The 72,089-nt window shown below is 35.4% G+C and overlaps 2 protein-coding genes across 3 annotated transcripts; one reads left to right on the forward strand and one right to left on the reverse strand.

Annotated features, from left to right (window-relative positions):
* Positions 1-9,862: 9,862 nt before the first annotated feature.
* Positions 9,863-10,483, reverse strand: LOC125855933 (uncharacterized). Its single transcript, XM_049535578.1, has one exon. It carries the CDS (start codon positions 10,481-10,483, stop codon positions 9,863-9,865), a length of 621 nt encoding a protein of 206 aa, XP_049391535.1.
* Positions 10,484-22,065: 11,582 nt separating this feature from the next.
* On the forward strand, positions 22,066-44,025 carry LOC125854909 (actin-related protein 3-like). Of its 2 annotated transcripts, none has more exons than XR_007445429.1 (9): positions 22,066-22,450; positions 22,538-23,000; positions 35,755-35,901; positions 41,383-41,475; positions 41,780-41,899; positions 42,665-42,775; positions 42,924-43,054; positions 43,154-43,252; positions 43,405-44,025. XR_007445429.1 is itself a non-coding variant. In XM_049534509.1 (9 exons), the coding sequence occupies exons 1-9, from the start codon at positions 22,401-22,403 to the stop codon at positions 43,483-43,485; spliced, it is 1,290 nt and encodes a 429-aa protein (XP_049390466.1). In that variant the 5' UTR covers positions 22,070-22,400; the 3' UTR covers positions 43,486-44,025. The 2 variants fall into 2 exon arrangements, 1 of the variants encoding a protein (XP_049390466.1); XM_049534509.1 differs by having other exon boundaries at positions 22,070-22,450; positions 42,929-43,054.
* The last annotated feature ends 28,064 nt before the right edge of the window (positions 44,026-72,089 follow it).

A 72,089-nucleotide genomic window follows, 5' to 3' on the forward strand; every position in this document is an offset into this window, starting at 1 on the left:
TTAATAACATATCAAAGACAGTTCATCCAATTCTAAGCGTCAATGATCGTTAATCAGTATATAACCCTAATAAGTGAGTTGGGATCGAATCCTATAGGGAGTGGTACATGTTTAAGATTCAATACGAAAGTGTGAACATGATCAAATCGGTCATAGGAATAGAAATTATCGAGTAAAGACATTATTTGATCACCTGGCACTCTTGTTGGGACCTTGTCCTTCTTGTGGCTGTGACTTTGTCACTATTTGCATGCCTCTTGATTCAAACCATTTTCCATCTTGACTCTGGATTTTTAGTTCGTCTTAAGTATGGAAGTTGTCCATTATGAGTACGAACTAGAAAGCCATTTTTAATATGGTCCTTGGTTCTCTTGATTATTGGGCTTTGACCCTTCTTAATACAAGGCGTCAGCCCTTTTGTATATCTTCTTATGTTTAGTGTGACGACATGATGTATATATTGGGCGAGCCTTGTTATTGAATCTCTTGGGAAATGGTGCTACGAGCGTTCTTGACATTTGTATCTTTAAATATCAAACTTGATACTCTTTATATATTGTTTACTTGATTTATTTATTATGTTTCGATTGTGTTTCTCATGACTTCAGAAAGATAGCTTTGTGAATCTGAGGGCTTCGAACCTATAGTTTTACCTATAGTTTTTATACCACTAAGCTATATGCTTAGTGATAGTTGTTTCTATCATAGGGAATGTTCGAGAGGATTCATGAAGCTGGTCTTTGGAGATGGAGATTTTGAGAGCCTTGAGGAAGATCACATTTGCATATAGGCATCTATATTTTGTATAAACCTTAGGACTTGTACATGATCTATGTGTTGTACATTTACATGAAATTTTGAGGGCTAATTTGATCATGTCACCATGGGTTGTAATATCAGTATGACTATATGTTTTGTTCTTTTTGGGGTGTATAAACCCAAGTCTTGTAATATACTAAATTTACTATTTGTTTTGAATGTCTGTGTGAAGCATGAACTGGCTAATTTTGGTACTCGAAAGTTGGTAATATTTTTTTTATATCATTTTTAAGTGTGAGGATAATATATGCATGAAAATCTCGTAAGTTATTTACTTAGATTATTTTGGAAGGGCTTTTTCGCCATAAGTTAAAATTCTACGTTGTTTCAATTTGACGTCAAATAAATGTTTAAATGGGAAGGAAGCACATCCTTAACTATTTTTTTGTTTTATGAACCTAATCCCCCTACTAGATTTTAATCAATACTCCCTACATTAATCTTTTTTAAATGTCGCACGTATTAAATTAGATTCCTTGTTAAGTGGTAGTGTCCTTCTGAATGGATCACTACAAGTTTTGGTATCAGAGCCTAGGTTTGTGGTTCTATGACTTTTGCTGTAAATTACTTGTATACTTGTTCACTTTCGAAAAAGTTCTATTTAGATTATTTGTTCGCTTACATGGTTTATAATATTTTCATCGCATGTACAGTGCATATGCATCAAGTACATGTCCCTAATGCAATGTGATCTTCCTATTTGATGGAATTAGTTATGGCCTCTTCTTCTGAAAGACCTATGGAAGCTGCTCATGAAGGTTCGGGTACCTCTGTTTCCCAACCTCATGCATTGGAAGGAGTTGGAGATTTTTTCTCGAATCAATATGTTCCTCGCACAAGTGGGTCTGAAGTGGGAAACCATATTGTTGTTGTATGTGCCTGTGTTAATTTGAAAACCTTTCTCGTAATGTTTATAATGTTGAAATTCTCATAATTTTATGCCTTAAAATTGGTTAGAATTTGTGGGGTTGTGCTTGCATGTTATTGGGTCTAGTCGGGTGAAGTCTAAGTAACCTGTATTTGTGTCAAATGACAGAATTTGCCCAATGATAGAGCGGGTGATGTCATTTTTAAGGGAAAAAGTCGTCAAATTTGGCAAAATCTAGAGAAGTCTGAGTATCCCGGGGTAATGGGTATATTGGGTCTTACTTTAATTTGATGAGTATATGCTTTGATTTTTTTCGGGGGTTGCGGGGTTGAATTTGAGAAGTTGGGTTGAAAGTAGGAACGTTGGGTCGTTTGGTGAGCTTAACCAAGCTCGCCGAACCACTCGGCGGTTCACCGAAGTTCCCCATCTCGCCTTTAATTTCATATTAAATGAGTAGTTGGGTTTTGTAACTTTTGGTGAGAAGCCTGAGGTCACCGAAAGCACTCGGCTACTCGCCAAAAGTCCTTCTTGATCGCCCTTTGTCTGCACCCTTACACCTTATTTGCACTGTAACTTTCAGCAAGTTAATCCTTGATCGCTGAATGCTGTCAGCGATTCGCCGTAAGGCCTTCCCATTGCCAACACGCCAAATTTTTCTGAGAATTTTGAGCCAATCCTTTCGGCGAGCCCGATCTAGCTTGCCAAAGTGATTCGGCGAGTCTGTCTGCAAATGTTCGTCTTTGATTTTTCTTTAAGTGTTTCTCACTTTTTCTGATGTTTTTACAGACATGGCTAGACCGAAAGTTGCTGGGAAGAACATGCCACCCAGAAAAAAGGTTAAGGGGATTACAACGAATGATGATGCAGCTGCATCTAGGGGCAAGGCACCTGCGTCACCGGAGGCCATCTCCGACAGTGACGGGATCTACGCCACCCATCTCACCACTTCTGAGAGTGAGGGTGAGCATCAAGAGCCTCAGACTGCAGCTTTCGATGATAATGAGTTAGTAGAAGCACAGAGAGTAGAGCTGCGGTCCAAAAGGATGAACGATTAGTCTAGGGTCAGGACTCCTCAGGCCACCACCACTCCTCCTCTAGTTCCAGCACAGGAAGACCTTAAGTAACTACAATTAGGAGGATCCATCCAATAGCTTAATGACTTGCTTGGGTCATCTAAGAGGTAAGGCCTCCTCCGATCGACCCTAACTTTCATTATTGAGCAAAAGGAGTTCCCTAGCCCTTCAAGTTTACATGCTGATCCATCTATGATGGCATTCTTCTTCCTCTCCGACTTTACGATATTATCCTTGCTAGTTTGATCTCTTGAATTAAGGTTTCCGATTAGATTGGTTATAAGTCTACCATACTCTACCATACTGTAGAGAAAAGAATGCATATTCATCCGGACATTGAAAAGGAAGGTCAAACCAAATCCGGTGTCAACACTTAACTGCTAGCACCACCAGTACAGGGTCTTCCCCCCAAGTCTATGAACAAATTAAAGACTGAGGGGCTGAGGAAAATCATTGAGGAGAAACGTATGTCCACGGATGGGGTGATTGATAGGTACCCCCGATATTATGATCTGTCTCAAGTGTCATAAGTTCCAGATCTTCACAAAGCCTCATGGCCCATATATTCCAAGCTGGGTTAGGGAGTTCTACAGCGCGTACAGTGCCTTGATACCACAAAGGAAGAAGCAGGCATCAACATTTCAACCGATTGACTATGTAGTTGTCAGGGGGAAGAGGGTGCAATGTGATTTTTCTGCCATTAATGTTGTCCTAGAGTGCACTACGAGACTTGAAGATGACTGTCTACATATGATCAGGACAAAGACGTTGGACAACATAAAGAAGTGGTTAGCTCTGGTGATATCTGATGGCACTCTGAAGTGGTTGGAGGCAGGGGCTCCAATAGAAAAGAAAGACCTGAATGTAGCTGTGAGGTTCTGGTTTGGCTTCATTAGTAGTACTATCATGATACCACAAAGGAAGAAGCAGGCAGCAACATTTCAACTGATTGACTATGTAGTTGTCAGGGGGAAGAAGGTGCAATGTGATTTTTCTGCCATTAATGTTGTCCTAGAGTGCACTACAAGACTTGAAGATGACTGTCTGCGTATGATCAGGACAAAGAAGCTGGACAACATGAAGAAGTGGTTAGCTCCAGTGATATCTGATGGCACTCTGAAGTGGTTGGAGGCAGGGGCTCCAATAGAAAAAAAAGACATGAATGTAGCTGTGAGGTTCTGGTTTGGCTTCATCAGCAGTACTATCATGCCATCCCAGAACGAGTCAATTCTCTGCCTTGCCAAGGCAGCATGTCTAGGATGCATCATTGATGGAACGAGGATCAATTTGGGGATGATTATGGCATAAGAAATGGTCATGAGGGCAAAGCAGTGTCAAACCTCACTCCCCTTCCCGATGTTGATCACCGAGCTATGCAAACAAGCTCAGGTTCCTATAGATGCAAAGAAGGATGTGGAAGTGATTCCCACATCCTCTACTGATATTTGAAGGATTGAGGCAGAATATTTAAAGGATCAAGCGGAGAAGAAGAAGGTAGCCCCGGTGGACCCTTCCTCGATTGTGAACACAAACTCACTACCTGCAGAGGCATCTTTGCCTACTCCGACCCCTGGGCCTTCAGGTACTTCTAGTGCTATACCTTCTGACATTCCTAGTTCCTCTGTTGCTGCGTTGCGTCCTAGAGTTATTGCTGTTGTTGTCTCTTGAACCCCGCTCACTCAGGCTACATTACTCCGGATGGGGTAGCTTGCCCATTCTACCGATCATCGTGCTGCAAGACTCGAAGACTCCATTTCGAGCATGATTCAGACTACCCTGGCTGATGTTGTGACACCATTGAGCGCTACAATTGATGCCATTGCGGCTAGGATAGCGATGTGTGAGCGTGGCCAAGGGGCCACCAAGAAGATGACGGCTTTAAAGGTCGTTATTGTTGTGTTGAGGAGTAATGTGGATCAGCTAAAATTTACCGATATGTACATGATTTTTGAGACAGTGGATATCCCAGATGTACCAGATATGCCTCTGGATACCACCAGAGATGAGGTTAGAATTAAGGAGCCAGCTGATCCCGAGTCTGAGGTGGAGACGGATGAGGAGATGCTTGAGGTTGCTGAGGAAGCTTCGTATAAGGGCCTCAATGAGACTGAGGAGGCCATGGTAGATGCAGTTGTGCAGGCTTCTTTGGCGGATACACCCTTGGTTGATCCTAGTGCAGCTACTGTTCCTTCTTAGGTGACTCCGAGCACTGATATGCCCAAGTCTCGAGCACTACATCGGGCACTAATGCCTAGACAGATGGAGCGACTGTTTAGACAGGATCCTTGTTTAACTCCTTTTCTGTCTTACTTTATTTTGACTTTTGGATATTATTTTGATTGCATTTAAGGATAAATGATGTTTATTTGTGGTGGGGTGAGGCCCACCTTTTGTGACCTTTTGTGACCTTTTCTGATTATGTTTTGTGTATATATTTGGGTTTTGAGATATAATTATGTGTTACACTACTTTTGTGGATGATTGAGCTTGTGGCTCCGTGTTCTTAATGGTAAATGATTTTTGGACCCTTTCGAAAATATTGTGCCACCTCTTGTTTGTGTTGACTGTGGTTGTTCTCTTGCAAATTTGAGTATCAATTTTGATCAATACCGATGACTTGAATAGTGCTCATAATCGAACAAAAATGAATGTGCGGCTACGATGAGGCCAAGTGAAGTTGCATAGACAATACGTGAACTTTTTGCATCTTGTTGTAACAAGCCAAGTATCAAATTGTGTCTCTTGTGATGAACATTGCACACTAGTGAAAGTGTGGAGTCTTGTTTGACATTGGTGCCAATGCCTTGTGTGATGAGCTTACCGTGAACCATGTGTGATGACACCTAGAATTTGCCATGTTGGTCCAGTTGACTAAGTGATGCAATCTCTTGATATGATATTAGGCAACTTTGAAGAGTATGAAACAATTTGACATTATACCACTTTTTATAGCCTACCTTGTGAGTGTGTGACCTCCGCTTGAACACCTTTTAAACCTGAACCTCTTCTTGGAAGAAACTTGATGAAATTGAGACCTTTCTTGATCCATTACCCATAATCCTCATGATTCGTGGTTTGTGTGAATAGTCAACTTAGGTCAAAAGCCTAAGTTGGGGGTGTGGTGAAAAGAGAAGGTAAATCAACAAGTATAAGAAAGTGCCCTTTGACCCATGGTTTGAGAAAAATGGAACCCCTCCATATATATAAGAAAAAAAAAAGAAGAGAATGAAAAAGTTGTGGAATAAAATTGTGAAAGTGCGAAGAAAATGGGGTATCCAACAGTCCATGGAAGATGAATAATGGGGTGACTTGTGAGCACGAATGAAAATGATGAAGAAAAGGAAATTGAGCCTAAATGACCATACCCTTGCACTCAGCCCGTTACAAGCCTTTAAAAGACCTTTTTGATCTTGAGTGAGCTGAAACAATTGTTGATTGGAAAATAAGGGCAAAACCTATGGGTGAAATCATGCATTGTGTTCATCTTTGTGAGTGTGAACGTTGCATTTGATTCTGGAGCTTTAAATTGTTGAACTATTGTGTGTGAATATGGAATCATTCTTTGTGTGAGGGCATTTGAGTACCATTGTTGTGCTTGAACTTGCATTTGAAGCATGTATTGTGAACTTGAGAATCTTAAATAATGGTGAGTCACAACTTGAATCTTTGAGTGCACAATTGATCCTTGCATGAGTAAGTTGAGTCTTTTTGTGTGCATTCATGATTGAGTCTTGTGTAGCACTGTTTGAGACATCCTTTTTGAACTGCTGAACTTGAGTTTTACTTGAGGACAAGCAAAAGTTTAAGTTAGGGGTGTTGATGAGTCCACGATTTGGACTCATTTAGGGCTTTATTTTAATAAATTTAGTGTCCTCAATTGCATATTTTGTGTCAATAACTAATGTAAATCCTTTATTTTTAGGTATTTGGATTGAGGAACAAAGCATAGACACTAATGAGTAAAAAGGAGCAAGGCAGCTGAAAGAACGAAGAAAAGAAGGCATGAGGATTGTCTAAACCATTGGGCGAGTCACCGAATGGCCATGGTCTTGCCTAATGTTCTACTATGCCAAGCCCTGAAGAAAAAAATCGAGTCGACGATAGAAAGGATCAGTCGGCGAGTTGGCGAGTCACCGAATGGTTCCGCGATGCAGTGCTATATCGCCCAAAGTTACAGAACTTGAAGTTGCTGAAGGCTAAAGCAAAAAGGCGATGGAACTGACCAAAGGACGGATCGCCGAGTGGATCGGCGATCCTGACTTATTGCGCCAAATGGTCCTTCGCAGCACATTTTTGGCGACTATAAATACATGTTTGAATTTTTAGTTTAGTATCAGATTGTATCAGATTTTTATCTAGTTTTTCATTATTGTTCAGTTTTCAAGTTAGAGAGCTTAGAACTAAGTTTTGAGACAATATTCCTTAGCTTTGAAGATTTGAAGATTTCCATTTCTGAGAAATTGGAAGTGGGTGTTGAAGATTCTTCATCTTAGACCTTTGTAAAGACAATATTAATCTTACCCAGATGATGGAAACACAATTTGGTAACGATTTCTATCTTTTTATGATGTCTAGCTAAAACCCCAATTCTTGGGGTGTGATTATGTGATTATGGGTTGATTTAGTTGCTGGGTATTATTAATTGATAGTATAAATGCTATTTAAAAGTGATTTCATTCAGTAATTGTGGCTTAATCTAAAGGGCTGTAGTTGCAAATGCAACTCTACCTTTGTGTTTTTGGCTTGCTCGAGAGAGAGGTTTTAAAACCAAGATTATTGATTTGATGGTCTATGGGTATTGGGTTGTCATAGGTTCAGCTTGAGAGAGTGAATCCTAAACCCTTTTCCACACACTCAGCTCGAGAGAGTGAATGTATTAAAGTGTAGGTTGTTCTTAATTGTTGCTTATTGGTGTTCGAGAGAAACCAATTTGATTCGGGGTAAATTGTTCGAGAGAAAGTTTATCCTGACTAAAGTCTAGCTTATTCACTGATTTATTGCTATTCACTATTAATTGCAATCACCCATTTGTCTACCTTAGCCCGTAATCCAATCACATCCCAAGAACCCGTCTCCATACTTGTTATTTTTGTGTTATTTGTTGTTGTAGCTGATAGTTGAACCCAAATCCCCCTGTTATTTGACACTTCCAAACTTGAACCATGCTTTTATTTGTAAATGTTTTTACCTATGATTGACTTGAGCATATTCATGCTTTTCTATTGATTCTCAAATACGTACCACTCCCTTGGGACTCGACCCCAACTCACTTGGTTGGGTTATATTACTAACTAACGATCGTTAATACTTAGTATTGGATGAAGTGTCTTTGAAATGCTATTAATCATAAACTCACCAGCATTATCAAGATGAATTGTTTTTATTGCATAATCTGGAAATTGTACTTTTAACCTTATTATTTGAGCCAACAACCTCGCAAAAGCTATATTGTGAGTTGATAATAAGCACATATGTGACCATCTTGTAGATGCATCTATCAAGATCATATAATATTTAAATGGTCCACATGCAGGGTGAATAGGTCCACATATATCACCTTGTATTCATTCCAGAAATGCAGGGGATTCCACCCCAACCTTAGTCGCAGATGGTTTGATAACCAACTTTTCTTGAGAACAAGCAGCACAAGAGAATTTCTTTGATTGAAGAACATTTTGGTTCTTCAAAGTATGCCCATGTGAATTCTCAATTATTTGCGCATCATATTATAACCGGAATGGCCCAACCGGATCATGCCAAATAATAAAATCATTATAACCAGTAAACATTTTGTGTACTATGGCATGTGATTCAATCGTACCAATATTTGTATGGTACAATCCAAAAGAAAGTGCTGACAATTTTTCATGCACAATTTTCTTCTCTGCATTTATCGTAGTAATATAAAGGTATTCCACCTTTCCTTCATTTGCAGTCTCAACATGATAGCCATTTTGGCGAATAACCTTGAAACTTAACAAGTTTCTTTGAGACTTACTACAATACAATGCATTATTAATTTCAAATAATGTTCCTCCAGGTAGTAATAAGGCCGCTCTTCCATAGCCCTCAATCAATTTTGTACTATTGGATATTGTATTAACATGTGCCTTTTTCATAATCAAATGAGAGAAATATTTATTTTCTCTTAGTATCGTATGAATTGTGGCATTGTCCAGAAGGCACATATCTCCAACGATACGAAAAACAAGAACATAAGAGATATTCATATGATAGTTAATGACAATCCATAAAAACTCAATAAGTTACAATCATTATGTAGCCACATCCCTATAACTAGGGAAATTAGCTACTCATAATAGTAATTTCGATCAAACAAAGATTAAATATCATAAATAGATCGAAAGAAGAAGAGTTTAGGAAAGAACCCTAAGAACTAATGAAATAGCTCTCCCAATCGTCGTTCTTTAAAACCCAGCAAAAGAATATTTAATAAAATAAAATATTAATCTATTTATAGTTAGTCGAAACTGCCAAAACTGGCACACTGGGCGCGACGCAAAGGTGTTTATTCAACTCCAGTTCGAGGAGTTCTTCTCTTCTCTGCGATGCGGGGCTGTCACAGACCATTATGTCCTATTTTTAATTTGCGATCAAGAATAGAATTCCTCTCCATGACGTGGAGAGGATACAGATCCGACTTGCACTTCATTTCTTCATTCTTTCTTGCTTCTTTTTAACTTGGATCCTTTCGTGATTCCCAATGCCCATTTTAGTGCTTGTTTCTTCCTTCAAGCTCACATACACAACTAATCATGTTGGTTAGTATATATACAATCAAAAGACTCGACACGACTATAAATCAACATAAAATGATTCCAAACTTGGTCTAAATGCGGGTATTATTTGGTTCCAATGCATATAAATACGCCTAAGATCAGTGCCCGACATTCATTTTTCCAGTGACATTTAAGGCCACAACGATGACAGTGATCGCTTTTTCTTTAGAAGGATTATTTTGAGGACCCATATTGTTCTCTCTTTTGTTATGACTACCACCTCGACGATTATTATATCGTCTTTTGCCCTTTCCACGCCCACACACATTATCATGACCCCGATTATTTTATCTTATTTCAGACTAGTCATGTGCTTCTGCCCCGTGTGCTTCCGGTAATGGAGCACTTTCAGTGGGTCGGGCTTCATGATTTCTCATTAAAAGGGCATTGTGTTGCTCAGCCATCAGAAGGCATGAGATCAATTCAGAGTATTTTTGAAAACCTTTTTCACGGTATTGTTGTTGTAGTATCACATTAGAGGCATGGAAAGTAGTTAGTGTATTTTCCAACATGTCCTCGTCATTTATAGTTTCCCCACATAATTTCAATTGGGAAGTGATTCTAAATACAACAGAGTCATACTCAATTACGGTTTTATAATCTTGAAACCGTAAGTGCATCCACTCATAACGAGCCCTTGGAAATACCGTTGCCTTGAGGTGGTCATACCTCCCTTTCAAACATATCCACAATTCAAGTGGATCTTTTACTGTCAAGTATTCAACCTTCAGGCCTTCATCAAGATGATAACGAAGGAAAATCATAGCCTTCTCTTTATCCTGACTTGATGCTTTATTTCCTTTGATTATACTATCACCAAGACCCTTAGCGGTAAGGTGAATTTTAGCATCAAGTACCCATGACAAATAGTTCTTTCCAGAAATGTTAAGTGCCACAAATTCACGCTTTGACAAATTCGACATAATGAAAACTATCATAAAATAGTNTGAATTTTAGCATCAAGTACCCATGACAAATAGTTCTTTCCAGAAATGTTAAGTGCCACAAATTCACGCTTTGACAAATTCGACATAAGGAAAACTATCATAAAATAGTTGAGTTAATAACATGATGTTGATTTCTTTATAATAAAAGATAAATTAATGTTTCAAATGATTAGGAATTAGTATAAAATATATTATATGCATGAACATGGAATGTTACAAAAGCATGTAAACCCATAAAGTATGAAACGGTAAATTTAATATATATTCTAATTATTTTAAAATATCTATTACTAGTTTCAATAGTTATTAATGTCAAAGTTTTGTAAGATTTTCAAGTCATATTTAATATAATACTATTATTCTTTATGACACACAAATACTTATCATAAATGAGAGAATATACTTAGTAATTAATTTACAGTTATAAGTTAGTAGCATATAAATAACATAATAATATAAATCTGAAACGTATTGATTATTATGTCTAGTAAAGTACCATAATAATAGTTTAAGCATGTTATGTATGCAATAATTAAATTGCAAATCAAAGACTTATGTAAGTCCTATTCTAGATGTTATAAACATATAAATGTATACCTGACTCAGAAAGAAAATTGATCAACTTTTAGGAAAAAGAGATAATTCTGAATTAAGTAGGTCTTAATTGGTTAGAGACTTGTGCTGATAACGTGTTGTAAAACAAGAGAAAAATACAAGAATACACAAACAATAAAGGGAGACAAATGGTGATGGAAAGTATAAAGTAGAGAATATTATTTAATCTCTTCAAGTGTTCTCTTTCACAAGGGTGAAACATACCCTTTTATAGGATGTAGAAATCACTCGTTTACAATGTTAAACAAAACACGTTAGAATCTCTTTAAGTGATACATTAAATGAGACATTACGTTAGGTGTAGATTGATAATAAACATCCACACAAGTAAATGGATTTGTAACATTTTATTATTATATTAACATGATAAGAATTGCAATTTATAGTGTTTGTTCAAAAATATAACCTTCTCACTAAGTTGCAATTCAACCAAAAAAAATTATTAGTTGCAATTCTTATCATGTTAATATAATAAAAAAATATTTTATAGCTTGAATTTCGAGAGCAAAAAATAATAAATTAATAGAGAGAGTTAAATGAAAAGAGATCAATTAATTATATTTTGATTTTGTTGATTTACATGTAATTTTAAATAACTATTTATTTTTGTCCTTTAAATAATACAATTGATTTTATATGAGGTTAAGAGCACAAATCTTAATCTAGCTATTTTAAATGCGTAATTATTTGACTTTAAATCTAAATTAATATTAATATATATATTTCTATTTGATTTTTAACAAAAGAATATTATGAATTATCAAAATAATAAAGAAAATAAATTACCAATTTTAGGATTTACTATTGTTTATTGAAGAATTGGAGAAATAATGCGCAAAAGAGATAATGAAATACTAATTTTAGGATATTATTATTTTTATTGTGTAATGAAATATATTAATTTTTTAATAAATTACAAAGTACTCTACATAGAGGCAAAATAAAAGGTTGAGTGGAGGAGTGAGAAAAGAAATGAAAATGTTATAAAGTAATGAGACCTAAAAAAAATTTATCTATTAAAATAATTCCTCACACAACTATGACATGGTGTGCCTCAACCACTATAAAAAAAATTTATGTTTTAGGTAATCCTTGATTTCAAAAGCATGAAATTCCATATGAGCAAGAATGGTACAAGTACTTAGTGGACGAAAAGGCTAAACTTCTCTTTTCACCCAAGTGAGCTAAGACATCCCCGCCAAGTAGGTAATTTTCAACCCAATGCCTATTTTCACAATTTCAATATCAATATCACAACAATATCCATCACTCAATTAGTTTTACAATCTACCCACATGTTTTACGAGTCATGGGTACTCAGACTTTCTCCAGATTTCACAAAGTACCGCCCAAATTGACGATTTGCCTTTAAGAAAGTCGTCACTCTATCAATCATTGGACAAATATAAGTCTTTAGGGCAATACTAGGGTAATAGACTTCACCCATAATCAATTCAAGCAAGACCCGGTACATTCAAAGACTCAATTTCAAATTCTAACCTTCAAAATCAATTTCAACAATTTTAGAAAGACCCAATTAAAACAGCCCAATAGCAATATATTATGATACCAACAACACATGCATCAGGACTAAGCAAAAATATTGATGAAATCTTCAAAAACCAACCTCAGAGAAGACCAAAAAGCACAATATTGAAGGAAAAAGGTCCAGGGTTGAGAAGTAAATATCACAATGCACTCCAAACAACAAAATCTTTGCAAAAGAGATCACATAAGTACCAAATCAAAGGTATGGAAATTTTAGGAAGAAAAGGAGCACAAAAGGATGAAAGGTTTTCTTTTAAAACTTGAAAAGACTCTTGAACCATTTAACTCAAATGCACTCGACGGACTGTGACTAATGTCATCGAATAGATTCTGTTGACACCCAATTTTGACCGACCTTTAACCTTTTGGAATGCTATTCGACTAAATACGTGTGTTTAAAAAATATTTTGAGTTTAAAATCTTAATTGATTTTTGTCTAAAAATTGTACTTTTAGTATGCGTGCTTTATAAAATTATCATAAATATTATTAAGATATTTTAAAAAATTATTAGTAAAACTAAAAATAATTACTTTATTTAAATATTTTAAAATCTTAGATGTGTTTAATTATATAAAAATATTATGATATTTGTAGTATTTTAATTGAATAGCATTTCTTAAATTTCATTTAAATTTTAGCCTATTCTATTCTAATTCATTTCAATTCTAGCCTATTCAATTCCAATTTTATTTCAATTATATCCACTTTTAACTTCAATTCTAGCCAATTTTTTATTTCAAATTTGGCCATTTCAACACAACTCTCAAGACCCTTTCACTTTAATCTTGTCCGTTCATCCTTAAATTAAATTCTAGATTAAATCCTAGCCGCTCATCTAAGATAATCCAATGGTCCATATTCAATCAATATTTTCTTTCCTTTTAAACTATGCCAAAAACTCCAAACCCTAACATTTTTTCAATTCTTCATCTTCCTCTCTTCTCCTCCTAGCGCCGCCTCCCTCTTCCCCTTCCCCTTCGTTCTCTCCATTTTTTCCGGCGAAGTGCATCAAGCGACTCCGGCAAAGGCAGAAGCCAGGCGAGCCAAGAACCGGCAGCCGGCGAAAGCTACCGGAAACGATAGCAGCAGCAGCCGTTGGCGAGAACACCAACAACAGCCGGTGAGGACGGCCAGCCAGACGAATCCAACGGCTCCGGTAGCAGCCAGGCTACCGCCTTCTCTCCCTTCATCTCTCTCCATCGCTGCTCCCTCCCCCTCCCTTCTTCTCCTCTTTTCTTGGCGAGAATGCCGAGAAGCAGCAGCAAGTAGCAGCAGCCGGCAACACCAACAACAACTTCAATCGGCAGCAGCAGTGAAGACCACCAGCAGCTCCGGCGAGAACAGCCAGCAGCTGGCGCTGCTCCATCGCCCTCCCTTTTCTTCTTTTCGCAGCAAGGACAGCAACAATGAACCATACCTGGACCAGGCTTGGGTCGGCAGCAAGTTCAAGGATTTGATTCGCTAAAGACGGATCTTTACAGATCCGTCCGGGTACGTTTTTTCAGAATATTATCATTTTTTTTTAGCAATTTTACTTTTCTCCTTATTTGCAATATGACTTTTATATGAAAATTCTATGCATGTTCAGAAGCCATTTTAGTTGTAAGTTTGAACTATTAGTGGGGATTTCCAGATTTCATGAGCTATGTTATGTTTTGATACTTGGTTGAATATAATCATGTGTTGCTTCTGCTTGTTTGGTTGATTTGTACTACTAGTATTATCGCGACTGCTGAGCCTTCCTTTAGAGTTGACAAGATCGACGTAAAGTTATTGACTTTCCCTAAATCGCTTCTACTATAATTACTCTCTTTAATTACTATCGAAAAGTTTTTCCCAATTTTGTTTTGAATTGCCATTGTGATGACTTGTTCTACTTACACGATAATGGTATAATTAGTGATCTATAATTTTTTATGTTAATTTGAATTGTTTGTTAGTAGATCATTTATTGTCAACGACTCTATACATGTTTATGCATGATAAGTGTGTTTAAATTGATCTATTTGTAGTATGCATATATATATGGCTGATTTGTTTCTCCCCTGTTAAGAAAATGAATTATCTGTGATTGCTTAGTTAATTCTTTCCTTGCGTAGGTTATTCTTATTTAACTCCTCTTTGCTTAATTGGAGCCTTGACAGATTCTTGGCATGTTAAATTTGGCCAAATGTTGCTTATTTGGTAAATTTATCTCTTTCCTCATATATTTATTCCGTCAACTTGTGTGTTTTATTAATATAGTGGCTATCATTGATGCCCTTGGCGTAATTGGAAGTTTAGTTGATTCTTACTTGTTATATTTTAGTAAAAACTATATTTGATTGAGCAAAAAATAACTTAAAACAATATTTACTTATTTGGTGAATAAGGAAAATATTTAATTGATCCTTCTTGCCATATATAATTCCTGATTGTTGATGTCACCCAATTTAGGCTACATTATTTTGTTAAGAATCCTAGTTTCACTCTTTTTTTAAAAAGGATGACAATGCATATATAATTAAAAAATACTTCTTCCTTAACTGGTTGCTTCTTTCCGCTACTTGTGTATATTATAACTTCCTTAATTGATTTTCTTGGTATAATTAGGATCTAACTGTCTCTTACTTGCTTATTTTTGGTAAAATCCTTACTGTCTAATGAATTATATGGCTAGATTTCTTACTTGTTTATATTTGGTAAAAAGAATAAATAAAATTGGGACTAATTTTATACTCCTTGCGTTTAAGGAAAGCTTATAATTGACTCTTTATTTATTTCTTTTCCTTATGGTAGTGCCCTCTCACCTAGTATAAATAGGACTCCTCCCTTCAACATTACTCACATCCTAACTTGCTCACATACTCTAATTCTAAGAAAAAGAAAAGCATATTACTTTCTACTTAAAAGAAGGGTTCTTCCGGTGAACAAAAAGTGTTATCTTTACTCGGTATTGTTGTGTTCGGGTCGAATAGTGGATTAAGCTTATCTTCTCTGCTGATAAATATTTTCTGCTTAATTGGTTAGTTTTCTTCATTAATGTAATTTCGTTTTGCATTATGCATGATTGTATGGTTGAAATAAATAACAGGGAGTATCCAAGTTAGTTTTCCTATCCCTTTCTTTCTCGATGTGTGATGCCATATTCATTGCTACTTGAATTTACGTGGGTATATCCTATCTTGCTTGGGTTCATCAAAATATGTAATATTATATGTTCTTTGCATTATATTCGGGCTGTATTGTTTTCTTTTGCTTAGCAGGGGTTCGAACTTTGAGTTCAAAGTGGTGAAGAATTGCCATGGGACGGGATTCCGGACGGGATGACCTTATGCTTTATTTTTTTGAATTTTGCACTTCGTATTTTATTTTTATTCGGTTTGTAATTTTGTACAAATCTCTAACTCTCTATATATGAAATAACTTGGGGAATCGTCTAAGGGGAGGGGGGATTTTACGTGCTACTTGCTTACTTATTTATCGTAACTTAATTGTGTTGGCAATAGGATTGTGTTTTTGTTTAATAGTTCATTTTAAGAAATTGATTTTAGATCTAATTTAAAAAGGGGTTATCCTTGCTTGATCACTTGTTTAAACTCATCTAATTAATACTAAAAATGATATTTGTTTAAGTGCTAATTAATTGTCATTTGCATGTCACCTTTAGTATACTAATAAATAAAATCAACCTCATATAATTAAATAGTTTTAAGTGTCATTTCTGCAAATTCAAGATTCATGCATATTAAGGCTAATAATCTAGTAGAAATCATGTGTAGCTTGTTTATAGTGATGTTGATATCATGCTCATATAGAATTTAGTCATATTTCAATTAGTCTAATCAATCACTCTCTAATAGCTTTGTATGTTAATTGGTTAAGATAATCTTAGCATGTTAATTAGTTAACTTAGCTAAATACTTTTTGACCACAACATCATAATCGGATCTTATTTGCCTACGTATGTTAAAATTAATCTAGCATGTGCACACTTAGACACCATACTCATAGGAGTGCGCGTCTTTAAATATGTCACTTGGGTGTAGAGATCATGCCTATAGGTTTTTACATATTTTTAACTATATTATTTGGGTGTAGGAATTAAGCATATAGGTTCCAAGTGACTTTATTTTATTTTGTATTTGGAAATCACGCCTTAGGATTAATAATTAATTGTTATATAAATTAATCGAAAAAAAAATAATATAATTTCTCAGCACAATAAATAACTGAAATAATTTGCTGCATATTCCTGCTCCTTGTTTAAATAATTTTCTGCATCGCAAATATATTTCTGCCAGTTAAATAAAATCTACAAACTATTGCATGTATGCTAATTTGTTTTAATATCTGTTGTCCGATTAAATCTTGCCTGAATTAATAAATTTCTGCACTATTTTGCCACCTAAAACCAACTACTAAATCAGCTTTCCGCATTTAACAAACTGATCGGTAATTAAAATAGCGTTTTACATTGATAATAGATTTGCTACTGCGTTAAAATTTTCTTCACCTGTTATCATTTGTTCTACTGTACTTAAAATTAAGTGATAATCACTTTTTTGTACTTGTATCAATTTTCTGCCCCTTCGAAATCCTTAAAGGGTAATTTGTCATAATTATCTTGTCAATGTATGTTCGTACGCACACACACTAAGTCTAAGACCTTTCACTTTATATGTGTTTGCTAGCATGTTTAAATTAAAATCTAGAGGCCAATATGAGACTCTACGTGCTAAATGCTTGTCCAAATTGTTTGACTTGGTGTCTAGGTGGGCCTATTATATTTTACTTTGTCTAAATTCACCTTAGTAGCAGTCCAATGCCTCTTGGACCTTACGTGGGACGCTAGACACCTCTTAGAGACGAAAGCATGCGGTGGTGGGGTAGGGGTAGTTTAGGCCCTATGGATATGATGACATCGACTCAGGCTAAAACGACAAACCTTGGTTTTGTCAGTCTCTACACGGAAGCCTATATTAAAAAAATAATAATAAAGTCGAGTGCTGATCCTATAGTCCTTCAGAGTCTCCATTTCCTTTCCTCCCTTTACTTGTTAATTATTTGGGGTAGTTTAATAAAAATAAAAATGTTTATTCTATCTAATTGTGCAAATTTCTATCCCCTTGCTCATCTCTTTACTTATTGTGTAATTTTTTATTTATTCTATTATCACTTAGTCTCGCTTGTTTAACTAATTAATTAAAATAAATAAAGTGCTCTTAATTGCTTAATATCGTTGTCACCTAGTTTTCGCAGGCTTAATTAAAATGAATAAATAAATTGATTCTAATTGTTTAATATTATTTATCATTTAGTCATGCTAGTTAAATAAATAATAAATGAAGTGACCATAATTGCTACTAGTAACCCCCACATATTGCATTAGATACGGCCGGGACCCACATTTGTGGACCTCGAGGGATGCCTAACACCTTCCCCTCGAGGTAACTTGAACCCTTACCCTGATCTCTGGTTCGTTGACCTTAGCTAGACTTAGTTAGGTTAGATAGGTGCCCTAACGCGCCTTAATTCGTTAGGTGGCGACTCTTCAATCCTCCAAAGCCCAAAAGAGTTGTTAGGTCGTGCACCAGAACCTGTTTTGAGTAAAACGGGGTGCGACAGATTCAACGAATCGTTGAAGGAGCTTAAGCTTGCCGATGAGGCCTGAACGAGTACCAAACTTGAAGATCAATTCATCGGACTCAATGCAGTCCGCTTAGTGCACTTCGGCGAATCACCGACTGGATCTCTGCTCGCAAAAGTTGATAGTACTATTTTTTCATTTTTTCAGCATAGAAGGCGAACATGAAAATGTCTGCACAATGATTTTGGCGAGTTGTCGACATAATTCGTGACATCACCAAATTTACCTTTTTCAACATTTTGACTTCTTTTCAACCTACACTCACAACACACATTATTGAAGGTAATAAAATAAACTTGAATTGCCTCCCAAGAAGCGTCTTATTTAACATCATGGCACGACACAATTCTTACTCATCAACAATCATTTTTGAGATTTATGATGGTGTCACTAGGCAATGTTTCCTTTTGCCTTGGATTTAGGTAGGTGGAGATCTGATATATTTGAGTTTCTAGTTGCTTGATTGATACAGAATGGGAAGTAACCGTTTGAGTCAAGGTGGAGAAGTCATTTTTCAAATCCTTCAATACCTTGTCAGACTCTTCAACCTTGTTGAAGATCCTTGTTAGCATTTCATCAGTTTGGTTTCCCTCCAGTCCAGCTAGTTCTTTTAGTCTTGGGCAATCATGAAACGAGATATTATTCCAACTTTGGTTCCCACCCGATGTTGGTAGTTAGGATGAGAAATCACACCCCCCCAATTGATATCCCATGTATTTTACATGTCTGTTGTATAACACCTCAAATTGGTATCTTGCGGGCACCATCCACTCCTTATTCCAATTGCATTTACCGTTTTCGATCCACATCCCATGATGTGTTTGGGCAGCAAGTCAAGATGGGTCATCATTTTAGTCATGTTTTCATCGCGCTCATGATCCTTCTCTATTTGTTACTTGCTTGTGCCCCATTGTTGAAAAGATACTTGATCATCTCTAGTATGCCATGCTCGGTTAACTTTTGTCATATCATCTAGCAACAATATTGCCACATCAAACGGTTGTCGTATAACCTACCTTGGATAAGTTTATCATCCAAACCCTTGTTGACTGAATTAAGGCTACAATAAAAGTATTTCAATAACAAATTATTTGGAACACCATGTGTTGAATATTGTAGAAGCAATTTTTGGAACCACAATCATATTTCATGAAGAGGTTCACCTCCCACTCTTTTAAAGTTCTGAATGTTGTCCCTAAGTTTGACCATTTTCGAAGGAGGAAATAATATCTCTAAAAATGTACCAGTTAATTCCTCCCAAGAAATAATAGAATCATTTGGCAACTCCGTCGACCATTTTATGACTTCCCCGTTAAAGAGAACATAAATAATCTCAACCTTATGGACTCTTGTGAGATGTTTTTGAAGACGAACGACCCACAAATATCCATAAAAATTTGAATATGTTTATGAGGATCTTCATGAGCCAATCCTTCAAACATTCCTCTCATTTGGAAAGTTGTAACATTGTTCCGATTACATGGAACATCACCCTCCCCGTTGTAGGTGGTAACCAGATAGCTCCATTGGTTGCAATGACATTCATGTGCATGTCATTTGTGTCACCCATTTGGTCGTTCTGCTAGTAGTGACTAGCATCGTCACTACCATTTTCACTCGTATTTAGACATGCAAATCCACGACACAACAATGCCAAGCAATAATCTACTACAATTCAACAAGGCTATAAACTAACTTCACTAATTGAATTCTTAGCCACCATTCCTCGGCAACGACCCCTCGTAAAAAGTAAATTCAAAGAGTAAGCAGACGTTGTCAATAAAAATACCCAACTAAGAGTTTGGGTCTAATCACACAAAGAATGGTATAATGATAAGAATAAAACTACGAAATTAAGAATGTGGACTTGTTCATTGTAGTACATTAAGATAAATGAGTGGATGATTCCATCAAATTTACTAAAAGAGTTCATAGTATCAAATGTCACAATTAAACTAAAATTCAGAAATTCAAGTAATTTAACAAGTAATTTAAGGGTGCGGGGATTTAAATCGATATCACACAGGGGTAATTGTATTTCTTAATAGTGTTAAATAATCATGGATATGATAGGTCATCGAATGACACTAATCTTCTTTCTATCTCATAACATCAGTTCATAGAATCTCCTTTTGGTCTCATCTATGTGAATAACAAAACAACCCATTACCTTAAGATATTTCTCTTTCGAGCAAATTTGGGGTAAATAGATATGGACCATATTCCTCTTTCAAGCAAACTATAGAAATCAAACCTTAATTGCTTGCATCAAACTACTTACCCACCCCAATCAATCTCTTTCAAGCATCAATCAGAGATCAAAAATAGGATTAAGTTTGAAACCTTAACCCATAAGTTAACCTCATGCTATTTAGCCTAAATCCATGAATGAATAATAATAAAATAGATCAAACACAATACCACTACATTAAATTAACACCCAACTCCATAATTGCAACCCTAGACTTGGGATTTTAGCCACTCACCACAAAAAGTAAAGAAATTATACCTGTCATGATAACAATCATGGATGTGATGAAATTTAGCTATTATAATCAACACCCACTTTGATTTCAACTTCCAATTGTCAATTGCAAGAGTAGAATTGAAAATCGCAAACTAAAATGTTTTTCACAAAGTAAAATATCTCATACACAACTCTCTAAGAATTCTTCCAAAAGCTCTGAAAAATACGCAAATCCCACCCTCTATTTTCTATCTCCTTTAGGCTATTTATAGTTTCCGAAAATTTTGCCCAAAATTCACTGCATGACCAACTTAGCGATATTAGCCGGGCTCATCAAACATGATCGAAGGATCGTCGTTTGTTCCTCAACTCCCCTTTCATTTTCTTCAGGCTTCAAATGTTTGAACCTTAGTTGGCGAACTCATTTGAATCTACCTTTCATATTCAGCGGATTGCCGATTACCATATTTGTTTGCCTTTTATACCTTATTCTTCATCGAAGTCCTATCACCTTTGGCAATGATCATCTTGTTCGCCCTTCATTTTTGGCGAGTCGCCGTTTCACTTTTGGTTTACCGACCTGCCTCAATTGTCTTCGATTGTGAGCACTGTCACTTTAGACGAGGTCATGTTATTTGGCCGATCCACCCTTTTGGTTAGGCGACTCCCGGTGTGGAGTTTACACTTCTTTCAATGTTGTTGACCTTTCTTTTATGCATTCATCCTTGCCTTGTCCTTTAGTTTTTATAGTCGCAAATCATCAAACTAACATTAGAATGAGACATAATTAGGCATTGAGGACACTAATTGTTGAACTAAAAAGGCCCTAAATGAGTGTAAATCTACCACTCATCAACTTACCATCTTCTCTTCTCCCTCTCTAGATCTTGCTCGCTTCTTTCCTCCTTTTCTCGATCTCGCTCGCCTCTCTCCTCCCTTTCTCGATCCCGCTTTCCTCTCTCCTCTTAATGTGTATTAATTTTGATACAAATTTGTTTGTACTTATAATTTTTTCTCCAAAATCCATGAAAAATGCCATCTCTCATCTCTCTCCTATATCTCGCTCGCCTCTCTCCTCCCCTAATATTTTGTTGTTATCCGTAATTAAGTAAACTATAACTATAAATTCCTAATTAAAGCCTAATGTTTGCTGATTTTGAAATTTTCTTATCTGATAATAATGATTTGATATTTGAAAAATCCGACCCAAATATTTTTGTTAAAATTTCCTAATTACAATAGCCACCTGCCATGGAAGTTGGAACAAAGTAAAGCCCAATCAACAATCGAGAAATACTAGCAAACATGTTGTCTGATTGCTAAGAAAGGAATCCAAATTCAATTAGAAAAAGTACAAAATTGAAGAAGAGCAGAATCTCACACTAGACGATGAATTTGAAACTGTTTGTTTGCCTAATTCAATGAATTCGAAACTGTTTGTTTGCCTTATTCAATGAAATGGAAATGGATGAATTGAACCCTTCTACCATCGGTACTTCCGGCGTCATCACCTTTTTCCTACCTTATACGTCGTCGTTTTCATCCCCTTTCTTCCTCCTACGACCATGATTATACCCTTTAAACCTCTCTTTGGATCTCAACCGCAGATCCTCTCTTTCTTCTTCAATCCTTATGGACCCTTCTACCTCTCGCCCTGCTGTAGTCATTGACAATGGAACCGGGTATTCATTCTACATCACCCTCAACCTGTTTGATTCAGTTTTTTCAACCCAATTACGTTTTTTATTCCAAATTTCTCTTATTTTCAGGTATACAAAAATTGGTTTTGCTGGAAATGTGGAGCCATGTTTCATACTACCTACGGTTGTTGCAGCTAACGAATCATTTGTTAATCAGCCTCGAGCTTTGACTAAGAACAGCAACTGGTTAGCCCAGCACAGTGCAGGGGTTATGGCGGATCTTGATTTCTTTATTGGGGATGAGGCTTTGACCAGATCTAAATCTAGTAGCAATTACAATCTTACCTATCCTATTGAACATGGACAAGTTGATAACTGGGATTCAATGGAGCGGTTCTGGCAGCAGTGTATATTCAATTACCTGCGTTGTGACCCTGAGGATCACTATTTTCTATTGACTGAAAGCCCTATGACTGCACCAGAGAACCGAGAATATACTGGTGAAATTATGTTTGAGACTTTCAATGTTCCGGGACTTTATATAGCTGTGCAGCCGGTTCTTGCTTTGGCAGCTGGGTACACAGCATCCAAGGTTGGTACTCTATCTTAAACAACTTTGTTTCCTGTTGTTTTCTGGATTGATATATGGGGGTCGGATATTTTCTGGTATTGATATTTTTGTGATCTAATTGGTCTGTAAAATTTTGTTAACCTTGTTCAACAAACCTTTTGCTTAGCAAGTAGCTTTCTTGACTAGAGTATTAAGAGAAAGTTAATTGTGTTATAGGCTTTCATTTCTCGTAATATTAGGACTATCTTTACTCATGTATTCATTCATAAAATGATTAAAAGTGAACAAAATTGATGTGCTTAGTGGAAAGTTTGTTATGTTTCTGAGATTCAGATTGTTGCCCAAGTTATGAGAGTGTAAACTCTGAAAAAGGGTGCCTGTCTCTTGTACAACTGCAAATTTAGGTTGGTGGTATAAAATAAGAACAAACATTGGCAGCATGATGCCATGTCCTTTATTTGGAACAATATCCGAAAAATGATGTATTGATGTTAGTGTCCTAGGGTCAGGTCTCTGAAGTGTGTATGTGACCTACTCATTTATAAAGGTAATTTACCTTGACATATGCTACTAATAGTGTTATTTTTTGGTGGGGGTGGGAGCAGGGTTTTCTCTACCCGTTAAAACTTGCTTTCATGTAATTTAAACTATCCAATTATTAAACAGAAGCACCTTTTTGCCTTTGGTGAGACTAGAAGAAAGGAACTTTGAAAAATGAGTTGATATGCTATTTTAGGGAATAAATGTATACTGGTCAATTTTGGGGAAAGCAAACAACCAGGGTCTGAAGGAGGCAAAAGATAGATTACTGCAAAAGTTGAAGAGGAAGAACATATAATAGAGGGATTGAGCGGAAATAGTTTTTGGTCGAGGGAGGAGAAGAAGGAAAAAAAGGAGCTATGTGAGGATATGTGACTAGTGTGATGATGTTTGGCCGGAGCTTTGAGTTGTCTTTTGGAGTGGAGTTTTGGGAGTGGGGGGTGGGTGGGTCTTGAGATATCATGCCATTTATTTGATGAGTAGCAACCATAAAGGAGTATAAGTAGCACCGAAGGGTGTGGTGTAGTTGCCAATGAAGTGGGTTGACAACAATGACATCTCATGTTCAAATCCCAGCAAAGACAAAGAACACTAGTGATTTCTTCCAATATGCCCTAGTCTTAGTGGATAGACTTACAAGGTATCTAGTGCTGGTAAGAGGTGGTAGATGTCCCCTGGAATTAGTTGAGGTGCACACAAGCTGCCCTGGACACCACATTTATCAAAAAGAAAAAAAAAAGGAAAATAAGTCAAATCATACTTAAGAATATTAGTCAAACAAACCTCCAAAAGGATTATTAGTCAAACAACCCTCCAAAAGGATTATTAGTCAAACAACCCTCCAAAAGGATTATTAGTAGAGTCAAACAAGCAATTATAAGGATAACTACTCAAATTCTAGGCCCAAGACCAAAAATATAAGATTACATCAATTAGATTCTTATTAAATTATCAAGTTGATAGTGAAATAAGTCTTCTTGGAACTGGCTTTTAACCTTTTCTTCCTTGGCCTCATTGGACTTTGTCGGGTCAACTTCTTCCATTTCTTCTATTTGAGCTTGAGATATATTAAAGCTCTTGGACCTGTCTTCTAAGGTTATAAGTCATCTTCCACCATTAGAATTTCATTATTTGAAATGAAGTCCAGGAAGTTTTCTTGAAGTTCCTTAGCTTGTAATCTTGTCAATGGCCTTCTAGAAGATTCCAAAGCTTGATCTTTAACTTCTTGAATTGGTGTCTTCCCTTGGTGGCTATCAATCTCCCGTGAAATTTCCCTCTCAAATTGGGACCCACGTTAAAAAGAGAAAGATCAACTACTTAAAAGTACCGCTAAATTGGTAGTTACTAGGAAGGTTTTTTTTTTTTTTTTGAACTTGGTAACTTTGTATTATATCACAAAACAATACATGGGTCGTACTGTAACCTTATATACAAGTGTACTCCTGATTTCACTTCTCTACGTCTAAATTGAGTCTAACACATCAATAATAGAGACAGTGTCATTAGAGTATAATTGATTACACCAAAAGACTAAAAGTAAAATGCAGTTTAGTTTAACTTTCTGCACATTGTTCTCTATGCTCTCAAAACATCTTGAATTCCTTTCTTTCCAAACAGCCCACCAGATAGCCCCCGAGATAATTCTCCATCTACCTCTGTCCTTAGCATGTACACCTGCTTCCTCCCAGCATAGTAATGCCTCAGCCACCTTCCTGGGCATTGTCCAAGAGATGCCTTTGAGGCTTAGGAATATTCTCCACAGATGATGGGTGTACTTGCAATGTAAAATAAATGGTTAACAGTCTCAGATGTTTCACCACATAGGAAGCACCTGGAACACAAGGTTTAACATTGTCCTGTGTAAGGACTGCTTCTTTAGCCATTGACCAGACAAAAAAGGAAACTTTGTGAGGGATTCTGTTCTTCCATATTTGCTTCCAAGGCCATCTTGAGCACTGTTGATCTGTCTGATCCATCAACTTGTAGGATTTGTTGACTTTGAACACTCCCTTGTCATCTCCTGTCCACCACAATTTATCCTCACCTGGCTGTAGTCCAGTGAAAGTGTTCACAGTGTTTAAAAATTCAGCAACTCTCACTATTTCCCAATCATTAAGGTTTCTTCTGAAAATGAAATTCCATCCTTGTGGTGACCAAAGATCTGCTATAGTGCTTTGTTGAAACATGATTAGGTTGTAGATGTCTGGAAAGTGATCTTCCATGTTGCCTTTCTCATGCCAAATGTCCTTCCAAAATCTGGTCTTATTCCCATCCATTACTTTTGCCTTTGAGTTACTTTTAACTTCATTCCACAAGCTTCTGATGGACCTCCAGAGGCTAACACCATAAGGAGTGGTTACTTCTTTAGTTATCCAGTTGTCCTCTTTTTCATATTTAGCTCCAATTACTTCCCTCCATAGCATCTGGTTGTTGTTTGCATACTTCCACAACCACTTCATACTAAGAGCCTTGCTTTGCAATTTCAAATTCTTTATTCCTAGACCTCCATTTTCCTTGCTTGTCATGACTTCTTCCCATTTAACCAAATGAAAACTTTTCTTTTCTTTGTTGCCTTGCCACAAAAAATTCCTCCTGATACGATCCAACCTCTTAATGACCCCTGGTGGGATAGGAAACAGGGACATCATATAGGTTGGCAAAGCATCAAGTACTGAGTTAATAAGGGTCAGTCTACCCCCCTTTGATAAGTACTGAGACTTCCACTTGGCCAATTTCTTCTCACACTTCTCAATCACACTATTCCATATGTCTATGGACTTGGATTTAGCCCCCAAAGGCATTCCCAAGTATATAGTAGGCAGAACTCCTATTTCACCACCCAGAATTGATGCTAAACAACTCATGTTGTTTACTTGATTTATAGGATACATCATACTCTTCCTCCAATTGATATGCAAACCAGAAATACCTTCAAATAAGACCAGAATCACCCTTAGATACTTCAGTTGTTCTTCCTCAGCATCGCAGAAAATCAAGGTATCATCTGCATATTGCAAGTGTGTGACTTCTAGTCTCTCAGTACCTTCTCTGGCCACATCAAAACCCCTTATCCAGCCTCTCAAGTTAGCAGTTTTTATCATGTTGTTTAAACCCTCCATGGTGATCAGGAATAAAAAAGGTGACAAGGGATCCCCTTGTCTGAGACCCCTTTGGGTTTGAAAGAAACCTGCAGGGTTACCATTGATGAGTACTGAGAATCTTACAGTTGATATGCAAAACTTTATCCAGTTCAACCATTTCTGCCCAAAACCTATCAGGTTCAACATCTTCATTAAGTATTTCCAGCTAACATGGTCATAAGCTTTCTCTATATCCAACTTACAAAGGACACCTGGCTTCTTTTGGTTATTTCTGGAGTCAACTGCTTCATTTGCAATCAAAACTGCATCCATTATCTGTCTCCCTTTAACAAAAGCCATTTGTTGTGAGTCTACCAACTTGTCCACCACCCTTTTCAGCCTCTCAGTAAGAACTTTGGAGATAAGTTTGTAGATGCTACCAATTAGACTAATTGGCCTGAAGTCCCGCAACTCCTTGGCACCTTTCTTTTTGGGTATAAGAGCTATAAAAGTTGCATTGAAACTCTTCTCAAAAACTTCATGTTCATAGAAGTTTTGAAAGGTGTCCATGATGTCTTGCTTTACCACATCCCAACATTTAATAAAAAACCCCATAGTAAAACCATCTGGACCTGCTGCTTTGTCAACAGCACATAACTTCAGACATCTCAACACTTCACTTTCCTCAAAGTTGCTTTGTAGAGCTTGATTATCTTCTTCTGTTAGGACAGGACATTGCACATTTATGTACTCAGGTCTCCACTGAGATGATTCCTTATACAACCTTTTATAATATTCAACAATTTCCCCTTTAATTCTGCTTGGCTCTTGATTCAGTTCACCATGTATCATAAGCTGATCAATGTTGTTGTATCTCCTATGTGCATTTGCTATCTTGTGAAAGAATTTAGTATTCTTATCACCTTCCTTCAGCCATAGAGCCCTTGATTTTTGTCTCCAGGAGATCTCCTCCTTTTTTATCAACTCTTCATATTTCAACATCAATTCAGATTTTTTGGCAGACTCCTCATTAGTAAGGATTCTGTCTTCCCTCTCAGCTTCTAGATCAGCCAACTGTTCAAGCAATTTCTTCCTCTGTATACCCAAATTTCCTTCTTCCCCATTCCTCCATTCTTTAAGTTTAGTCTTCAGAGCTTTTAGTTTGCAAGCCAATCTATAATCAGGTTTCCCTGTGAAGTTGAAAGAAGACCACCATTCTCTGACTCTGTCAATGAAGCCCTCAGATTCTAACCACCAATTTTCAAATTTGAAGTAACTTTTGTTCCTTTCCCAAGACCCCCCTAGTAAGGCTATAGGAATATGATCTGAAATCAACCTTTGAAGTGGAATCTGTTTCAAATTTTGGAACTTGTCATCCCATTCCTCTGAAATTAGGATCCTGTCAATCCTGGAGGCTGCTTCCTGTTGGTCCCCTTTGAACCAAGTATATGTGACATCCTCAAGTTGCAAGTCAACTAGTTTCATGTCTTCAATAAAATCAGAGAATTCCTTCATACCCCTTGTTCTTACTGTACAATTCTTCTTCTCAGATATGTATCTTGTTACATTAAAATCACCACAAATAGCCCATGGTCCTTCCATTAGTCCTCTGACTGCACTCACCTCTTCCCACACTATTCTTCTTTCCTTGTAACAGTTTGGGGCATACACTCCTGTGATGTGGCATTTAAAATCTTGAAGTTGAGATTCAAATTTACATGTGATGGAGTATGCCCCTATTTCTAAGATTTCCCCCTTCCAGGCTCTCTCATCCCACATCATCAAGATCCCCCCTCTTGTCCCACTGGATTCCAGATATGCTTGTTTGATCCACCTTCCTGCCCAGACCTGCTTGGCTAAATCTACGACATTGCCTTCCAGTTTTGTTTCTTGAAGGCATATGATGTCTGCCTTCCACCCCCATATCATGCTATTTACTAGCCTCCTCTTCTCTAAATTATTAAGTCCCCTAACATTCCAAGATACTAGTTTAAAATTCATCAAGTACTAGCACTTGCACTCCTCCCCTTTCCTCTGTTCCCTGTACTTTTAAATTTGACATCAAAACATACCAAGTTTTTTAATTCTTGTACACCTTTAGTCTTAGTTTTTTTAATTTCACTGCACGGTTCCAGTTTTCTTGCTTGTCTGCAGCTGTCTATTTGCATCAGAAGTTCTGTGGCTTCCTCTTCATGACCTTGGAAATCAATCCCAAAAATTTTCCCCAATTTAATGAGATTTTGCTGCACCCAATTGGATGCTTCTTTTTCCTTGCCCTGAGTTATGAGTTGTTGCTGCACCATTAGAGGCTCTACATCGTCAACCTCCCAGTTGATTAACTCTGTTTCAGAATTTCGAGTAGTAACCCCACTGTTGATTCGATCATCCCCACCCACGTCAAAATTCCTTTCCAGTTGACTATCAGCCTCCTCTCCCACTATCTGCGACTCCTTTTCCCCCATTAACTCAATTGATTTCTCCGCTACCGTCGCGTGCGAGCTTCTCTTCTCGGGTAACTGAGAATTGTCGTTCATGGCCACTTGAGCTGTTATGTCTTCGATAAAGTCAAAGGTGCTCTGGACTACCGTTGTGTCCTCTTGAAAATTATTAGCAATTACCAGGCCTGCCACATCTGGGCCTTCAATCTGTAACTTGGAATTAGGCCCAACTTGGTGATCCACCTCCAGAGTCTCATTTAAAAGACTCACGTGCCCCTCACATGCTTTAGATTTAACTTTCTCGGACGTTGTCACGTGCTGAGAGAGTAGCAAATCCCTAGTTTGATGGGATCTCCTTGCATCATCACCTACGACCTCCTCTAAAATCCTTTGGGTAGACTTCTGAACTGGATAATAGGTTTCATCTTCCCCCTTATCATTTTCCGGCGATGATTCAAATCTTGGCAAGCATTCCGGCCAGATTGGAAGGTGAAATTTAGTGCCGTTGCGCGACACCTCCACCTCTCTTGGGATACTGCTACCGTCGTTAGCTACCAGGATCCTAGCCCACTTCACATGATTTTTTAGCTCTGTTTCCTCTTCTGTAGCCAACCAGCCTCCACAAATTTCTCCTATCTCTTGGAAAACCTTCTTTGACCAAAGATGTAGGGGGATCCCCACAACCCTAATCCATGTTTCTTTAACAAGTGCATATTTAGGAGTACAACCTGTTGTTGGTTTCCACCATTCCAGATTAAAATTACAAGACTTCCAACGCCACTGCTCATTAATGGTTTGTTCTGCCATGTTTCTGTTTGGGAACTCAAACAAAAACTTCTCATCATTCAGTTCATAAATGTTGATTCCAAAGGCTTTGTTCCAATTAGTTGATGACCATCTTCTTATGTCTGCTAAAGTTGTCCTCTCCTTGGGCTTCTCACTGCAATACCCGACTAAGCATCTAGATAACAGATCACCCTCCTGGGTACTTATTTTGTCTAGAACTTCGACCTTACCCATAATGCTTTTGACCTCTGCACTGCGTAGGTTCCTGGATTGCCATTTACTATCTCGTATAGCATTAGCATATGGATAATCAGCAACCACCCTTGTATTGGGTATTTTCTCCTTTCCCTTCTTGCATTTAATGAATCTGTCAATCTTCAATGCAACATCCAACCACCCTGCATTCAATGCCAACTCAGGAATAATTAGCCATGACCTTCCCCCTCTATATATTGTTATGATGCTTATGAACCTCCCATGTATATTATGTTTTCTCGTGCAAAAATGCAGTGCCTCTTTCTCAGCTAATTTCCACCTCCTTGTCTCCTTCTTTTTCTCTTTGGATGCTTCTCTTAGACAGAGACAGATCCATTCCAACACCTTTCTACTCATGGACGATCTGTGCATCATCCTTCTGCTTCTCTCTACCCATTCGTACCATTCAGCTTTCTCAGTTTCCCATCTGGTGATATCAAAAGACTTGAAACCAGCATTGAAATAGATTCGATTTTCCTCCATCCTACTAGTGGGTGATTTATCAATAATCACAGTGGGTGATTATTGTTGGCTATTAAAAAAAAGGCTGATTCCGGTGGAGGATGCCGGAAAAGATGGGTTCCTCTCTCCTAAGAAGTAGGAGAGAGAAAGAGCAATGGGAACTGTGTCTGGGAGTGTTTTAACTCCAACAAGATTAAGTAGAGAAAATTTAATTGTTTTACTAGGAAGGTTTAACTTATAGAAATTATTTCATATCTTCTGAAGAACTTCAAATGACAAATACCGTCTTAGGTGCAACTTGGATTTCGTTTGCTAGGAAACCTCACCTTGCACATATGCACCTAAACCCAATCACCAAGCTGGGAAGTGATTTTCTTTCCATTGTTATTTACTCTTAAGGTTGTTTGGTGTTTCTTTTTCTCAATATGAAGGCGAGCTAACTTGCTTGGACTTGGGTGCGGGTGTTCGATACGGGTGCGGACCTAGAGGTCGGATTCTTCATGATCTAATTTTTAGGATTTGGGAATATGGATCCATGTATAGATACAGGTGCGGGGATTCGCCTAAAAATAATTAAAATATCTAAAATAGAGTTATAAATTAGATATCATATGGAGAACTTAAGGAAAATCCTAGAAGGAGATTAAAGGAAAAAGAGTGACATAGAAATTTCTATATAAAAGGTATTCCATTTTCTTCAATTTCACCTTAGCTTTTGTATTGATTACAAAAATCATTAACACTGTTTGGATCATTGTTACCCATTGTTTTATAATGTATTGTATTGTATTGTATTGTACTGTACTGTATGGTAGATACAATGTTTGGCTAGATTGTATTGTTTGTTATAGTTTAATAACATTATAATTGTTTGGTTTAATTGTATCGTACTGTATTATAATTTATAAATTTACTAAAATATCCTTAATTATTCTAGGGTAGGAGGTTTGACTAGAATTAAATAATATAAGGTAAAGGGTAAAATAGTATTTTGAAATATTATGTAAAGATATAATTGGAAAAAGAAATTAAGTAACAATGGAAACACACCAAATTGGTTGTTCCATAAAATAGGGGTTTTCATTGTTACGCAACAACGAAATTTAACAATACAATACATACATTTTAAGTAACAATCAAAATAAACATTGTAGGTATAGTAGCGATGCAATACAATACAATGGATAACAACGATCCAAACAGAGTGTAAAACTGTCCAGACTTTCCCCATCAATTTTCATCAAAGTACCCAAAATCGGTCGACCAATTCGGACACGGATCCCACACCCACACCCACACCCATGTCGTGTCGACACGGGTGCGGCACCAAAAGTGAAGAGTCCGAGTAACTTAGAAGGCGAGTTTGCTCATGGATCTTTTTTCATTACTTTGGTTTCGTCATACCATCAAGACTAGCAATGTCATTTTCAAGTAATGGAAGTTAATCAATAGGAGTAGGGGTATTTAAACCATAAATAACTTCAAAAGGAGACATACCCGTAGAAGAATGAATGGTCCTATATCTTTTCTTTTTTTCCTTATGAAGGGAAGAATGAATGGTCTTATTATAAAGCAAACTAGTTGAACAAGTAACCTAAGTATAAGTCAAATCATCCTTCCTTGAGGAGTTCTAGTCATACAAGTAACCAAATCCTACTTCCTTAAGGAATACTAGTCAAACAAGCATCCAAAATAATTTCTTGTCAAACAAGCAATCACAAGGCCGACTACTTAAATTCTAGTTTCAAGACAAAATAAAATATAGCATTAATTGGACTCATTATAGTTGGTCATGAACTAAGTCTCTAGGGTTAGGCTAAAATCTATTCTTCTTGGGCCTCATTAGAGTTGATTGGGTAGGCTTCTTCCATGACTATTATTTGTGCTTGAAATAGATTGTTTTCGAGGAAAGACACCACCTCAAGAAGCTAATGCCAAGGTTTTGAACTCCTAGAAAGCCATTGACAAGATCACAAGCTAAGTAACTTCAGGAAAAACTTATGGACTTTTAGTTCAAAAAAAGAAATGTCTTACGGTGAATATGAGTTAAAAACCTTAGAAGACACGTTCAAGAGCTCTACTATATTTTAAGCCCAAAACTTAGACATGAAAGAAACTCACCAACCAAGCCCAACAAGCCCAAGAAGAATGAATTTTGGCCAAGATCAAGATGACATAATTCATGACCAACTTGATAGTTTTATAATGAGTATAATTGATGTAATCTTTCATTTTTGTCTGGAACTAAAATTTGTGTAGTAACTCAAATCCAAGGCCATGAAGGGTACCTACAGAGCTACCACCCAATAGGCATGTCAAAAAATAATGTGGCATCTGATGAGCCTCTGACATGGCCAGCATGTAGGACACTGCCCATCACAAGATTGATTTTTTTTTCAAGAGGCAATTGTACTCACTTTAACAAGATAGGTGGATAAACGGTCGCCTCAAAGTTTCCCGATTATATTCTTATACTTTTTCAACTAGTTGCTGTCATAATTTTGAACAAAAATTGCATACAAAGAGAAAGCTTCTCACTATATTCCAATTAGTATAGATGATTGGTTTCTTTTACAAAGATCCTTTATTCTTATATGAACCTTGTATGCGGGAAGTCTCCCTTTCACTCAATCGAACTACTGATTTATCAAAGTAGAGAGAAAAAATTCAACAATTATGTCATTTTAGAAATCCAAATCAACTTAACAAGATTGATAAATGAATCCTTGAAGGCCACCGTCAAAGTAATCATTGTATGAAAGCCCTAGCTAGTTTGTCTTGCATCTCGAGTTGAGCTTTCCCTCTTGATATCCTCCCCCCTTCCCGCCCCTCCTTTTTGTTTTTCCCTTTAATTCCTTTTTCTCTTGGTTTAAGTGACTGGAGATGGTTATAATAGGATATTGTGGTGTTAGGAAAGTTCGGTTGCTTTTATTAGTTGGTTTGGCAAGACGGAAGAATTTATTCGATGTATTTTTGTGTTTCTCTGCTTTTCTTGTTGGTTGGCCTGAGTTAAGGTTACAAGCACGAATGGGCTCTGGCATACTTTAACTCGGAAAGGACACCGTGACTCTAGTTGTAGATAGGAAGTTTGGTTTGAATTGTACAATATGAGGCAAGCAGGTAATGTAAGAGTGAAATGCTGGAGGAAAATAAAAAATACATATTTCCTCTTCAATGGCATAGTTTGATCCCCCCATAATAAAGTTAAGAGGTTAGATGTGACGCCCCAAATCTAGGGTTGATTTGACCCGCATCCGAAATGCCTTAAACCCTATACCGAGCAACAAACCATCTCATATCCCATAACTATATTCAAACACATAAGGGGGATACGGTCATCGTTGTACCACCAATCACATGCATTGGGATTTCTTGCGGTCCTGTACCATCATGAATTATGCATTTTTAAATGTGATGCTGAATCATTCAAGCAAATAATGGCTCTACAGCCTCATCATAATTGAACTTGTCCTGTAAAGGGATTAAACATTGATTACCCTCATGACATACACATCTCCCATGGTGTGCCAATTGAGCCTTTACATGGCCAAAAGGACAGATAAACGCTCAAGACGCAGCCATGATATGCAAACAAATGAAGTGAAATGCTGGCCACACCAAATAAAATATGAAGTTGGGTAAAGCAAATAAGGCCAAACAGTTTGTAAGCTGACTGGTCTCAGCTGCACTGTACTGTAGCATCGCCTCTGCAGTGTGCATATGCCTTATACCTTTTCCAAAAGTGTGTAATCTTCAGGGAATGCAACAAATCTACAAACAAATTTGAACCTTGAAAACCAGAATCAAACTACATTCCAGCGAAATTTGTCACCTAAGCTAGCATTCTGATTGTAAGGGCACCATTAATCATCAATATCCTCATACTGAAAGAGTCGTTCTGGTTTAAGTTCATCTACTTCCTGTATGCACTCCCCAGTATGTCAAACAGAATAGCTTTTATGTCTTTTCTCAATGACATGAACTGGTATCTTTGTCATGTCAAGGAAAATAATGGCCAAGGAGTCTGTTCCAACCTAATATCTTCATTATTTTCTTTTGGGATAATTTCAGAGACCTCCCTTCAGGTTTCGCTCTATAACACTTACCTCCCCTGTGGTTTACGATATTACGTCAATCTCCCTTATTTTCATTTTCTTGTAACCATTCTTTAAACCAATTTAAAATAAATATAAATTAATTTAGATTTGACAATTTTACCCTTCTATATATTAATAAATATTATATAAAAAATAACTCATTTAACAAATACTTTAAAAATAAATCAGCACAAATACATTAATACTATTATATATATATATATATATATATACACGTGTTTTTTTATCAAACAAAGATCAAAGTCTTTATTCAAGCTGACCCACCATTTTCACCAAATATTAACTCTTCATCTCCATTTTACCTTTACCAATTCACTGATGATTCTTTCCCCCACAATAACCCATCATTTTCCGGCAACAATTTCTTCAAATCAAAGATAAAAATGAACTCCCCAAGAGAGAAATCCGATAAGAACGATCAGATTTTGTTCTAGTTAAACATTTCCACGAGCGAAGAAGAAAAATGATCCAAGAAATAGAGATAAATCGTTGAAAATTAGATCTAAGCTTGCATATAGAAGGGTAAAATTGTCAAATCTAAATTAATTTATATTTATTTTAAATAGGTTTAAAGAATGGTTACAAGAAAATGAAAATAAGGGAGGTAGACGTAATATCGTAAATCACATGGGAGATAAGTATAATAGAGCGAAACCTGGAGGGAGGTCTCTGAAATTATCCCTTTTCTTTTCTAGTGGAAAATGGGAATATGAACATTGAGCTATTCAGAGAGTACTGGGTTGCATGTCAACCTTTAGTATGCTTGTTAGTTTTTTTTTTTTTTTTGAAATCAGTAACTTTTTATTATATCAGGGATCAAAACAGTACTTGGGTAGTACTGAAACCATGTTTACAATAGAGCTCTAGTGTCTTCCTTGTCTAGCTATAAAGAATCTAGAACATCTATGATAGACATAGTATCGCTAGAGTAAATCAATAACTTTGTATGTTCGTTAGTTGCTTGACATAATATCCTGTGTATCCGTTCTCTTCTTTATGATCATAGGTTTCTTGCATTCCATTATTCCAGAAACTGAACTTAATTGTGGTCTAACAATTTGACATATCTTGTAATTGTTATACGCTATTTCTTTAGTGTGAGATGACTGGAGTCGTAGTGGATATTGGAGATGGTGCTACCCATGTTGTACCTGTTGCTGAGGGTTATGTTATTGGGAGCAGCATTAAGTCAATTCCCGTTTCTGGGAAAGATGTTACTCTCTTTGTTCAACAGCTTATGAAGGTATGTAGTTCTTGTTTCTCTATGCCATCAGTACAACATTTCCATAAAAATGGTTGAGTAGACTATGCATGTTCACTATTTTCCTTTGACTGTTGCTGATCTATTGGGGTCGAATGAATAACATAGGATTGTGATGTCCTGAATTTTGTGTCTCAATGTTATTGGTATTATAAATCCCATGGAGTTCCAACTGTCCCGGAGATGAAAATAAAGACGTAGGAATAGGTTGTATATATAACCTTTAGCACACATGCCTCTAGTTCAAATGAGTATGCTAATAATAGCAATACCTAGTTTCAATCATTTCATTTCTTTATCTTTTAAATGAAAGCAACAGGGGCAAGGATCGTTTTGTGCTAGTTTATTAATTTCTTTTTGCAACTTTTAAAGAGTTTTTGTTTTTGTTTGCAAATTAATTTACTTTATTAATGTTTTGTATTAGATAATTTGTGAATTTCTGAAATGAAAATATTTGTCTTTACTTAAAGTTGATGAGATCTCTTATAGAAACTGGTTTGGCTCTTTTTTTTTTTTTTAAAAAAAAATAGAACTCATTAAAAGTTACAATTTGTTAATTATCATGACTCAAGTACATTATGTTTGAATTGGAGGGTTGTAATTGCCTATTCAAAAAAATTAGTTTTTTCGTTCATATTTTTCTCATTTTTGTTCAATAGAATTTGATTGAATTGTATAAAACTCATTTTGGTTATATAATCGTATATTTATTTATGTACTAAAAATCTTGTAAATCGACCTAGATTAGCCCAAAATGGATCGAATTTGCTGAATGTACGCCCTAATTTGATGTCCATCACTATGTTTATATTAAAGACCATGGCACCCGCGTAACCTTCAAATCCTGGATCTGTCGTGCAATTCTTTACTTTGAAAATCGAATTGATGCATTATAGCATTAATCTTTATCACAATCATTATCCAACACTGCTATTTTGTGTTACTATTTTCTTGTGGAAAAGGGTAAAAAATGCCCTTAAATTATGCAAAAAATTAAACTAAAATGCTCTCCTTAATTAACTTGGTCTAAAAATTCCCCCATTTAATAGTTTGACCCAAAAATGCCGCTATTGTTACTTTTTTATCTGATATCCCTAAAAGTACGTCCCTATTGTTACTTAATTGGGTCAAAAATGCCCTTTTCTCGATAATATTTTTTTTCTTTTAAACACATTTTTTTCCTAATAAAAATATTAATTTTAAAGAACCCTTTCCTTGTTTCTTTTCTTTTAAAATCTCTTTAACTAATAAAAAAGTGGGAAGTAATTTTTTAATTCTTAATGTCGTTTATTAATTAAAGTAGCTAAGTCTCATGTACGTTTTAACCTATAATATAGGTCATAAGTATAAGATCATAGTAACCCATCATTATTTTTCATTTAGATAATGATAATTTTTTTCTTCTTATAAAATAGAAAATATTTTTATTTTTTAATAAGGGATTTGCTAATGCCATTGTTAGAATAGGAATATGTATATACAATCCTACTTAGAATAAGAATACAAATAGGAATAAGAATGGTCATATGAATAGGAATAGTAAATAATATCCTACTTGGTCAAGGATTGCATTGTAGTGACTAGTGTTTATAAATAAAGTCTGTGTAATAATGTAGACAACAATTTAATAATATTCTTCTCCAATATTTCTCACATGGTATCAGGGCCTCTACGAACTTGGTAGAGAATCAAAAGCTTCCGCCGCCGGCGGGTGGCTATTACACATATATGCCGCCCGTCTGGCCAGTGATTATGTTAACAAAAGTAGGGCCAATGATATATGCATGAACCCCATTTTCAGGAAAAGATAACTCAGTCAGACAAGTCGTCGTGCGTCAATTTTTGGTGACTTTCTAGGGGTTTTGTGTCAACCCCATATCCGTCGGTATTTGTGTAGCACTGTGTCATCTTTCTGGTGATTACTTTTTCATATTTAATTTATGTAGCACCGTGTTATCTTTTTGATGACTACTTTCTCATATCTAATTTGTGTAGCACCGTGCCATCTTTCCGGTGACTACTTTTTCATATTTGATTTTCGTAGCACCGTGCCATCTTTTCAGTGACTACTTTTTCATATTTAATTTGTGTAGCATTGTGCCATCCTTTAGGTGACTATTTTTTTTTTTTCATATCTGATTTGTGTAGCATCGTGCATCTCCCCGATTACTTTTCATATTTCATTTGCCTACTATGGTGGATTTTTCTAAACTACTTTCTCATAACTGAGTTGCCTAGCACCGTGAAAAACCAAACCAAATCTTTTTGGTATTTCGGTTTTCGGTATGTGTTTTCGTGTATTTGGTATTTCGGTTCGGTTTTTGACTTGTTTTCATATTTTCGGCATTTTTGTTTAACCAAAATATACACACATATATATATATATTTAATAATATATATTATAATATTTAATAATATATATTATAATATATTATGCAATTAAATGTTAATAATATTTAATATTAAATAATAAATAATAAATATTATATCAGTTGGCAGTAGCACTTAGTATTAGGTTTTCACTTTTCAATTTCCAATTTTCCGCCACACTTTCCAAGCTCCTGCTTCTCTTCCAACTTTTGGTAGGTTTTTGCTAATAGCTTCGGCTTCTCTTCCAACTTTCCAAGTTACTATTTCGGTTCAAGTTCCACACCATCACCAACACCGCGATGAAAGACCGACGACCAGCAGGCCCATAACAAAAAAAATCGAACTTAATAAACCGAACTGAACCGAATTCGGTTCAATGTTCGGTACAACAATTCCAAACACCAAAAACCAAAAACCAAAAATCGAAAAAAAACCGAAACCAAACCGAAATACCGAATGCCCAGCCCTAACCATGTGTCTTTTCGATGACTCAAATTTAATTTGGCATAGTTCCATTCCTCTTTTCGATGACTCCTCAAATCTGATTTGTGTAAGGTTGTGCCATCATTCTGACCCTACACATATGATTTCTCTTTTTAGTAGGGTCCTGCCATCATTTCGATCATACCCATATTATTTCTCTTTTTCAATAGGGTCGTGCCATCAATCCAACCTTTCCTATATAATTTCTATTTTTCAGTTGTATTGTGCTATCATTCTGATCCTACCCATATATTTTATTTCTTAGATTGTGTCCACTTTCAGCCATCAAATCTAATACTCCGGCGTATGAGCATGTTTTAGCAACTCGTATATTGATTCCAACACTATCCATATACTTTATACTAGATTTTGAGCACTTTCTAGCGACCACTGCATTGTGAAGAAGTCTATATGGAGCAACTACCTAATTTTGTTGCTCGAGGGGGTTTAGTATCCTTGTATGTCAATTATGTAAGTCACTTTATGGTCTGAAACAATCTTTGCAAGCTTGGTTTGGGAAGTTCAACACTGTAATTTTATCACTCTGTGTTTTATTGACATTATGCATCCAATTCAGTATTCCATGATAGACCAAACACATTGAGATAGACTGACATTATGCATCAAATCTAGTATTTCATGAGAAAACTAGCCCGTTTGAATTGGCTTAAAGTAGTTTTTAAGTCAAAAATAAATAGTCCAACTTAAATGACTTTTACGTCAAAAAATAAAAAGTAGGGGGAGTCCTACTTTTGGTTTTTAACTTATTTTAAGTTATTTTTAACTTTGCCAAACACTCCCAAAAGCTAAAAATGAGTTGGAAGTAGGTTTGACCAACTGTTAAGCCAATCCAAACAGGCTCTGTTTGAATTGACTTAAAAAAAAGTAGTTATTAAGTAAAAAAAAAAAAAAGTCAAACTTAAATGACTTTTAAGTCAAAATAAAAAGCAAAGGGAGTTCCACTTTTGGTTTTTAACTCTTTTTAAGTCATTTTAAACTTATGTTAAGTTATTTTTAACCTTGCCAAACACTCTCAAAAGCTAAAAATGACTTACAAGTAGGTTTGACCAACTTTTAAGCCAATCCAAACAAGCTCTAAGCACATTGAGATTGATTGTCAATTTTGTGAAGTCGAGTGATCAATGTGCAGATATCTCACCAAGCCCCTCATCGGTCCTCGTATTAATTATATTTGTAACACGCTAGGTACATATAATTTGTATGCACTAGCTTGAGGGGGATTGTTAGAATAGGAATAGGTATATACAATCATACTTAGAATAGGAATAAGAATAGTAAATAGTATCCTACTTGGTAAAAGATTGTATTGTAGTGTCTATAAATATGGTCTTTGTGTAATAATGTAGACAACAATTCAATAATATTCTTCTCTAATATTTCTCACAGACATAAAATAAGAAAATTTATTACATTATTTCAAATCATAAAATATCATCGATGTTATTGTTGACCCTTTATTCATTTTAACTTTAAAACCAAGGAATGTATTAACAAATGCTTATCCTACTACAATTTGAAAAATATTAAGGAAATTTTTTTTCCTAGTTTATTTGGATTTTTTTTTTATCGTATCCAAATGGAAATTAATGATGGGGTTACTATGAAATATTTTATTAGTTTAACGATTGTTTAGAAAAAATTTCCTGGAGAGTAAAGAAGATTGGATAATTAGTGATTGTTTCTCCTATGACTTGTCATGCAGAAGTTTTTTTCTCCAGTGCTCGGATCATAGTTGCTTGAATTAAGAAGTACTGCTTAAGGTTACTTGATTTATAATATCAATGTCTTTAACCTTATGTTACCCAATTATTAGAAGATGTCCTTAACCTGTGGGAAATCTAAAACTGCCAATTGCTTAGTAGGGTAGCCACAACTAGGGGTGAGTCTTTGGTATTATCAAAGTTCGGTTTCGGTACCCGTTTAATAATTCGGTAATAACGTGTTGAAGAAAAAATATTATGACAAGGTGGAGTATTGCAATTATCTCTTAACGCAAAATTGAAGAGGACAAAATTATTGAAATTGAGACTTCTACAGAGCACATGATGATTTCTCAAAAAGAGTTGGTCATGTTCCTACATACAATCACATTGCTGACTAGCATGTAAAAAACTAAAACTAACAAAAATAGCATCTGCTTGAACCAGCGAAGCAGATAACTGAAATCAAGAAACAGAATTACAAGTTGGTAGTACTGAATACCGGCTGCCTGGAACCGGGTACCAAAACTGACCACCAAAATTTTGAAATTTTCTCATAAAAACCATACTGGTTACCGAATTACTGGATACCGAAATTCCTTGTTCGGCCCAATAATACCAAAATTCCCGTTTAGGCTTGGTAATTTTCAGTTTCCGGTGATTTATGCTTACCAAACTACCGAAATTCCTGGTTCGGCTCGATAACACCGAAATTCATGGTTAGGCTCTGTATTTTTTGCGGTTTTCGGTGATTTATGCCCACCCCTAGCCACAACTCAGATATGAGCATGTTGGGTGTTTGAGGTCTATCTTTGAGTTTCTAAGATGGTATCTCATTGTTTGATCATGCTTCAAAAGATAACAACTTATTTTGATTATTCAAATGCAGGAAAGGGGAGAACATGTTCCAGCAGAAGATTCCTTTGAAATAGCACGAAAAGTGAAGGAAATGCATTGCTACACTTGTTCTGACATTGTGAAGGTATTAGCTATTTGTACGAGACTATATAAAAGGAGTAAAAAGGAATAAGTTGAAAGAGTAGATTAAGCTGGGCTGGACATCATGGTCATCAAAAAAAAAATTTGAAGTTCTTTATGAATAATCCATCCAGTTCCTCTTGTTCTTCCATCCAGTTCTCAAACTTGACTCATCTGTTCGACATTTCTGTGAATTAGGGCAAGCAAATCATGCCATGATTTAAACTCACAATCCTTGTTTGCATCTGAGGCTGGAGGTTACAACTGATTTTTGCTTGTAATAGGTCCTTATTGTCAAATGATTTCAGGAGTTCAATAAGCATGATAAAGAGCCAGGGAAGTACATCAAGCACTGGAGAGGTACAAAACCAAAGACAGGAGCACCTTATTCATGTGATGTTGGATATGAGCGATTTCTTGGTCCTGAGGTCTGGTTTATCCTCTAGCTTCAAGTTTCTCAATCTCTTGAGCTATATAGTTTTGATTTCAATGTGCTTGTTAGTTGTTAGCCTACAAGATGGGTCAAAGAAAATGGAGTACCTTGCATAAAGAAATTTCAATGTCAGTCCTTTTCCTTATATCACTTTTTGGGATTCTCCTCTTGATCTATATTTTTCCTCATTATACCTTGTAAGTTTTCCATAATGTCTCATAATATAGACAATAACTCTATTTTTAGAAATTTGAATTATTTTAGCCTAATACCTGCACTGCATCTGTACCTGGATTCGTACCCCCAAATCTTAAATTTTAGATCAAGATGGATCCAACCTCTAGATCTGCACCTGTATCGGGTACCCGCACCCGAGTCCAAGCAATTTAGGTTTCAGCCAAATCTCTCGAATTGTTCAGACAAGTTAGCTCAAACCCTATGTTTTTTTTTGCACGGAGTAGCTTTTTTTCTTTACTCTAGTTCAATGAAAATACCCAAGTTAATTGAAGAAATCAAGATAGTATCCATGCTCATTTGACTTTGAGGGGAAGCCTCTTGACTTGGCTTACTGGTCTGGTGCTCGAGTCATGCTGACCGATAGTCTGGCAACCACTATGGGTGTGGCCGTATAGTAGAAATTAAAAGAAAGGAAAACGGAGCTTTGGACCTTAATCAACATAGAGTTGGATTGAAGTAGGATTTTTTTATGGTGGTTTCAGATGCTTTATTCATAAGTTGTCTTGATGAATTGTGTTCACAGGTCTTCTTCAGTCCTGAGATTTATAATAGTGATTTTACGAACCCTTTACCTGAGGTGATTGACAAATGTATTCAGTCTGCACCAATAGACACAAGAAGAGCTTTATATAAGGTAATTTTGTTGCTGAATTCCATAGAACTGTTCATTAGTGATTCGGTTCTTGATCGACAAAAAGGTTCCTTGTATCTTGAATTAACTCAAGTTATGTGTGAACCTACTTTTCTATGCGAGTGTGATATATATTGTGCACTTGTTGAAGTTCAGAATATTGTTTTATCTGGAGGGTCAACCATGTTCAAAGATTTCCATAGAAGATTGCAGCGAGATCTCAAAAAGATAGTGGATGACCGCATTCTTGCATCAGATGCTCGGTTAGGTGGAAATGTCAAAGTAAGTGTTTTCCCCTTCCATTTCTCACTTGAATTTTAGGAGAAGAATAAATAGTCTCCAATATATCAAGGATGCTTGACTACTGGAATTCAACCTCAGGCACAACCAGTTGAAGTGAATGTGGTCAGCAATCCTATCCAGAGATATGCAGTTTGGTTTGGAGGTTCTGTACTGGCTTCAACTCCTGAATTTTTTGCGGTATGTTAATGCTTCTAGTTTAGGTTTTATCTGATTGTAGTTAATTACTGCAAAATGAAGTTAATCCTTGCATTTACTGGTTTATGCATTCGGTCAAATAGGGGAATTTAAAATCTCATTTTGATGATCAATTTGAATATTTTTTATGTTAGGCTTGCCATACAAAGGCAGAATACGAGGAATATGGAGCTAGCATATGCCGGACAAATCCCGTATTCAAGGGAATGTATTGATATTGAACCGGTTCAAACTGATGATTGCAAAGGCATTTATTGTCAAGATGTGCTCATCCTAACAACCCAATCCATCCGTCCTTGGTGTCAGCTTCAAGCTGAAATCCTACATCCGCAGGTGCCTTCAGTTATGTCAACCGATCGGAGGCAGTCTAGGATGGACCTGTAACGAATGGGGTTCTTGTACTTTTCTCCATTAGCAGCGCATGAATTCTGGCCTTGCGGGAAAAGTAGGCTTTCATCGTCAGGACTGGTTGGCACTTTCATTTTTCAGATGGCTGATCAGTAGATGACATTTACTGAGCTGAATGTTATTTTCTGTGTGTTCAGTTCAGTCTAGGGATTTATCAGTTTATTTTAGTAAGAGGGCAGGATAATAAGCTTCAAACAAATTCAGGTAGGTTTTCTTTTAATTGTTATTGAATGACCGATGAGATGACTATTAGTGCTCTATGTCAAAGATTCATGTAGAAACTTGTTTTCTCTGTAGACACATTCTGAACATTGAAGCTATACCTGTATATTTGGTTCACCACTGAACCTTCATTCTTTTTCTAGGAATAGTATTGTCATTTGTCTTCCAAGTTATTTTGTCTGGTGCAATTTAATCTGCATTTGCGCTTTTGTAAGCTGTTTGTTGTGATTTCTCTTAGCTTTTGGGTGTCTTGATGACAATAATTTTAGTTTGGGTTTCCGTGAGCAGCTAAAAGAAAATTGCTTGGTTAGTTGTTATTACAGAGGCGAGGCTTGTTTCTTCTTTCACTTTTCTTTGTTGATGAATTTGTGTACTTGTTTATTCTTTTGACAATATGAACGAATGGATAGAAGATACTTTGGAAGAAGCATCACTTCTTCTTTCCCTCTTTAGCAGACACATCAGTCCTCATTAAGAAATATTGTATATCTTGGCAATGCGAAAGTAACTTTCTGACTACATTAGGAGGATATTTTGAACCATCTCTCTGATGTCTGATCTCAAGTCTACTCAAGATCAGAGGCTTCACTTCTTGCAGAGGATGAAATGCTGCAGAAAATACATCTAGCAATGGTACTTGAGGAGATAGCTAGAAATGAAGAGGCGGCTTATAGATAAAGGTCTTGAATACAATGGCTGAGAAGTGGAGACGAAAACAAAATATTTTCATAGAATTGCCAGGATCAATTCTATTGATGTACTGGAAGTAGAGGGGAGTCCATTGTTGAACATGAAATTATGAAGTCTACCATACAAGAGTTCTATTACAACTTGTTACGGAATCTGCAAGTTGGAGACACGACTTCAATATACAGGAGGCTCCAGAAATTAGCAACGAGGAACACGAGTTGTGACACAGGAAATTTGAGGAAGAAGGCTCAACACTTAACAGGATCAGACTTTCTACAAGTGACAAGGTTCCTTGCCCTGATGATTTTGCAATGACATTTTACCAATCCTTTGTGAGATTTTGAAGGAGCACTAGGCATTATTTACATTTACCAAGTGTATGAAAAAAAAGCCTCAATTGCCCTCATTCCAAAGAAGATTGGAACAATTGACCAATGAGATTATAGACCTATAAGCTTTATAAGTGAGGTCTATAAATTAATCATATGATGGCTCTTCATAATAGGAAGACATATTATGGTCTATGCATGTTGCATTCATTGCCAGTGAATGTGTGGATTCTAGATTGAAAGAGGAGGACCTAGGCATTATGTGTAAGGTATAGAAAACGCATATGATCGTGTCAATTATATTATATGCTCAACATCCTCAAGCAAATGAGATTTAGTGAGAGATGGTTGAAATGGATTGATTTCTGTATCAAAATTGTCAAGTTTTCTTTACGAACTTGTTATTTTTTTTTCTTTTAGAAAGGAGTCTTAAACATGGTGATTCTCTTTCTCCATCCCTATTTATTATTTTCATGAAAATATTCAACATGATAAGGATTGCTATAAATAACAGATGGACAAACACAAAAATATATTATTTGTTTTATGAAAAACAAAAAGATTTAGCTTTATTAGAATTATCATTCTCGTCTTTGAAACTATATATAGGTTGTGTGTTGATTAGAGGAAAAACAGTCTTTTCCCAATTAAGAAGGTGAATCAGGTCCATGAGTCTAACCTCAATAATGTTTGCAATCATATCTTAGTTCAGGATTTTCCTATTCCTATATAGGAGAAGCTACTGCGTTCCTTCTAATTGGTTTGTAGGACAAAGACTTGCCAACTATTTACTTGGCATGCCATTAGGGCACAATACTTATCCTTAGGGGATATACTCTCTTTAATTAATTGTGTTGGATTCCTTGCCTTTATATATATATATATATATATAAAAGGAGGAATAGGTTTTATGTATGGAGGTATTGTAAGCAAATTAATGGTGCTCTAATGAGGTAACTAGGCGTGGCAAACGAGTGGATCAAGTCGAATATGAGTGAATCAAAAATGAATTAAATAAAAATGGATTAAATATTCGACTCGATTCATATTTTAAATGAGTAAAAACGAGTTACCCAATGAATAATATGGATAAATATGGATACCCATATTATTATAGGGATCATGTTAAAAGCTTCAAAAAGAAAATCTCTTACCCACTCTTCACCTTACCACCCACAATAAAATATATACTCTATTTTTTAATTTAATGTACCCATCCCCAACCCCAATACCTCAATTATTATTTTTGTACAACTCCGACCCCCACCCCCTCCACCACCCACCCCAACCCCAACAACTCAAAAAATATTATTTTTTATTTGTTTTTTATATTAAATTTAAATTTTACTACTCCGACTCCCCCCACCATTACCCTCCTACCAGCCCCTCCCCCACTCCCACCCCCCAAAAGAATTGTTTTTCAAAAAAAAAATTCAATTTTTTTCCTCCACCCATCCCTACCTTGACCACCTACACCTCAAAAAAATATTGATGTCAATTTTCTTTCTTTTATAACTGAGTCTCTTTCACCCATTTTATCCATTTAACTACCCATTTTTAAATGGGTAATATGAGTTTAACTCATTTTACCCATTTCAAATGAGTTGAGTATCCAACTCACTTAAGATAGGTAATTTAAATGGAAACCCATATAAATTACCCATTCTGCCATCTCTAGCGGTAACCAATACCTGTGGGACCTCCAGGAACTTATGAACCAAGCTAGCAGGAAACATATGGTACAAGGTGGACATATTAATGGATTGGTCAAGCAACGTTGAAACATACATATACATTCATCGATATACTAGTTTTGGGAACTTACATTGCACGTTGGCCCCTACTAGTATACAAAATTCAGGAATACCTAACTCTTGTTGATAGTAAGATAGTACATTTGTTTTACCGTGTCCTACCAAGTTCGTCCCATGAGTCCACATAACTTGAGAATTTTGGCAAGAATAAATTATAAAAATAGTTTTTAAAAAAACTATTTATAAGTGGAAAGTGTCATTACATGTTTATTTCAAATGCTGAAAACAAAAAAAAATAAAAAAAATATTAATGTGTAATGAAGTACTATAAAAATAAGCTTTAGAAGATAGAAAGAATGCATGATGATTAAAAAGATATTCATTTGAAAATGTTATTGAAATAAATTACTTACAATTAAAGGCTAATATAATGAAGTTTAGTATTTTAAGATAAATTTTCTAATATATAATAGGAAAAGGGCCAAAAATACCCTTTAACCTATTGAAAATGGCTCAAAAATACTCTCCTTCCACCTTTGAATCTAAAAATACCCCCACCATTGTTTTTGGTTCAAAGATACCCCTCTTTCCACCTTTTAGTCTAAAAATACTCTCAACCAAAATTTAATTTGATTGAATTCTTTTATTAGTTAGTTAATTCTTTTATTTGTTCTAAAAGACGATGTTTAATTTATTCAAATTCTTAATATTAGTTCATCTCAAAAAATTTAAAATATTTAAGTCAAAATATATAAATGTAATGTAAAATGAAATAAAGAATTTATTGTGTAAAAAGTTATTTCAGTTGCATTATCCCCCTTCCGGGTGTTGTATAAGATGAAGATGAGATACGAAGTGTAGTGGACTAATATTTTCTATCTAAATTTATAAAGGGAGAAATTATGTACATGAAATGTTGTGAATGAATGTGTTTAATAGTAGAAGCTAAAATGTTTAACAATTAAAGTTATTAAGAAGTGAAAATGCTAAGTTGTAAGCTAACCATATGTTTGGTCTAGTTTAATTGTCATCATTAATTTAATTTTAAAAGTTAGTAAACAAATTTTTAATATAAAAAAATTGGTGAAAGATATTTTCTTAATCCTACTTTGAACTAGAAACCTTTCCACTTTTAATAATATACTTATTAGTTATGGTTATAGTTTGTCACCACCAACTCACCAGGCCGTGCGAGCACCTACTCTAACACCTAGATAGGAGAACCCTTACCACACAATCTAAATTAAAACATGCGGAAATGAATGATTTACTACAAAAAATCTTTAGCACTTTAAAACTTCATAAAACACCAAACTTTAATAAAACCTTTTTTTACAAGAGACTGAAAAACTCCCCAAGGAACTAGTCTAAACAGGTATAAGAGCTACTAGAGGAGTACAATTTATACAAGTAAATAAGACACAACTTCCACAATAAAGAAGGAAAATTGAAAGTTGTCGGAGATTATCACTGTCTACACTTATGAAACATCACTGACCCTCATCCAGATTATGCCAAGTGACATCACAATAGTAGTATTAGTATAAACACACGTACAAGTAGGCATCACCAGTCGACCCGAACCTACCACATTATATAAGTAGATATTCAATAGGGAACATGTAATATGAAAGTTACACCACCCCAAGTTTCTATCCACATGCTTTCATCATCCCAGGTATAATACCCATAAACTAGTGCACTTTGAAACCAACCTCCTACCTCATTCTGCTGTCAACTCTAATATTTAAAATGCAACCCCCTTGCCTTGTAAGGCTTTCCAAGCCTACCTGCGATATTACCCCAAGGCTTCCCAAGTCTACCTGTGATGTTACCCTAAGGCTTCCCAAACCTATTCACCCTCATATCAAATCATAACCTAACCCTTCTAACTACTACTAACTATAATAACCAACCTACTAATCTTCCTCAAGTTCTCATGACAACACCTTGGTACTTAACCCATTTTAGTAAACCATACGCAAGACCTTCACTAAACACCTTTCATTCAAATCCCCCTTATCAAATACATTCAAAAAATCGAACAATCATAACCACTCTCCTCATTTAAACTATGCACCAAACCCCGGGTCATTAGCCTGACCTAGTAACTACAACTTAGCAAAATAGTTAACTTACAATTATAATCACAAATATAACATAGTTCAGACTCCCATTTCTCACCTTGGATTCATATGCACAACCCACAATACTATAAATGCATGCCAATCACATACAACTACAATCATGGTACATAGACTCTCAGTCACAGTATCATGAAATAAACCAATGCATGAAACATGTCCCATATGATAACAAATGCATATACCTAGTCCTCTCATGGAACCATAAACACACACATGTTCCTCTCATGGAACCCACACTTAATCGTTAGTGTACTGGTGTGGTATCCGAGTCATCTTTAGTTAGTGTACCAACGTGGTACCCGATCCAATTATTGTTAGTGTATCAGCGTGGTACCTAAGCCAATTATATATGTATATCTCTGTAACATGTGTGGTATCCAAGCTAATCATTAGTATATATTAGGCGTGGTATTCGAGCCAATTATGGGGATATCATATACCAGGCGTGATTCCCGAGTCAACCAACAATCATAAACAACATGCATAATCACAATCGCAATGACCAACCACACTTGAAACCACAAGTAACTAAACATGTTCATTGTATGAGATTATCACATGAAGTCATTTCGCATTTACCTTTTATTTTCCTGAACATGCATTACACAAGCATTTCACATAAAATGGCCAACATGAACACACACATACATATATACCTCTATATACATATACCAATATCCCAACACTGGACCTTTTTATGAACAAACATTCATTTATGGAAATAATCTTCTTAATCCCACAGACTAATACTCTTTCCGCTCATCATATTCCCTTGATTACCACAAATCCCTGAAATGAATATAACCCAACAACTTCATAACACTTAAACCTACAATTAACACCAAACCACCTCAACAAGAAAACTCAACGTTAAAAGGCAAGAACTAGAGAACCACTCCATAGTCATCATCTTTTCCGCCTTAACAACAATAAACAACAACATTTAACCATCGTTAATCTACGATATAGCATGCAATTGGAAACATGTCTAAACTACTCTGTTAAGAAAACCTAGCCTACCTGGCATCAAGCAACTGCTGCATGAGTCTGATCGTGAACCTTGACTCATTTTATGAAATTTTAGTTTGTTCTTGGTCTAAAATAATAGTATAATACAAAATCAATCACAAATGACCTAAATATTCCAGATCATATCCGAACATCAAACCCTAAGCTAACCTCATAAATTTTTCATCCAAATCTAGGGTTTTTCCACCTTAATTCACCTAAAACTACCAATTTCATGGTTACATTAGTGAATTGCGGTAATTAAATCGGGAACAAACATTTGTAAAATTAGCCCAAGGTCTTCACACCCTAAAATCCTCATAAATACAAATTTCCCCACATTAAAATGATTTCAAACCATCTCCTAGGGCCACAATTATATTTTCTAAGGCCTAAAAATCAAAATACAAAAGTACAAGATCGGATTACTCACCTTTAAGAAGTTTCTTGATAAAAAACTATTGAAATTTGCCCTAGGTTAACTTTCTAACCCCCACCATGATCAATCTAATGTTATTCTAAGGATTAAAGAACCAAACGAATGTTAGATTGATTGAAGGACTTACCTTGAAGGAGGAAATCAATGAAAAACTGAAGAAATCACCCCTCCCTTGCCCTAGCTTTACCTTAAATGAGTTTTGGGAGTAAAATAAGATTTTAGGTCTAAAAATTACATTTAATTGCGTGTAGCCCACTGTAGTGGCCCCACTAAAATGGCCTAATTCCCAATATAGCGGCATCAACTTTTCAGTTAGGACACTCTCTGGTAAAATGATCATAATTCTTTACTCTGGACTCCAAATGATGCAAACTTAGTGGTGTTGGAAAGAAAACTCATAAATCTTTAATTTGATAGGTTAGAGGACATATAATTCATTATAGTCTGATGTGTGTAGTCGTTTGAAGTTGACCTTAATTTAAACTTAAGACCAAAACTAAATCGGTAAGGGCACCTCAACTAACTTTGTGATAGGGGCATTGCACGGTCTTAATTCATGACTAATGCACTCACATACCAAGGAATTGATCCTAAGCCTATGACGAATGAGATTCGTAAACCTTTACCGCTGATATTTTTGGTAATGATAGAATATGTCGTTATATAGATATTATTAGTTATTATAGTTATAACTATAGTTATTGGATATGTGAGTTGCACGTGTATTCCATGCAAATTAGTATGAATATTTTAAAATTATATAATTAATATTAGAATTTCTTTGTAATGAGTTACACTAAATATGAAGGGATAAAATATAAGCTCAAATTGATGAATATTTGAACCTCTTCAAATTATGTAAATACGACTATCAATCCGAACTTTCAGCTTAGTCAACTATTTTATATTCTTAAACGTTAATACATCTGTCAAACCGATTTTTCAAATTAGATAATTATTTTTATCTTCTAAATGTTTCAATGACATAAAATTAACATGTGCCTTTTACGGTCATATACAAATCAATAAGTCATTAATGAAAGTACTATATTTTGTAAAATATTTAAAGAAATTCAATCAACATATCTTTCTTAGTATGGCTAGTATATCATTATCAATGATCATGGTGTAACAATAACAACAAATAGAGTGTAATTTCATAAGTGGAGTCTGTGATAGATAGTATGTATGCAAAAATAACAATAAGAATTGAGGCTAAATAAACAATAAGTAGTAATAACAATAATCTAAATCTAAATCTAAAATAAAATAAAATATAAGAATAATACTAATGCTCTAAAAATGAGAAAGCAATATGTAATAATCATGGTGTAAATATGCAAAAATTAGAAGTTATTTGTGATACATACACCTAATACTTATGTCCTATGGGTACGTCAAAAATGATTTATTGAAATTATAATTGCACGTACATGGATCATTTGTATGAATCAAGTGTAATCGCCTTGGTATGGATTGACTAGATGTTTGTTATGCTTCAGTCGGTTGTAGAACCATAGTTGTTAAATTTTAATTTCTGAATGAACTTGTCATTAAATGGAAGGATAGTACCTCAATTCCTATAGGTTAGGCTATCTCATGCCTTAAGGACATAAAAAATATTTCTAAGGATTGTATATACCATCTAGTTCGGGTTAGGGATATCAGTTCCGAAACCCCAACTCTTAACTTTGGAATTGACCTTCTTCATGATACCTAATAGATCTCCATCCCTCCTTATAGAATGGCTCCAACTGAGCTTAAGGAGTTGAAAGATCAGTTAAAGGACCTTATAGATAAAGGTTTCACTAGACCAAGTATCTCTCCATGGGGTGCTCTAGTTCTCATCGTGCAGAAGAAAGATGGTTCTCTCAGAATGTGTATTGATTATCGTCAGTTGAACAAGGTCAAAATCAAGAATTAGTATCACATCCCAAGGATTGATAACTTGTTCGATCAACTTCAGTGTGCTAATTTTTTTCTAAGATAGACCTTATATCAGGCGATCAATAGATCAAAGTTAGAGAATGTGACATCCTGAAGATAGCTTTCAGGACTCGGTATGGTAACTATAAATTTTTGGTTATGTCTTTTGGACTAACAAATACTTCTGCAACTTTCATGGGTTTGATGAACATGGTGTTCAAACAATATTTGGATATATTCATCAGTAGATGATACTTTGATCTATTCTCAAAGTGAGGATGTGCATACATATCATTTGAGGATTGTCTTGCAGATTCTTAAGGACCATTAGTTGTTTTCTAAGTTTAGCAAGTGTGAGTTTTGGTTGAGTTCTGTAGCATTCCTTGCCCATATAGTCTTTGGAGAAGACATTCAAGTTGATTCTAAAATGACCGAAGTAGTTAAGAACTGGCCTAGACCTCTTTCTACCTTAGATATTAGGAGTTTCTTGAGCTTAGATGGTTACTGTAAGTTTTGGGTCGTGGATCGCCCATGTGGACTGACCCGACCCGACCCAATCTATTTCATGCCTTATCCAAATTAATTAATTAATAATTAATTGGATAAATCCTTTAAAGGATAAGGCAGAACAGTTACTTAACTGTTCAACCTCTCCTTAAAAGACTCCTAGTGGGAGTGTTTTCCTAAGGGATGTGAAACGTGAAAACAGAGAGAGAAAACGTAAAAAATATAGAGAGGAAAAATGTTTGAAAATCAATCAAGAAACAAAGAAGTGTGTTTCTGAGAAAAAAATCAAATCAACACATAAAAGAAGACTTCTAGTTTGTGATCAGATCTTTGTTTTCTAGTGATTCAAAGACGGACTTGAGCACCAACATGTCAAAGAAGCAGATCAACGACTTTCGCTGTGAATTATAAGGTACACATCTCGTTGTTGAATAACCTTAATATTCCTTCAATAGTATCAGAGCCATTGTTTATGATCCCATCATGTGTTGCGTACTTGAGAATTCACTGTCTATGTTTATAAATAATAAAATAGATTCTATGTCTTTTAAAATCAATGAATAGAAAAATTGAATAATGTTAATTTTCATGACGCTTAGATGTGGATTAATATTCAATCATAAAATAGATAGGATTTCTTGTCCTACTAAGAAAAAATTCTAATTTTTAATACTGCTTCTTTTTAATAGCGATCTGAAAATAGAATGTATAATGTTTGGGTCAATATTTTTTTTTTCATAATCTGCTCGTGCTTAGCTTTCCCAAAAACATATTATAATGGAAAAACGAAATTATAACGAGTGAGATACGAATTATTAAAAAAAAATTGGATATTTTTTATTGTTTTTCGAAAAACTGCATTTGTCTAGAGCAATCTGGAAATTTGCGGTGCAGTTTTTAGGTGGAAACTTAATTTTTTATGATTTGCTCGTTTTAAGCTTTCTGAAAACATATAATAATAAGGAAACTGACTTAAATCGAGCAAGCTATGAATTTTTTCAAATGGCTGGAAAAAAAACATTTTTTTTAAAAATATATTATTATTTTATATGTCCTCTTTTAGGATCTTATTGTTCTTGAGTATTCGAATAGTCCTTATGTTCCTTAAGCAATTGATTGACATTATGAAAAATTTGTGACATATGTTGTCACATTAAATGGTATTAACCATATTTTATTTTGTTCCCATTTCAGATATGGCTGAACGGGAACATGCACAAATTACTCCAAGTGGGAGGTCTCAAAGTATGTTAAGAAAAGGAAGGGTCATTCGGAAACAAATAGAAAAAGATCTAAGAGAGTTTAATTCTTTGAAGATGGATCCCATGGATGCTTAATAGAATTTCTCCAGAAATTTGTCATGAAATTTGAGAAACTTTATGAAAGTCACCCTCAAATTATAGATAGTGAAGGATATGCTATTTTGTATGATTCCTTGCCAGAATTCTGGAAGAATGAACTTAATCAAGTTAGAATCTAAATTGGGGATGACGAAGAATTATGGAAGTACTATGTAAAAATAGGAGTTAAGTGGGTAAAGCTACACCCGAAGTGTATTCACATACTCCATTTTTTATCAGATTAGTTTTATTTATTACTTTAATTTTTATTAAAGTATGAAATGAACATCTTTTATTGTGCTTTGATATGAATATTTAAGTTTTATTTTATTGAATAAGTGAATGATTATTCTATTGCACAGTATAATATGGTGTTTAATTATTAGACATATAAATCTGTGTGGTTATAGTCTAAAATAAATAAGTGTACACATTAAGAAGTTAATTTCAAATTTTGGTTAAATATTTGATTCTTAGATGATGATGGATGCTTACGTGTCTTTTCGATTTTACATTCAACTATGACATCATTATGAGAATTGATTTGCTTGAATGTGTATGTCACATGCATAATTGTTAAAATTCTTGCCTAAAGATATGTCAATAACAGACATGGTATCAAAAGTATCATTACTGACTTAAACAAATGTGAAAAACTTAATAGTAATAATTACGACATCTGAAGTCGTAATATACGGTATATGCTGGAAGAGAAAAAATGCTATGGGAGGTATAAACCATGTATTGAATCAACCAAAAGAAGGTAATACTACACAACACCTTAGGGTGATGTCAAATATGATAACTCAACTCAAGAATGTTGGTCATGTTTTTTTTTAAGATGAGCAACAAGTTCAAGCAGTAATTCGATCTCTTCCCAATAATGGGGAAAACTTGAAGGTTAAATTGACCCATAATAATGGCATCAAAACTTTTGTGACGATTGCAAATCATGTTGAACTTGAAGATGAGCACCTTGGTACTGCTAAAAGCTGCTTCTAAATGCCTTTGTGGGAAAAACAAGTGGTACAAAATCTTCAGGCTTCAAGCGTAAGAAAAATTGGAAAAGGAATGGGAAAAATAAAGAGGATGAAGAAAGACCTTCTAAGAATAAGAAAAATTCAAGAAAGGAAAATGATTTTTCTAAGAAGAGAGACGAGCAAAATGAAGTGCTACAATTGTCGAATGTTGGGGTATTTCACTCATGAATGCAATGAACCGAAAATGTAGCATTTCGAAATGCATCTCAAAGTGCAACATATAGTTTCGAGCACTTCTTTACAAGTTGAATCTTATCCTATATGAATTGTAGACTCAGGATCCACCAATCACGTGAGTCGAGATAGAGAGGCGTTTGTGGAGTTTCGTCGAGTTTCATCTAAATCAAGGTGGATCTACGTAGGAAATAATGCTAGGCTTGAATTCAAAGGTATAGGCACTTGCAAAGTGGACTTGCGTGGTTGCCGTTCCTTGATGTTGCATGACGTCCTATATACTCCAGAGATTCGACAAAACTTAGTGTCTGTGTCTGTTCTTTTAGACGTTGGTTTTGATTTATTTTTTAGTCGTAATGGTGTTAGAATAACTTTAGATAATGTTTTATATGGTTTTTGACTTCGTTATGACTGTTTTATCGTATTAGATTGTAATCCTTCAACTTATGACTATTATGTAATGGCATGTTATTCAAGTAACAATGATATTGATGTTATTACATGACATGCTAGATTAGGTCACATAAGGCAAGATCGAATGAATAGGTTGGCAAAAGAAAGACATTTATGTTCTTTCACCAAAATTGAAATGTCAACTTGTAAAAAAATTGTCTTGCTAGAAAGATTACGCGTAAACCATTTGGAAAGGCTAAGAGATCTGAGTTCCCACTTTAACTAATTCATTCTGATATTTGTGGTCTAATGAATGTAAGGGCAAGGTCTGGTGCTACATATTTCATTACATTTATTGATGATTTCACGCGTTTTGGTTATGTCTATTTGATTTCTCATAAATCTGAAGCACTTGAGTGCTTTAAAAGATATTTGAATGAAGTTGAAAATCAATTAGATAAAAGCATAAAAGCTTTAAGAACCGATCGAGGACATGAATATTTGTCAGAACAATTTGAAAAATTATGTACTGAAAAGGGTATTATCAGACAATTAACTACTCCTTATACACCTCAACAAAATGGTGTAGCTGAAAGAAGGAATAGAACATTATTAGACATGACAAGATCAATGATGGCGCAAGCAAATTTGTCTATCTCTTTCTGGGGAGATGCATTATTGACTGCAGCTTACATATTGAACATAGTGCCTTCTAAGTCAGTGTCTTCCACTCCTTATGAACTTTGGACTGGTCATAAAACAAACCTGAATGATCTACGACCATGGGGTTGTGCGGCATATATTAAAGATCATTTTGGTGAGTTTGGTAAACTAAGTCCAAAAGGAAAGAAGTGTATCTTTATAAGGTACTCTGAACTCTCTATAGGATATGTGTTCATCGATGAACTGGAGGATGGAAGTATTACTGAAATTGTATCATGAGATGTTAGATTTTTAGAAAATGATTTTCCCAAAAAGGGTGAAATAGGTGAAGTCGAACCTCTGTACGAAATGTTGAATTCAGAAGATCAGGTAATGTTGTCAAACATACTTGATAATTCAATGGATCAAGAAATGATTCCTAGTCCGAGTGGGAGTTATGAATCTCAAAATCCTATAGAGGAATCTGAACTTCAAATATGTAAGAGTACAAGAAAAGGAGTACCTAAACGATCTTATGAGATTGAGGATTATGTTTTCCTGGTATCTCCCACAGAATTGGATGAACCTAATTTTGTAACTGAGGCCTTATCGAGACCTGAAAGGGATGAATGGTTAAAAGCGATGAAAGAAGAATTAGAGTCATGAAAACCAATAAAGTCTGGGATCTAGTTGACCTTCCTAACGAACGTAAAGCTATTGGAAATAAATGGATTCTTAAAGTTAAACGTAAATCGGATGGATCAATAGAAAGACACAAAACACGATTGGTGGCAAAAGGTTTTACTCAAAAAGTTGGAATAGACTATGAGGAAACTTTTTCACCAGTTGTGAAGTTTACTTCCATACGATTACTTTTAGCTATTGTTGTACGTTTAGATCTAGAATTACACCAAATGGATGTGAAGACCGCTTTTCTCAATGGAGAATTAAATAAGGAAATCTACATGGAACAACCAGTAGATTTCATTGTTAAAGGTCAAGAAAATAAAGTATGTAAATTGAAAAGATCAATTTATGTCCTAAAGCAATCTTCAAGACAATGGTATCTAAGATTTCATAAGGAGGTGATGTCATTTGATTTCACCATGATCAATGAAGACCATTGCATCTATGTTAAAAAGTCCAATGGAAATTTTGTAATTCTTTCTCTTTACGTAGATGATATTTTATTAGCTAGAAATAATTTAGAATATGTGAAAACTATCAAGTCATGGCTTTCAAAATCGTTTGATATGAAAGATATGGGTGAAGCAGACTATACGTTGGGTGTTAAGATCCAAAGAGATCGTTCCAAGAAATTTTTAAGTTTATCTCAAGAAACTTATATAAAGAAAATATTGGAAAGTTTTCGAATGAATAGTTGCAAATCCATGGATACTCCTGTAGGAAGGGGTGAAACTTCAAGCCTTGAAATGTGTCCAAAGACTGAAAAAGAAAAGGTAGACATGTCTCGAGTTCCTTATTCTAGTGTTTTCGGGAGTTTGATGTATGCTATGATGTGTACTCGCCTAGACATTTGTTATGCCGTAAGTCTAGTTAGCAAGTATCAATCCAATCCTGGAAGAGATCATTGGAAGGCAGTAAAGAGAATATTCCGATACCTGAAGGGAACTGCAGATCATACACTGTGTTTTAGTGGATCTGATTTATTCATAAGAGGTTATACAGATGCAGATTGGGCTGGTGATCGAAATGATAGAAAATCAACATCCGGTTATGCTTTCTTACTAAATGGTGGTGCTATTTCATGGAAAAGTAAGAAGCAAACTTGAACAACTCTTTCAACCATGGAATCTGAATTTGTGGCTTGTGCGTTTGCAGTGCAAGAAGTTGTTTGGTTAAAGAGATTCTTTGAGCATTTGAGTGTTGCAAAGAATTCTAAGGGTCCCATGATTTTATATTGTGATAGTCAAGCGGCCATCACATACACAAAGGATCCTAAGTATCAAAGCAAGACCAAACACATCGTCATCAAGTATAACTTTGTGAGAGACGTAGTGGCAAGTGGAGAAATAACTTTGCAATACATTCCTACACGTGAAATGATAACTGATCCTTTTTATGAAGGCTATCTCTAGAGAATTGTTTAAAAAAATATGTTAAGGCTCTAGATTTGCGTAGAATATGATGATATTTCAGTATTGTAAAATAACTTAATTGTTAAAATATCCTCTTCTATATAAATCTATTGAATTTATGTTCAAATGTAGTATGCATGTGATATTTTATAAAGAAATAAAGAGTGTCGAACAAGTCGCGAGATTGGCTCTCTCACACGAGAAATCGCCTCTTACGTCAGGGAATGTGAAGAGATGAGTTTCACCACCATTTTATGACTTGATTTGTGATCCAGACAAAAGTTTCTCCACGAAAATGAGTTTAAGGATCACTGAAGAGAGAAACTAGGGTTAAACATCTGGAGATATTTAGACCAAGGTCTGTACGATGTTGAATAATCAAAAGAATGAGACACATACACCAATCTAAGGTGTAAACATCATAGCACGTGTTTCATACCACGTGTGAGCGATCAATGGGTCAATGAAAGAATATCCCCTGCTTCTTCATTGTGTGAGACCCAGAAAAGTTAAAATGACTTTTTCAATGAAATACCCTTTGACCTTTTGTTGTTTCTTGAAGTTTCAAATCGGTGTTGCTACTTTAGCATTTTACTAATATCCATGAGCGATTCGACAATACATTACATGTCTAGGAAAGCAGTTGATATGGAACAGATAGATTCGAGTAGAAAGGGAAGATGAATAAATGAACAATTCAACTTGTATACATAAGCCGGCTATTACACTCGAGTGTAATTGTGTGTATAAAGTTAAATATGAACTCGAGTTAATATTCTTGAGAGGATGAGGGATCAAATAAGTAACTACTGAAGTAGAGAATGAAGTTTGGGGTATTGTGAGTAATAGTGTCCTTAAAATAATAGTGTTTTCTTTCCGCATGTGATTGAATTCTTATGTAGGGCTTGTAAAACCTTAAAGGTAAGCTCTAAATTCTCACAAGTCGCACGAACTATTTGTCGTATGAATTGTGTGTCTGATTGATATAATGTTGACTTGGGTCTTGTCCACCATGTGTGAATTGGGAGATGTAAGTTTTGGGTCGTGATTGCCTATGTGGACCGACCCGACCCGACCCGACCCAATTTGTTTCATGCCTTATCCAAATTAATTAATTAATAATTAATTGGATAAATCCTTTTAAAGGATAAGGCAGAAAACCTATCCTTAAAAGAATCCTAGTGGGAGTATTTTTCTAAGGGATGTGAAACGTGAAAACAGAGAGAGAAAACGTAAAAAATACAGAGAGGAAAAATGTTTGAAAATCAGTCAAGAAACAAAGAAGTGTGTTTCTGAGAAAAAAATCAAGTCAACATATAGAAGAAGATTTCTAGTTTGTGATTAGATCTTTGTTTCCTAGTGATTCAAAGACGGACTTGAGCACCAACCTGTCAAAGAAGCAGATCGATGACTTTCGCTGCGAATTATAAGGTACACATCTCGTTGTTGAATAACCTTAATATTCCTTCAGTTACTATAGACGGTTTGTTGAAGGATTTTTCTCTATTGCTTCTCCATTGACTAGTTTGACTTAGAAGAAAGTGAAATTTTAGTTGTCTGAAGCTTGTGAGAAGAGTTTTTAGGAGTTGAAGACTTGACTTATGTCAATCCCAATTTTGACTCTATCGGAAGGTTCATATGGTTTTGTAGTGTATTTTGATGCCTCAAGGATTGGTCTTGGATGTGTGTTGATGCAGCATGGTAAGGTCACAACTTAAGTTTCTAGGAAACTCAAGGTTCATGAGAAGAATTACCTAACTCATGATTTAGAGTTGGTGGCGATGGTGTTTGCCTTGAAGATTTAGAGGCATGATCTCTATGGTGTTCATGTGGATGTGTTCACCAATCATAAGAGTCTTCAATACGTGTTCAAACAGAAGGACTTAAATCTTTGCTAGAGAAGATGTCTCGAGTTGTTGAAGGATTATCACATGAGTCTCTTTTTCAGTTCGGGTAAAGCAAATGTAGTTGCTGAGGCTCTTAGTAGATTGTACATGAATAGTGTAGCTCACATTGAAGATGAGAAAAACAGAGTTGGTTTGTGACATTCACCGACTTGCTCGCTTGGGAGTTTGTTTGGTTAATTCAAAGGATGGTAGAGTTATTGTTAAAAATGGGTCAATCAACTCTTGTGATGTTAAGGAAAAACATGATAATGATCTGACTTTGGTTGAATTGAAGAAAACATCTATCAAAAAAGGTATTGTGGCTTTCTCCCAAGGGGGAGATGGTATTCTTCGTTATCAGGGTCGATTATGTGTTCCAGAAATTGATGGGTTGAGGCAGTAGATACTATTAGAAGCTCACAGTTCTTGATATTCTATTCATTTGGGAGCCACTAAGATGAACCATAATAGATGGAAAGTCTATTGATGGAATGAGATGAAGAAAGATATTACGAAATTTGTGGCAAAGTGTCCAAATTGCCAACAAGTTAAGGTTGAGCATCAGAAACTAGGTGGTATGACTCAGGATATTAGTATTCCCACTTGAAAGTGGGAATATTTGAATATGGGCTTCAGCACAAGTTTGCCTCATGCACATCACCAGTATGAATCCATTTGGGTAATTGTAGACCGGATGACTAAGACCTCATTTGTTTTCATTAAGATTTAGACGTTTGAATCTGAATACATATATGAATATTAAGATGTGCATTGAGATTTAGATGTCTAGATCTGAATACACATCTGAATATTAAGATGTTGTCTCTAGATCTAAACGCTGAACGATTAAGATTGTTTGTTTTTAAGATCTGATTGTGCATATAAATTTGAACACTATATCATTAGAATGTTATAAAATCTCATTCAACAAAATAATATTATCTTTTAATAGAAAGTAACATTTTGAATGCTTGTATTTGATTAAAAAAAATTTACTATCTGATATGCAAAAAACCATGTTGAAACTCCATTACTTTTTGCCAAATAAAAAGTTTTACATTAAAGTTCCAACTTTCAACTATTTTATTTTAATATCTTCTTGAAATCCTAAAGGACAAATCAGTAAGAAGAAAACTCGGCTAAAACAAAAAAAAAATGAAAACTCACGAATGTATTTCTTTTGTTTTATTTAAGTGAAGAAATATCAATTTGATTGGGTATCTTTTTCATTCTCAACCAATATTTCTAAAAGAAGTTCATTAGAGTTTCATTGCTTATTTCCAAATAAAATAATTTTAATCCAAAAATGGGAAGTTCTAACTGTTTTTATTTCAACTTCATATATATGACTCTTTGTTTCAAGTTTCAACTATGCATATGAGATTTACCAATATGTTTAACAATTCACTAAAATTGTTTGATTTTGGTGCTTAGACTAAAAGTTTCACCACAAGCAAATGATCCTTTCAAAATTCTGAGTCTAAGAGAAAGTACAATTTTAATTGAAATTTAGCTAGAGAGGATCTGGAAAGAGAGGGAGAGGCAGAAACATGTCGACTACTGTGTGATAGGGAGAGGCAGAGTGCAACGTGATATTTTCATGGAATACGACATATTAAATGAGTCTGAATGGTGTTAAGACTCTTATGTAGATTTGATTCATTCAGATTATTTTAGAGTCATTAAGAGTCATTTTAAAAAAAAACAGACTTAATGGGATGAATATGAATGATTAGAATTCAGACCTTAAAAAAAATGCACATAATGGGATAAATCTAAATGATAAAGATTCAGACCTCCATTAAGTGCAAACAAATGAGGCATAAGTCGGCACATTTACTTCCAGTTAGGACTTCCTATTCAATTGAGTATGCTAGACTTGTAATTTGGGAATTGGTTAATTTGCATGTTGTGCTATTGTCCATTATTTCATATAGGGGTACTCAGTTCATCTCTCAATTTTGGAGATCGTTTCATAAAGGTCTTGGTAATCTAGTTAAGTTTAGCACAACTATTGACCCATAGATGGATGGTCAAGCTGAACAGACTATTCAGACTTTGGAGGATATGTTGAGAGCTTATGTGATTGATTTTAAAGGTAATTAGTAATTTTCCTTTGATTGAGTTTGATAGGTTGAGAATGGCACGGAGTAGATAGAACTCTTATGAAGATGAGAGAGCTTGAATATGCTATTGATTATTGGCTTTGCCTGAAAATATCACCCATGAAGGGGGTTATGAGGTTTGGTAAGAAAGGGAAGCTCAGTTCCCTTCATGTAGTCCCATATTAGATTTTGAGGTGTTTTGGTAATGTGGCTTAGAGTTGGGTTTTCCTTCAGATTTAACATCAGTGCAACCAGTATTTCATTTGTCCTTATTGAAGAAATTCATTGGTGACCCGAATTCATTCGTTCCTTTAGAGAGTGTCGATGTGAAGGAAAGTCTTTGTTGCCTTTAGAGAGTGTCGGTGTGAAGGAAAGTCTTTGTTAAAAGGAGGTCCTAGTTAAAATTCCTTACCATCAGGTTTGTAAGCTCATAAATAAAAAAGTTGCTTCAATAAAATTCCTTCGGAGAAACCAGTTAATTGAGGATGCTACTTTGGAAGCCGAAGTTGATATGACGTCTAAGTATCCCCCCATCTCTTTCCTTCCAGTTCAGTTTCAACTTGAGGTAATAGTTCCTCCTTAGTACTCTTTCAGATTTATGTGTTTCAGCTATTCTCATGTTTAAGTATGCATGCATGTTCATGAACTTGATTTTAAATTTCATGTTTTATTTCGGAGTCAGGCATTCTTTCAATTTTCTACATTTAGCTTTCAAGATTGGGTTGTAGATATTTCCCCACTCATTCCATATCTAATTGGACTCAATTTGAGGATGAATGTTTCCAAGGGGGAGATATTGTAAGACCTCGAAAGTGCCTAGCTCAGACTAAATCAGGATAAGTGCAGAAAATTTCTGAAGTCTGCAGATTTTGGGTTTTACAAACTCCATTTAGGTGTAGTATATGGAACCATGACTCATGGAAGAGTTCATAGTGGATACTTAGGATTTCAAGATTTTTGGGTCAAGGTTTACGAAGGGTCTTTACAGGCTGTGGAACGTTGTATGAGCCGTAGGCCTGATCATAGATCAAGTTAAAAGAGTTGGAAATATGACTTGCATAGGTCGAAATGAATTACTGATCGTGGATGTATTTACGGGTCATGGGAAGGCCTCGTGAACTAAAGTCTTGAAACCCTAGACAATCCCAAACATAATTCTACGACTTGATTGTATAGATCATGTACAAGACTTCGAGTCATTTATTAGGTTTCGTGGTTCATTCTTTAGAGACTTCGTAATTTTAGTATTTGGTATTCTACGAATGACTAATACGGGTCGTAGAACAGTCCACAAGTTGTAGACTTGGTTCATGGTTCAAGTTTAGAAGCTCTGGAATTCCATTTGATTTCCATGGATAGGGTTCTATCGTCCGTAAAGGGAAATACATGGCCTTGTAGGGTTTTTCAACAATTTTTAATCAAGGTTAAAATTGGGTCTTTTCTCACTCTTTTAATCCCTATACAATATCATTTTGGGCTAATCTAAAAGGGTTTAACTGATTCCTAACTACCCTAACCTCCCCATTCACTCTCATTCTCTCAAATCAAGTTTGTTCTCTCCCAAGTTTTTTCCCAAGGCAAGAACAAGGATACAAGTTCCAAGTTTTTTCTCCCAAGATCAAAGCTAGGGTTTTGATCAAGGTATGTGAGAACTTCATCAATGGGTCTCTCTTCATCCATTCACTCCCAAAGAAGCCCTAATTTCTTCAAGCTACGAATTCTCAAATCTAGGGTTTCATGATTTCTTCATGGGTTCTTATTGAATTTCGATTTTTTCTTCATGATTGATCTTAATTCCATGTTTTCAATGATAATTTTATAAACACATGGCAGTAAAGTATTTTCATTATCATAATTATGCTACTTTCACATGCATGTCTCATATTATTAGATTTTCATGATTTATGATGCTTCCGAATAAATTATCTCTCAGCATATAAGTTTATCATGACTTAGATTTTTTTGATATCATCTTTCAGATCATTTTCAGTTAACATAATTTATGATCTACTCAGTATTTTATCAATGATCAGTATGATCCAGTAGTACATATTATTATTGTTTCAAGATTTTATGCATGTTTCTGTTGGGAGTTTACTTAGCACCGAGTGGGCCTAGAGATGAAGACTCACTCTTTAGTTGAGGCATGTGAACTTTAGTATCAAGCCCTTTGTCCTAGAACTACGTTCCCCATAGGTTATGTCTCAAACATGCATTATCTAGTGGATCCACCTTAGCTCAAATATCATAGTCCTTACCTTGACAAGTAGGACACTCTCTTTTTGGTGTGGGAGTAGAACACTGAACTCCATGTAGTAGCTTAAATAGTTTATGTTGGTAATTAGTATACCTCCCACAAATCAATACGTTTTTAGATGTTGCATGGCCTTGTACTATGTGTATTTTAGATTAGATCATCAGCTTCATGTTATGTTTACTTGGTCATTGCATCAACATGTTTTACAAACTTATCATATTCTATGCATTTCCTCATACTCAGTACATTCCAAGTACTGATCACATACTTTTCTAGCTATATTGTTTGATAATATAGGTTTTGACGCTCATCCTTCAGGTCACAGTTAGTACAAACTCTGATCAACATGGTACATCTTCATGTTTCAAGAACAATCTATTATGACTTTCTCCAATACTGTCTTTATAGTTTTAGACAAATTAGAGTTAGCTAGGGACTTGTCCTAGTAACTTGTTATGAGTAGAGACTTTCAGATAGATAGTAGATTTTCGCGTATGTGTTTCGTATTAGACTCTCTCTATGTTATGATATGTTAGACTATTTTAGACTTGATTCAACTTTTCAGTTTATCCAGTCTATTTGTGCTTCTTAGTGTCATGCCATATCATGAGGTCACTTGTGGCTCTAAGCACTGTGTCGCATTTAGGAGGTAGTCTTAGGGGTGACAATTAGATATATGACTGATTCTTATTATAGATGTTGTTAACTAACTTGAAAATAAAATATTTAAGTTTACTTACATTTCTAAGAAAGAAGATCTGTTTTTGCGGATTTACTTAACTTTCAATCCTTTAGCAAAAAATAACGAGAAAAAAAGGAGACGAAAAAAGAGAAATCTTTTTCAAAGAAAAAAAGAAAAAATAAAAAATATATAAATTGAAGAAATATAATGAAAGAGAATAATGGGAAAAAATAGAAGTTGAGAAAGAAAACAAAAGTGAAGAAACGTTAGTTTGCTTTTTTATGAGAAACAAACAATCAAGAGGACACACTTTGGGGGACACTTGTGCAATTTCCAGGAATAAAACCCTAAAATTAGGGTTGTTTTGCTTTCTTCCACTTTTTTGAAGTTTTATATACCAACTCATCTCTATTTTACACATTGTTGTTGATTTGTTATATATGTATATATAGCATCTAGGAGGAGTTTTAACATGGCCCTTAGAATTGAGGACGATGATGTCCACCCTTTCCCTGAAGATTTAGCAAAGAAGATTTTACAGGGGTGTGCATGTGGAGTTGTTGCAGTTCAAATGCGTGTGCAAGAGGTGGTACACTCTTATAAGTAGCCGGAACTTCATAAGTCAATACTTGAATTATAATGGAAATAGCAAACGCCCCAATCTTAGGGGTAATTGGGTCTTTTCATATCCTTTTAATTCCTATACTAAGTTGTTCTGGGCTTATTTTGGAGACTACAACAAATTACTAAGACCCTTGACCACCTCATTCACTCTCATTCTCCTAAATTTCAAAACTCTCTTTCTCAAGTCTTCTCCCTTAAGAAATTTAGGTGTCACTCCCTGAGCCTACATCCAAGATGTGGTCAACACTTGAGAACCATTGTTGGTCTCCAAGCAAACCCTTGGCTTGGCTTACTACTTAGTGGAAGACTAATTCAAACAAACATAAGCTTAAAACTGAAGAAAACATTTAAAACAATTTACTAAATCTTAAAGTTGTTTGAAAATACTGAATATAATTGATAAAGTTTAGCAAAACATCTGAAAATGAACAATAAAAAGACTTTCTAAAATTTGCCTATCTATGAAGCCTCTACTATTTAAATATAGGTGTTGGGACAAAACCTACAACAACCTAACTCAAACTACTAAAGCTATAAAAGTCTGAAGTACTCCAAAAAGCACGGAGGCCTTACCAAAAGATGACGACGGGTGATATGATATAAATGAAACACATGCTAATGATATTGAATACTTGTATCTGTATCATGAAATGATGCATAGTCGAACGATGTCAGTACATGGAATGTACGGTATGTAATAAAGCTGAATGAAAAAAGAAAAACTGAATTGAAGGAGTGAAAATAACTCAACTATAGTAAAGCATAAAGTTTGAGTTATCTTAACTCTTACCCCAAATTGGTACTTAATACTACTCCCAAAATATAGATATTCATGCTCATATAAAATACTCACAAGTTGAGATAATACCCAAAGGACCCCTTTGAAGGGTTGACTAAACTTTACTTTATCTGTCTCAGATGCTTATGAAAACTCTTTCTGCTTTTCTTGAAATAATACTTTATTTCTAAATGTAAAAATAATATATTTGGGATTATTTCCCTTAAAACTCTTCTCAAAATAATGCTTTAAAATTACTCTTGGACTCTCTTTGAATACCAAGGTCAATACATGGAACAATTGCATAAAGGCTTTAACAAAAATCTCAAATATCAAGGATTCATGTGATAATATAAACATGAAAAAGAATTGAAGAAGTCAAACATATAAAGTGTCATAATCAGTGTACTCAAGAATAAGGACTAAAAATAAGAACACAAACCAAATTCGGAAAGTCATGGAACTTTGGGTAGAACCCTAGATTAACTCTTTAATGACTAAGTTTAGATATAGAGCATTAGGAAGAACTTAGTCCAACACTATAAATGGACTTACATACCTGGAAGAATAATTTTCTTGGAGAAACTTTGAAGAACTTGACGAAGACGCTTGAAAACCCTACCTTTCTCTTCTTGGATCTTTGCTCCAAGTCTTGGGAGCATTAATGAGAGTGTTAGTGGTCAAATATTCCGAAAGGGACCTTAATTAGGTGTAAAGAGTCAGAGTTTAGACTTAGATGGGATGGTAAAGACTAAATTGACCCTATTAACAACTTTTATGATTGTCTACGAGAGGCAACTATGGTCCATATAAGCTTCTACCGACCGTACTATCCAGTCAAGGTTCCCACTACTGAGACCAACTTTTGAGTCACTGTCTATGAACCCCATCCTATGGGTCATAGAGTTTCCTACACCCCATAGGGCCCTGTAGAACCTCTAGTACAAAAATTCTTGAAGTCCATAGCACGTTCCACGAACGGACAACTACAGTCCATAAGTCCTTCTACGGGCCATCCTGGCTAATTGTAAAGTACTATACTTGGCTTAAATTTTTGATGATTGACTACGAGCTAACAAATATGGTCCATTGGTCCTTCTACACCTGTATAAGTCATCCGTAAAATCTCAAGATGTCAAAATTTCACTAAGTCTGGAAACCCAAATACGAGCCTCCTCTACGGACCGTACATCCTCATATGGTCCGTCCTGGTGATCCATGGAAAATCATCTGGGACTTGAAATTTTCAAATTTTCATCTCAATTCTACAACCCCGATCTATGGACCGTAGGTTGTCTCATCCAAACTGGCACTAGTAACTTCTTTACAACTTTTTCAATTTCCAACTCACTTACTGATTTCCAAGGTGTTACAATATCTCCCTCTTAGGAACAACCGTCCTCGAATAAGATCCAATTAGGCATAAAATGAAGGGAAAAATCTAATCAATCCAACACAACTATAATAACACACAATAACATGCAAAATTCTTAAAACTGAGGGAATGACTGGTTCTAGACTAAATCTCGAAGTAAATATGGAGTGCATTAATATGCATACATATAGAAAAAATAATAATGGATGAAATACATGAATTTGAATGATTACTTAGGAAGATTTACTACATTGAAGTGAAAATTAATTGGAGGTAAAGGGGTGAGGGTATCTAGCTTTCATATCCTCTTCGGCTTCCCATGTGTCCTCTTCAACAAACTGATTCTTTCCATAGGACTTTGACTGATGCAACTTCTTTGGTCCTCAACTTGCGAACCTGATGATCAAGGAATTGAACCGAAACTTCTTCATATGATAGATTGTCTTTCACACCAATACTCTTAGTAGGCACAATGAGTGAAAGACACCCAAGAACTTCTTAAAAATGGAGATACTAATTAAATACTGGAAGGACAACCGCTAAACCTGATGGTAACTCCAACTCATAAGCCATATTACCAAAAAAATTTTATATCTGGTAGGGGAAAAATATCGAGGACTGAGCTTCCCTTTGTTATAAAACCTTATAACATCCTTCATAGGTGAAACCTTAAGATAGACACATTCATCTACATGAAACTCCAAATCTCTTCTTCTAATATCGATATAGGATTTCTGATAATTGTTGTTGTAAGAAAGCTCTATGTAAGGCATGTGGGCATCCTAAATTCCTTTGAAATCAATGACAGAAGCTCTCAACATATCCTCTAAGGTTTGAATTGTACACTCTACTTGTCCATTCACCTGAGGATGAAAAATGGTACTAATGTTTACCTTTGAACCAAACCTTTCTGAATTGTCTTCCAAAACTGGGTGGTAATTGTGCAGCCCTATCTAAAATAATGGACATAGGAACATCATGAAGTTGGACTACCACACGGATGTTCAATCTAAGCACATTTCTCCACTGAATCTTTAGTCTTTACTGGAAAGAAATGGGCTGATTTAGTCATTCAATCTACAATCACCCAAATTGAGGCATGTTGTCTGTGAGATCACGATAACCTAGTAATAAAGTCCATATTAATCATCTCCCATTTCCATTGTGGAAGGGCTATGTTCTGAGCCATACCACATGCTCTCTGGTGCTCAACCTTGACTTGTTGGCAATTTAGAAATCTAGCTATGAAACCTGCAATGCACCTCTTCATTCCATGATTCTTTCTTGGAGATCATCCACCTTTCAAATACACAACCTACCTTGATACCTCAACACATCATCTCTCCCTTGTTCAAAATACATCACCTTGTAGTTTTGAACACTTGCCTTTAACTGAAGTAGGATGAGGTCTCCGTCTTACTTGTCCTTCACTTACACCAGAAGGGATGATTCAGACTCGTTCATTACAACAAACCTACCTTTACTAGAGTCTACCAAACAAACTTCCAAATGTGCAAGTCTGTGCAATTCCTTTGCAATCTCTTTCCTTCCTTCCTCAACATGAGCAGTACTTCCCATGGACAACCGGGTATCAGCAACAACATTATCCTTACTTGGGTGGTAGAGAATACTCATGTCATAATCCGTAACTAATTCTAGCTACCTCCTCTGGCAAAGATTAAGCTCCTTCTGACTCAAAATATACTAAAGGCTTTTGTAGTCAGTAAAAACATCCACATGTATACCATAAAGATAGTGACGCCATATCTTGAGAGCGAACACCATTGTTGCCAACTCGAGATCATGAGTCGAATAATCCCTTTAATGAATTTTAAGATATCTAGAGGCATAAGCTATAACCTTACCATTTCACATCAATACACAACCAAGATTAACTCTGGACACATCGTAATAGACAACAAAATCTTTTGTACCCTCTGGGAGGGTCAACACTGGAGCAACAGTCAATCAAGTTTTCAATTCTTAAAAGATTTTCTCACAAACCTCACACTATTGAAACTTAGCATTCTTCTGATTAAACTTAGTCAATAGGGATGAAATAGATGAGAACCTCTCGATGAACCTTCTGTAGTAACCCGCCAAACCCAAGAAACTTATTTTGTTAGTTGGGGATATGGGTCTGGGGCAATTCTGTACTGCCTCAATTTTCTAAGTGTCAACTCGAATATCTTTGCCAGACACTACGTGGCTTAAGAATGCCATAGATTCAAACAAAAATTCACACTTTGAAAACTTGGCTAATAACTTCCGATCCTTGAAAGTTTGAAGAACTATTCTAAGATGATCGACTTTGTAGCAACCCTTTTGGAAGGATACTACCACTTAAAGAAGGAATCTAATTAATACTTGTGACATTTAAAAGAGATTAATGTAGAAAGTATTAATTAAAATCTAGAGGGGGATTAGGTTCATAAAACAAAAAAATAGTTAAGGATGTGCATCCTGTCCATTCAAACATTTATTTGATGTCAAATTGAAACTGCGTAGAATTTTAACTTATGGCGGAAAAGCCCTTCCAAAATAATCTAAGCAAATAACTTACGAGATTTTCATGCATATATTATCCTCACACTTAAAAATGATATAAAAAGAATATTACCAACTTCCGAGTACCAAAATTAGCCGGTTCATGCTTCACACAAACATTCAAAACAAATAGTAAATTTAGTATATTACAAGACTTGGGTTTACACACCCCAAAAAGAACAAAACATATAACCATACTTATATTACAACCCATGGTGACATGATCAAATTAGCCCTCAAAATTTCATGTAAATGTACAACACATAGATCATGTACAAGTCCCAAGGTTTATACAAAATATAGATGCCTATATGCAAATGTGATCTTCCTTAAGGCTCTCAAAATCTCCATCTCCAATTGCCAGCTTCATGCATCCTCTCGACTATTCCCTATGATAGAAACAACTATCGCTAAGCATATAGCTTAGTGGTATAAAAACTATAGGTTCGGAGCCCGCAGATTCATCAAGCTACCTTTCTCAAGTCATGAGCAGCACAATTGAAACATAATAAATACATCAAGTAAACAATATATAAAGAGTATCAAGTTCGATATTTAAAGATCCATATGTCAAGAACGCTCATAGCACTATTTTCCAAGAGATTCAATAACAAAGCTCGCCCAATATAAACATTATGTCGTCACACTAAGCATAAACAGATATCAAGAAGGGTCGACGCCCTGTTCAAGAAGAGTCAAAGCCCAATAATCAAGAGAACCAAGAACCATTTAAAAAATGGCTTTCTAGTTTGTACTTAAAATAGACAACTTCCATACTTAAGACGAACTAAAAACCCAGAGTCAAGATGGAAAATGATCTGAATCAAGAGGCATGCCAATAGTGAGAAAGTCAGCCACAAGAAGGACAAGGTCCCAACAAGAGTGCAGGTGATCAAACAATCCGTACAAGTGGGCGAGTTACAAGGATACCAACACAACAATGCAAAGTGACAAGAGGTAACCAAGGTACCAATATAAACTTTGAGATATACCAGCAGGTAACAAGAGTACAAGTATAAGTTTATACACCAACCTCAGTGCTTTAGCATAGAAACAGTCCCACACATCTTCAAGAGTTCAAACCGTAGACCAACTAACGTATCAAGGTCCTCTACTTGTTCACGATTATATATAACCTTAAAAATAAAATTAAATAACTTCTTTAGTTCCTAGTTGTTCAATAATATTGATATAAAATATGATTATCATCACAAGTAAGCTTAGCCTGTAGAAATACGATTATGCTCCCAAAACAGTAATTCTTGTCATCCTAGTACCTCATGTCGCAACTTAAATTTGAAATGGTAAACGGCAAAACTGGACTTTATATCCTTCATGAAAGATGTAAATACATCTCTTAAGGTTGCAAATAATCAAGAATCACCACAAAATACATAGGAGTTGTAGGTATGGGAATTAGCGTTTCAAATCATATTTGATCACTGTA

Source organism: Solanum stenotomum, chromosome 2 (genome assembly GCF_019186545.1).
Source record: "Solanum stenotomum isolate F172 chromosome 2, ASM1918654v1, whole genome shotgun sequence".
NCBI classification, from domain to species: Eukaryota; Viridiplantae; Streptophyta; class Magnoliopsida; order Solanales; family Solanaceae; genus Solanum; species Solanum stenotomum.

Coding starts and splice junctions, on each gene's coding strand:
- LOC125855933 (XM_049535578.1), bottom strand. CDS start 10,483: ATGTCGAATTTGTCAAAGCGTGAATTTGTGGCACTTAACATTTCTGGA.
- LOC125854909 (XM_049534509.1), top strand. CDS start 22,401: ATGGACCCTTCTACCTCTCGCCCTGCTGTAGTCATTGACAATGGAACC. Junction 35,902..41,382: donor TTGTTCAACAGCTTATGAAG/GTATGTAGTTCT, acceptor ATTCAAATGCAG/GAAAGGGGAGAACATGTTCC. Junction 41,476..41,779: donor CTTGTTCTGACATTGTGAAG/GTATTAGCTATT, acceptor AAATGATTTCAG/GAGTTCAATAAGCATGATAA.